Source organism: Jaculus jaculus, chromosome 12, assembly GCF_020740685.1.
Source record: "Jaculus jaculus isolate mJacJac1 chromosome 12, mJacJac1.mat.Y.cur, whole genome shotgun sequence".
Classification (NCBI taxonomy): domain Eukaryota; kingdom Metazoa; phylum Chordata; class Mammalia; order Rodentia; family Dipodidae; genus Jaculus; species Jaculus jaculus.
The window spans coordinates 4,955,212-5,027,136 of record NC_059113.1 but is presented as its reverse complement, the minus strand read 5'-3'; the positions used below and the strand labels follow the sequence as shown (position 1 = coordinate 5,027,136).

Genomic DNA, 71,925 nt, shown 5'->3' with positions numbered 1-71,925 from the left:
AGTACTGCTCCCAGTGCTAGCCTGACAACCGCCTCCAGAGAAACAGCATGGAACACTGTGGTGAGCTGAAACACATCGTAACAGAAATACAGAGACTACAGAGCCGTCAGCCCTCACCACTAACCCTCCCGCCAAGGCTCAGGGATTGTTATGGAAAAGGGGGCAGGAAGACTGTATGAACCACAGGGTTGGGTAGAAATAGGCTGAGGCACAGTGCCACTCCCCCCACCACCGGACTGATAGAGACCCTGATTATCCCACAGTGAACAAGTTCCCTACTGAGATGGACCCTCAGCAGAATGGAAACCAGGGAGAGGGAATGTAAGACCTATGTAAAAAATAAACTAAAAATAAAGAAAAAAGTTTCCTAAACAGATACAGGTGTTGGAATAGTATATTTTAGAAATTTATGGGGGAAGTAAGGTTAGATTCTTTGGTATAGTCTAAGTCCAGTGTTTATCACTATAATGGCATTTAAGTCATATGTTTTGCTCCATTACAAAAGCATTGTGTAAAGTGGCATAGCAGCTTTGTGTGATTAAATTCCTCTGCCGACAAAAAATACTTAGTAGCAGAGGCCAGTAAGTTAAAAAGGAGATATAAAGGGAAAAGAAAGGAAGGGAGGAGGGTACTTAATAGGTTGATATTGTAAGTACAATGATTGAGTTGGGGAGGTAATATGGAGAATGGAATTTCAAAGGGGAAAGTGTGGAGGGGGGAGGGAGGGAATTACCATGGGATATTCATGGAAAATGTTAATAAAAATTAAAATTCCTCTGCCATCAACTTTGCAAGCTCTTTTTTTTTTTTTTTTGGTTTTGGTTTTGTTTTTTGGAGGTGGGGTTTCACTGTAGCTCAGGCTGATCTGGATTTCACTATGTGGTCTCAGGCTGGCCTCGAACTCATGGTGATCCTCCTACCTCTGCCTCCCAAGTGCTGGGATTAAAGGCGTGCACTACCACACCCAGCTCAACTTGGCAAGCTCTTTATGGTGTATCAATGCTTCCTTTTCCTCCTCTCATTTCCTGCAATATCTCACGGTGGGGTTGTCATGACTCATGCTCTTTCTATTCTTCAAGGACATTTATGAATGAATTTGCAAGGTAGACAACCTCAATTCCTCTAAATGGGATGTGAACTGATTAAGTCCCATCAAGAAACGTGTATAGTCCTTTGGTTGATACCCAGCTCCATACAGGGCAAAGCTAAAGCCAGGACTGAGGGCGCGACACTCCTGGAGACCCTGGTGAAAGCGGGAGAGACTGTCGTCTGGGCACGACACGACCATTGCCTTCCTGAACTCTTGGCTGTGATTACCCACATGACATCAGCACAAGATGGGATCCATTGACGTTCACTAAGGCTCACTAGGCTTCCTTGAGGATATATAATATATTTGGTGGGAAAATGGGCTCCCACACCCCATGTCTCCCCAAGGATCTTTAGGCAGTTAACCCTCTCAAAGAAGCAGTTAACAGTTGCCATTCAGCGGTGTATCTGCCCATAAGTGGCCTGTGCTCCTGTAACAATAACCCCAATTAAATCAACACTTCAGAGGAATTGTTTCTGTAGTTGGTTCTCTGAGATTAGTAGACATTTATTCAAGTTTCCTTAAAGAAAAGTCACGCAGGCTGGAGAGACGGCTTAGCGGTTAAGTGCTTGCCTGTGAAGCCTAAGGACCCCAAGGTTTGATTCCCCAGGACCCACATTAGGCAGATGCACAAGGGGGCGCATGCATCTGGAATTCGTCTGCAGTGGCTGGAAGCCCTGGTGCGCCCATTCTCTCTTTCTCTGCCTCGTTCTCTGTCTGTCGATCTCAAATAAATAAACATAAACCAAAAAAAATTAAAAAAAAAAAAAAGAAAAGTCATGCAAGACACGCTATGACCTATAACCAACACTTCCAGGAGGACGGGGAGGGGAGACAGGAAAGGACACAAAGCTCTGGAGAGCTGTGACAGATGTGGAGAGTGGCGGTCAGCCACACACAGGACCAAGCAGACCTGCGAATGGCTATGCTCCCTGGAGACGCAGACCGACGCCCTCCTATGACAGAAGCCAGGTCTTCCGGTCTTAGAATTAGGGAGCTGGGTGTGGTGGTGCACGTCTTTAACCCCAGCACTCAGGAGGCAGAGGTAGGAGGATCACTGTGAGTTTGAGACCACCCTAAGACTACATAGTGAATTCCAGGTCAGCCTGGGCCAGAACAAGACCCTACCTCAAAATAAAAAAAAATAAATAAATAAAAATAGGGGATAATTGAGATCAGCACCATGTGCTAATTAGCATTTAAAGCTTTCACATCCCCAAACAAAATTGTAAGAGTCGCAGCAGAGGTGGTGATGGGCACGTGGGGTCTCTTGGCTGGCCAGTCTAGTCTGCCTGGCAAACTCCCAAACAAGATGGATGGCTTCCTGAGGAAGGACACCCAAGCTTGTCCTCTGGCCTCCACATCATGTGTACCTGCAGATACAGAGAAACACTCACATACACAAAAGAAAAAGGAGGGCTGTAGAGAAGGTGTAGCGGATAAGGCACTTGCCTGCGAAGCCTAAGAATTCATATTCGAATCTCCAGGTCCCACATAGCCAGATGCACAGCGACACAAGCACGCAATATTGGACATATACCACAAGTGGGAACATGAATCTGGAATTTGCTCGCAGTGGTTGAAGGCCCTGGTATGCCCATTCTCCCTATCTCAGAAAGAAAAAAGAAAAAAAAAAAAAAAAGGAAATCAAATGGAAAGCTCTCCTAATAGCCCCAGATGGAATCATGTAATAGAATAACAAAGGATAACATTGGGTTATAAATCATAGAATAAAATAAGAAAGCCTTGGTGCACACTGATTAAAAATGATTAAATAAGGACGGAAAGAGAGAGAGTGAGTGAGAGATTCGTTCTCCTACAGATGAATTCCAGATAAAAGTACAGATGGGTAATGCAGGTAGAAGTCTAGAAGTCCCAGCTAGACGTCACGGTCATGATTTTACCGTAGCTAGGCTTCACTGATGGCTGCAAAAACAGGAAAACTGGAAGCCGGGCGTGGTGGCGCACGCCTTTAATCCCAGCACTCGGGAAGCAGAGGTAGGAGGATCTCTGTGAGTTTGAGGCCAGCCTGGGTTTCCAGGTCAGCCTGGGCTAGAGTGAGACCCTATCTTGGAAAAAAAAAAGGGGGGGGAACTGGAGAAACAGTGTATTTGCTTAGCTGTAAGTACTTTCCTGTAAATACTCATTAGTACTTTTTCATCTTAGTCTATTTAAAAAGCTATGGCTATGTGAGCAAACCCTTTCCCCCTGTAGCGGCCCTGTACCTTGTCACTCAGGACCTGCGGGGCCGGACTGAAGCCGTGCCCTATAACCCCAGGAGCAGGGCCGGGGTGAGCTTTCCCTGCACAGGTTCTTTCCCCAGTCCACTGACTTCAAACCCTGTCCATTGCTGTGCGCTCTGGAGGTCTTGGTGGCTCTCTGCAGCACTGTGCCTCTGTGACCTACATGTGCTGGGCACCTTGGAAGCTAGGGTGTGGTGAGTTTGTGGTGGGCTGAGGTAAAACCTTCATGTTAACTTTATCAGAAAGGAAGCCACCAGGGAGCATATCACCTGAATCTGTGTATGGGGTTCCTGCCTAAGAGGGTCTAGAGTCCCTGAGCCTCTTTCCCAATGAGGGGGTGCCCACCCCCAGTTCTTTCCAGCACTCGGGAGGCAGAGGTAGGAGGATCGCCATGAGTTCAAGGCCACCCTGTGACTACAGAGTTAATTCCAGGTCAGCCTGGACCAGAGTGAGAGCCTACCTTGAAAAACCAAAAAAATAAAAAATAATAAAAAAAATTACAAAACAGTGCCGGGCGTGGTAGTGCACACCTTTAATCCCGGAACTTGGGAGGCAGAGGTAGGAGGATCACTGTGAGTTAGAGGCCACCCTGAGACTATGTAGTGAATTCCAGGATAGCCCAGGCTAGAGTGAGATTCTACTTCAAAAACCATAAAAAAAATTAAAATTGAATCTTAAATGAGTCCAGCGGTACTTCACTTACAGGACTTACTTACTGTCTGTGACTCAAAATTGGAGCCTATACTTTTAAGAAATCTAAGACCTGCAATTTTCTAAGGCACAACCCATTCATTTAGCTTGATGCCTTCAACTTCCTGCTCGAGGCTCAGTGTACAATATGGAGGGCAAGACTGCCACCAAGTGGCAGTGGATAGAAAGTACACCGGAGGAAAGGTTCATGGCGGATGTGGATGCGACAGCTGGATTCAATCTTCGGTTAACTGAATTACTGAAAATACCTCAAGTACTACAGGCTGTAACGGGAATGCTTAAGAAAAACGGCAAGTCGGGCATGGTAGTGTGGTAGAAAAGAAGCTAAAAGTTGAACTGATTTAGTTAATTGCTGAGGAGCTACAACTTATCTTTGTCAGTAGATGAAAAAATCCCAAAGAAGGAACTGTCCAGAAAGGGCCCAAAGGGATGATAAGAAGAAAAGAAAAGGGCTGGAGAGATGGCTTAGCGGTTAAGCGCTTGCCTGTGAAGCCTAAGGACCCCGGTTCGAGGCTCGTTCCCCAGGTCCCACGTTAGCCAGATGCACAAGGGGGCGCACGCGTCTGGAGTTCGTTTGCAGAGGCTGGAAGCCCTGGCGCGCCCATTCCCTCTCTCTCTATCTGTCTTTCTCTGTCTGTCACTCTCAAATTAAAAAAAAAAAAAAAAAAAAAGAAGGAAAGAAAAGCAGGGAGTGGTGGCGCACACCTTTAATCCCAGCACTCAAAAGGCAGAGGTAGGAGGATAGCCATGAGTTCAAGGCGTACATAGTGAATTCCTGGGCTAGAGTGAGAGCCTGGGCTAGAGTGAGAGTGAGACCCTACCTGGGGGGTGGTGGGTGAGGAAGACAGTTTAGGTTAAAACACAGTAAAATGGAGCTCACTGTTAGGGTGGCCTGACTACAGAAATGATTGATGTGCAAATTGCCACGTCTTGTTTGTTCACTTATCCCCCCCCTTGGCTATGAGAATAAAATCTGCGCTGGGAGCCAGAGCTTCTTTAGAGGCTACATCAGGCTTTTAGACTCCCCTACTTTACTCATTCTGGCGTTGGAGTGATCTTTCCAGAGAATTTGGGAGGCAGAGGTAGGTGGATTGCCATTGAGTTCGAGGCCACCCTGAGACTATACAGTGAATTCCAGGTCAGCCTGGGCTAGAGTGACACCCTACCTCAGAACAAAAAAAGTCAAGGCACTTGCCTGAGAAGCCTGAGGACCCAGGTTTGATTGCTCAGTACCTAGATAAGCCAGATTCACATCTCTCTCTCATAAATAAAAATAAAATATTTTTTAAAGAATCCTTTCCTCTGCTGGGTGTGGTAACCAAAAAAAAAAAAAAAAAAAGCCAAAACAAAAAAAACCTTTTCTCTCAAAAATAAGTATCAAAAATTCAGTTTTTTTCTATAGTGGAAATAACTAGATAAATCATATACCAGTTTATGATTACAACAAAAACCATGAGAGTTTTCAATTTTCTTTGATTTAAAGCTCCCTACACCTGGTAGAATATTTTAAAATACACAAGGAGACATGGTACAAACATTTTACACATGCACTTCAGCCATTAATTTTCCCTCTGAAAACCGAAAAATGCTCCAGTAAAATATAAATTATGTCAGACATGGTGGCTCATACCTTTAATACCAGCCCTGGTGAGGCAGAGGAAGGGGATCACTATGAGTTTTAGGTCAGCCTGGGAGGCAGTGAGGCCCTATCTTGGGAAAAAAACAAAAACAACAACAACAAAAAAAACGTGATATGTGCACACAGAACTTTTCTCCACACACACACAAACAATAACAGACTTATAGTGCCATTGATTTGTTCATTATATTCTATATTGTGAATATCTCCCATTTCACTAAAGAGCTGCATGGTTTTTAAATGGATCTCTAACCTATTACATGTTCATGGACAGATTTCTCTCATATCACTTACTTTGCAAACATTTATTCATCAAGAATAGCTTTCTTGGGCTGGGGTGATGGCTTAGCAGTTAAATGTGCTGGTTTACAAAAGCCTGCTGGCCCAGGTTCAATTTCCTGGTACCAACTTAAAGCCAGGATGCACAGTGGGCATGGTGGCTCATGCCTTTAATCCCAGCACTTGGAAGGCAGAGGTAGGAGGATCGCCGTGAGTTCAAGGCCACCTGAGACTACATAATGAGTTCCAGGTCAGCCTGGGCTAGAGTGAGACCCTACCTCGAAAAACAAGCAAAAAGAGCCAGATGCACAAAGTGGTGCATGTGTCTGGAGTTTCTTTGCAGCAGCAGGAACCCCCCCCCCCCATGTGCCCATTCTCTCCCTCCCTCTCATTCTTTTTCTCTAAAGCAACAAGGAAAGAAAAGGAATACCTTTCTTGGTGCATCATTACCAGTATGACTTTAGCACATATTTCTGGAAGCAGAATGGCTAGCTAAATGAACACTTATTTAGCAGCTTAATTAGGGTGTAAATGACATGTGACAACCTCACAAACCAGTGTCTTGACATATGAATCCATACCATCACCAAAATCAGGATTTACCTATTTGAAGGGGGGCTGGTTATCAATGTGCTTATTGTCAGCAAAATGCTTCCATGGAAGGTCTGACCCATGTGCTCATGCAACTCACTAAAATGCACTGTCTCCTTCCACTGCCTTTCAACCAAACACACAAGAACTATTTACAGTTCAGGGGCCAGGCATGATGATGCATGCCTTTAATCCCAGCCCTAGGGAGGCAGAGGTAGGAGGATTGTCGTTAGAGGCCATCCTGAGATGATATAGCGACTTTCAGGTCAGCCTGAGCTAGAGCAAGACCCTACCTTGTGGGGGGGGGATAACTATTTACAGTTTAGGAAATAAGACTTTGTAAGAAAAAAAAAAAAGACTGTCTCATTTTCATTTCCTAGTAGATGATAACACTTAGGTGGTCAGCCAGAATCCACCATTGACTGACCTGGGTCAGAGGCTGGAAGTGACAGGGCAGTCAGGGGCAAGGCACATGGCTTGGACCCCAAGATTCCATGACTGTGAAAACCAGGGTCCATGTAACACTGTATAGTATTCAAGGGTTCTTCCCGCAACTTCACCTGCCTTTGCCAGCCCTCAACCCTGACATCACTGTGGTTCATTACGCGACAGGATCCATGTGGGACATCTGCCTTTGGCCTGTCTACCCCCCATACCCAGTCCACCCTGTGTTGGCCCTATTTCCTGGATCCCCATATCCCTCCCTTTGGAGGGGGGCTTGCAGGCCAGCAGCAGCAGGGTGCAGATGGGCTGCAGAGATGAGTGACCACCACACATGCCAAGTAAGGTTTGGTCCCATTTTAAAAGTTGTAACTGTCATGTAAGAAAGGAAGGATTGGAGCCAGGGGTGGTGGCACATGCCTTTAATCCCAGCACTCAGGAGGCAGAGGCAGGAGGATCACCGTGAGTTCAAGGCCACCCTGAGACTGCATAGTGAAATCCAGGTCAGCCTGAGATAGAATGAGAACCTACCTAAAGAAAAAAGGGAAAGAAGGATTGAGGGAGAAAAGGAAGGAAGGAGAGAAAAGGAATGCAAGGAGGGAAAGAGGAAAGGAGAGAGGGGAAGGAAAAAAAGGAAGAGAAGGGAGGGAGGGAAGAGAAAAGAAACAGTTATACAGTGAGGCTCAAGCCTTTGTATAGAAAACCATTAGCAAAAGTCCAAAAGCTTAGAATTAGGTGGTGTGCAACCAAGAAGGAAAAGTAGGTAAAGATACCTTCAAAGAGATTACCTATGACTTCTTCTCAAAAAAAAAAAAAAAAAAAAAAGACAAGTGATTTTTACTTAGATTGTTCCCAAGTTCAGTTGGGTCCAAAGCATAGGTAGCAGTGTGGGAATCTTCCAGACTCATCCACCTCTCCCCACAGTGTGCTTTTCACACGTTCTTATTGTTTGAGCCTGTCTCTGTGCCTCTTCAGCAGGAGCCTGGGCTGTGCCCTCAAACCCTGCCCTTCTCTCCTGGCTGGCAAGTGGGGTGGCGCCTGCTGCCTCATTGCCCTGCCTCCTCAGAGCCCACTAGGGACAGTGACCAAGAAGGTCTTTGCATTGAGCTTCCTCCCTTTAGCTGTGTTCCCTGCCTGGACCTGATTCTATGTCAGGGAAGTGTTATCAAAGAAGGTTGTGCATTTGTCAAAGTAGCAGTTGGGTTCAGAGGGTTAAATTTTTTTTTTTTTATTGACAACTTCCATAATTGTAAACAATATCCCGTGGTAATTCTCTCCTTCCTCTCCAACTTTCCCCTTTGAAACTCCACTCTCCATCACATCCCCTCCCCTTCTCAATCAGTCTCTTTTATTTTGATGTCATGATCTTTTCTTCCTATTATGATGGTCTTATGTAGGTAGTGTCAGGCACTGTGAGGTCATGGATATCCAGGCCATTTTGTGTATGGAGGAGCACGTTGTAAGGAGTCCTACCCTTCCTTTGACTCTTATATTCTTTCTGCCACCTCTTCCACAATGGACCCTGAGCCATGGAAGGTGTGATAAGAGATATTTCAGTGCTGAGCACTCCTCTGTCACTTCTTCTCAGCACCATGAGGCCTTCTGAGTCATCCCAAGGTCACTGCCATCTGAAAAGAGAAGGTTTTTGAACCAAAAGTGAGAGTAGCATTAATATATAGGTATGAACATCAACACAAGCGCTTACTAGACAGTTTGGTGAGCATAGTATATACATTTAGCCAGGCAGTGGCAGACGTTACACCCTTAGGGCTCATGGCTACCCCTGTTGTAGGTTTTCAGTATCAGGGATGTATTCCTTCCCATGGAGCAGGCCTCCAGTCAAATTACAGGACAGCTGGTTTCCGCATAACAGACGTGACACTATTGCATTTGTTAGCTCATTTGGCCTGGCTGGCCAAATATAAGGCTTGCAGTGTCCACTGTTGGGTATCTTCACTGGTGATTTCTCTCTCTCCCATTGAACTGCATGCAGAATGGCTTTTTTCCAGCTTTCTGTCAGCTGGTCTACAGGGAGGTGGTTTTCAGCTCAGTTCCAGCAGGATTTCTCAGTGGCCTTGCAGCCCAAGTATGTGGAGTCTTCAGCAGTAGGGTTTTACTAACTACTCCTGGTGGGAAACCAAGGGCCTCAGCAATGGCCTGTGATGTTTTGGGGGCATCAGGTATCTCCCTAGCCAATAACTCACTGGAAGGTATCCCATCCCTGGCACTGAAAATTTTCTAGTAACAATCTATGGCTCCTGTGTGTTCCATTGTCCAAAAAAGTAGGTGTCCATATGACTTATTTATATCCTTTTAGATTTTGATTAGCCTTCCCTCCTCCTTTTCTTTTTTTTTTAATTTTTATTAGCATTTGCCATGATTATAAAAAAACCTCCCATGGTAATTCCCTCCCTCCCCACCCCCCGCATTTTCCCCTTTGAATTCCATTCTCCATCATATTACCTCCCCATTACAATCATTGTACTTACATATATACAATACCAACCTATTAAGTATCCTCCTCCCTTCCTTTCTCCACCCTTAATGTCTCCTTTTCAACTTACTGGCCTCTGCTACTAAGTATTTTCATTCTCACGCAGAAGCCCAATCTTCTGTAGCTAGGATCCCCATATGAGAGAGAACATGTGGCGTTTGGCTTTCTGGGCCTGGGTTACCTCACTTAGGATAATCCTTTCCAGGTCCATCCATTTTTCTGCAAATTTCATAACTTCATTTTTCTTTACCGCTGAGTAGAACTCCATTGTATAAATGTGCCACATCTTCATTATCCACTCCTCCTCCTTTTCTTTACTCAGTCTCTTCCCCTGACCTCACTTAGGCCTTTTCACCCCCATTAATCTGTTCATCTACTTACGTACATACAACACCATCCCATTAGGTCCCTCTCCTTCAATTTCTAGTCCCTTTATATGTCCTTTCTCACTTACTGGCCTCTGCTCCTGAGTTTTCTTCCTATTCCCTCAGAAGTCCAGTCATTTGTAGCTAGGGTACACATATGAGAGAGAACATGCAACATTTGACTTTCTGGGACTGAGTTTTTAAAAAAATATCTATTTAGGGCTGGAGAGATGGCTTAGTGGTTAAGCGCTTCCCTGTGAAGCCTAAGGACCCCGGTTTGAGGCTCGATTCCCCAGGACCCATGTTAGCCAGATGCACAAGGGGACACATGTGTCTGGAGTTTGTTTTCAGTGGCTTAGAGGCCCTGGCGCACTCATTCTCTCTCTCTGTTGCTCTCAAATAAATAAATAAACAATTTTTTTTTAAAAAAAATCTATTTATTTAAGGGTGGGTATATGATTGTGCTAGGGCCTCTAGCCACTGCAAACAAATTCCAGATGCATGTGCCACCTTGTGTATCTGGCTCATGTGGGTGCTGGTGAACTGAACCTGGGTCCTTAGGCTTTGCAGGCAGGTGCCTTAACCGCTAAGCCATGCATTTCCTCCTCTCCTGTTGCTGTGTTCCATGTGGTTGTTGGTCAGGAAGTTGATGTCCACCCTCTGCTCATGCCATCATTTCCCCCTGCTATCATGGAGCTTCCCCTCGAGTCTGTAAGCCAAAATAAACCCTTTTCCCACAAGATGCTCTCGTCTGGTGATTTCTGCCAGCAATGTGAACCTGACTGCAACAGGAGTCTTGCATTTTCACTTTCCACTGGACACTAGTGGTGTGTGAGCAGCCCCCGAGAGGGAAGTCTGAACAAGACACTTTGTTTCTCTGATGTTAGTTTTTCTATGACGATAAGATTTTGGAACCTATTCACTTAAAGTGCTCTGCCCAGTATTTGACTCATTGTGTTCTATTAATAACGGTCTAATTTAGCTTATCTCATTGATGTCTCTTCTGTCTGCCGACTCAATACTTCAAAACAGCCATCCTCATAGTTGCAAATAGATATCCTTGTTTAAAAAATATATTTTATTTATTTATTTATTAGAGAGAGAGAGAGAGAGAAAGAATGGGCATGCCAGGGCCTTCAGCCACTGCAAAGTCCAGACGTAAGTGCCACCTTGTGCATCTGGCCTACATGGGTATTGGGGAATCAAACCTGGGCCGTTAGGCTTTGCATGCAAGCGCCCTAACTGCTAAGCAATCTCTCCAGCCCCATATCCTTGTTTTGCTTCAAACGTTCCATTTACCTAAATGTACCTTACTGCGATGTGCAGGTAAAGATAACCACGCCTTACCCATAAGGAAACAAAAAGCTGTGAGAATCTAATAAAAGGTGTAAGCTGTGGGGCTCTTAAAAGGTCAGAGATCTTTACAAACCCTAGATTTAACAAATTGGTGCAGGGTTTAGCCGTTAAGGCAGTTGCCTGCAAAGCCAAAGGTTCCAGGTTCAATTCCCTAGAACCCACATAAGCCAGATGCGCATGCATCTGGAGTTCCTTTGCAGCAGCTGGAGGCCCTGGCGCGTCCATTCTCTCTCCCTCCTCTGAAATAAATTAGAATAAAATATTTCAGCCAGGCGCGGCGGCGCATGCCCTTAATCCCAGCACTCAGGATGTAGAGGTAGGCGGACTGCCATGAGTTCGAGGCCACCCTGAGACTATATAGTGAGTTTCCTAACTCAAAAAAAAATAAATAAATAAATAAAAAATCAGCGGTTAAGGCTCTTGCCTTAACCAGGTTCGACCCCCCAGAACACACGTAAACCCGATGCACAAGCTAGCGCATGCGCCTGGTGTTCATTTGCAGTGGCTGCAGGCCCTGGCGCGCCCATTCCCTCTCTCTTTAAAAGAAATATATTAAAAATATCTTCAAAAATTGGGAGCAAAAGTCGTCACTCATGAACTTGACCTTTTCAAGAAACGCTTCACCCTCAGGAGACGAAAACAAGACCCTTTCACAGCAGCACAAGCACGGACCCAGGAAAACGAACGCCAGGGACCCCAACGTACACGCGCACGGACGTCCCCCGCGCCCGGTGCCCGCGGGAACGCGCGATCCGACCGGAACTGCTCCCCCATTTCCGGCGCGGCCGGAAGGCGTGCGCCCGGGCGGACGGCGGATCAATTTTGGGCGGAAGAGGCCGCCGTCGAGGGGCGTCGGGACGCGGCCGCGGCGTGGCCGGCGGCAGTTCCGGTGCGGGCGACGGCGCGGGTCGTGCGCGCGTCGCCGCCATGGCTCAGCCGGGAGCGCTGAACCTCAACAACGAGGTGAGCACGGCGGCCTGAGGCGGAGGGCGCGGCGGGCGGCGCGGGGCGAACGCGGTGCACGATGTCGCGCGGGCCGCCGGCGGGAGACGAAGGCGGAGACGCGCCCTGCTGCAGCTCCTCCCCGGGGCCGTGCGCACGGCCCGGTCCCCGCGTTTCCGTCCAGGCCTGCCGTGAGAGGGCTGCCTGTGAACTTGCTGTGCCCGCTTTCCCTTCTCTGGTTCGTGCTTAGGTTCGGTCTCGTCTGCCGGGCGCCTTCGACCCCTCCACTGTTCTGAGTTAGTCCCATCAGGCTATTTACTGCGTGCCCGCAGCCCTTCTCAGTTTGTGCGTATTTCAGAAGAAGCAGTAAGATGCCTGAAATCCTAAAGTACGCTCGAAAGCAGGGATCCAATGAGGACTCAGTCCTGCACAAAGCAATAACAGTTCTTGAACCTCTTTACTGTCTGGATGTGTCTGCTAAGAGCGATCACTGGTTCAGGTAACACAGCTGTGTAAGATACATTGTGTAGTTTTTAGTTCCTACAGACGGGGTGTGAAATGCTTAAACAGTACCCACTGATGGTAAAGAATAATAACAGAAAAGTACCCCCCCCATTGGTAGTGCATAAAAGCATTCCAGGAAGGAGGATTAATATAAGCAAGGTAGGGTTAGTACTGGGAAACTCTTTGGATGACATACATAAGTCTTCACCGATGAGAATTTATGAGATGAAATAGAGAATAAAACAAGTGCATTACTGTTTATTACCAGACTGCTTTGAGTTGAGTAAGCAGTAGAGTACAAGATCTATTAGGGAAAGGGGAGGAAGGCTGTCAAAACGTGCTAATGAGGTCTGGAGGGATGGCGCAGAGGTTAAGGCCTTTGCCTGCAAAGCCAAAGGACCCAGGTTTGCTGCTCCAGGACCCATGTTAGCCAGATGCACAAGGAGTCACATGCATCTGTAAATGAAAATAGAACATTTTTAAAAATGTACTAATGAGCTGGGCATGGTGGTGCATGCCTTCAATCCCAGCAGTCAGTGGGACTGCAGAGTGAGTGCCAGGTCAGCCTAGGCTCGAGTGAGACTCTATCTCAGAAAAACTAAAATAACAACAACAACACTATATGTATATAAATGAACATTCATTAAGCTTGTATTTGTACAAGAAAATTATTAATGGTCCATTTTCCATTAGGTTATGAAATAGAAAGGATTATAACTTAGATGTCCTTGGGAATTCACAGAAAACAGTACTCACATTTATGTCCAATTTTGATAGTAGTAATGACAGGAAATTGGTCATATAAGTCTGTTTCTTTTTTAGCTTCATTAGCTTGTAGACTTTTTCAAAACTGTTCAGGGGTATATTTCTCATGTGACCAGAGTGTTTTCTATGCTAGAAATACTTCCATCTCTGTGTATATATCCCTAGAACATGTATGCTTTGTTGATGTCTGTTGCAGGACTTAGGAATTTATCAAGTCATTAATATCCCACATAAAATCTAATATGCCCTAATATAAAGAGACAGGAGTAGAGGTGATGTTACTTAATTGGAAAAACAACAGATTTGCATCACCCAACAGTAGGAACATGTTCTAAAAATGCACCTTGGGTAATTTTGTTCTTAAAATGTTTTAGTTTCACAAACCAAGATGGCTGTGGTGTCACTGGGTGATGTGTTGTTGAGAGCTTGTGTGGAGATCCTAGCAGGGGAGCGCAGCTACTTGTATACCCTTGACCAAAGAACCGGTCTTCTCTGTTTGGGGATGGTCGACCTTCTTGACCTAGCATGCAGCAGGCAGGGGTGGTAGTTTAAATATATGCCCTCCAGTACACTTAGCTGTTTAATTAAAGCGTGCCTCCAGCTGCCTGCCTGGAGGCGGTGTCACTTGGGGTGGATCCTGGGTCCAGCCCTGAGGTGTTACTGAGGGAGGATCTGATTTCCAGGCCAGAGGTGTGCAGCGCAGGTTGAATTCTGCCTGAGTCCCTGCTGCATTGTTTTGTGCTTGCTTTTGGTGTGTGCTGGCTGCTGGTGGTTTCTGTTTGGATCTGCGAAAAGGGGCCAGTTTCTTTGGCCATTATGGAACTTTTGGATCTCTAAGCTTGAAATAAATCCCTTCTTCCCATAAACTGTGCCTGCTTTGGAAGTTCATCCCAGCAACATGGAGCTAACTACCACAGGAGGGCTCACATAAAGCATGCAAGGGAGGGATACCACTTTGACAGCCGTAGCAGCCAAATCAGCCCCGGCAGCCAAGAATGAACTGACAGATGCTGCAGCCAAATCACCCTCACATCTACTCAGTGTGTATATACATATAAATATATATCTATATCTATATATCTACTCAGTGTGTGTGTGTGTGGATGTATATATATGTGTGTGTGTATATATATATATATATATATGTATATATCTATAAATATATCTATATATTTATATATATAATCCTTACATGAAGAAGACAGGAGTAGAGGTGATGATGTTATCTAACTGGAAAAAAATATATATATATGTAAAACATTCCTTGAAAATTTGTTTTCTGGCACTTAACTATATAGATATATCTCATAGCCAGTATGAAAAGTAAAGAGTGAGCCAGGCATGGTCATGCACGCCTTTAATCCCAGCACTCAGGAGGCAGAGGTAGGAGGATCACCATGAGTTTGAGGCCACCCTGAGACTACATAGTGAATTCTAGGTCAGCCTGGGCTGGAGTGAGACTGTATGACCAAAAATCCAAAAAAAAGTGCATTTTTATTTCATCTTATAATCATTACATTTTTTTGTTTTCTTCCTCTGTATTTTATATGGGTTTTCAAGAGAAAATACTTAAGATATCTTGGTAAAGTCACTGTACTAACCCCAGGCATAGGTCATTTTCCTCATATAATCAGGAACTGTAATTTGATAAGATGAACATTTGCCCCCCAGAATATGGCATCAACTAATGTTCATATGAAAGGGGAGATCTACATGTTGACTTCCTTTCATTCTTTATAGGAAAAACTAGAGAAGGAACTGAAAACAACTATACCGTAGCAGTTAGTGAGTGTAGAATTTTATCTGGAACTGCATTTAATTATCTCTTTCTTTGGTAATTGTTACATGTAAAATCAGAATTAGGATATATGGCAATTTGATGGAAATTTGTTTATTTATTTATTTTGAGAGAGGAATGGGTGTGCCAGGGTCACCAGCCACTGCAGACGGAATTCCAGATGCATGCCCCCCCCTTGTGCATCTGGCTTACATGGATCCTGGAGAGTTGGACTGGGATCCTTTGGTTTGCACACAAATGCCTTAACTGCTAAGCCATCCCTCCAGCCCCTGAAATATTTAATCCATTGGAAGACCTTGAGTCTTTGTAGAAAACTGACATTATTGGGACTGGAGAAATAACTTTGAAGTTAAGGTGCTTTTCCAGCCTAAGAAACCAGGTTTAATGCCCCAGAACCCCCACACAAGCCTGATGCACAGGGTGCCAGTGCTTCTGGAGTTTGTTTGTGGTGGCTAGAGGCCCTTGTGTGTCTCACACACTCCCTCCCTCCCTCCTTCCTTTTTCTTTTCTCTCTCTCTCTCTCTCTCTCTCAAATAAATGAAAATAAAATATTTGAAAACTGACATTTTTATCATTTAATAGAAAATAATTAGCCCACTAGAAAATTGCTTTCCATTTATTATAAGATAGTACCATTAGTATCCTGCTCCAATTATGGTTCTGTTTTATATAGTTTCAGTTACCTGAGGTAATTACAGTCTGAAAATAGAAGTGGAAAATTCCAGAAGCAATTTGGGAGTTTTGAGTTTGCATGCTGTTAGAAGCAGTATGATGAATTCTTTAGCTGTCCTGTCCAGGTTGGCACTTACCTCTTTGTCTACACCACTGTCACTAAGTCCACAGTTATCAGAGTGATTATCATAGTGTCACAGTATGTGTGCTCAAGTACCCTTTACCCTGTTTAACAATGGCCATAACATATAAACTTCTATTGCGGTATAATTGATGTGTTTTATTATTAGTTATTTTTGTTAGTTCCTTGCTGTGGTTTATTTGTAACCAAAATTAACACACACTTTCACAGATAGGTATAGGAAAAAAGGGTACACAGTAGGATTTGGGACTGTGTCTAGTTTCAGGTATCCACTTTGTATATTGGAACAAACATCCCTTAAATAAGGGGACTGTAAGGTAGAAATTAAAATAGCTGTGAACGTTTTTCCTGCACATATTGTAAAAGATAAGTATGTTAAAAACCATGTCTGTATGTGTTACGAAGTTAAAAAAGTCCTGTATTATAATAGTTATTATTTTTTTCTCAAGTAAAGTCTCACTGTAGCCCAAGATGACCTGGAATTCACTATGTAGTCTTAGGGTGGCTCAAACTCATGGTGATCCTCCGACCTCTGCCTCCTGAGTGCTGGGATTAAAGGCATGCGCCACCATGCCCAGCAACTGTATCATAATTGTATGATATGCATAATACTTTTACCTAATTTCTGAAGTAGTAACCTGTTTTAAGTATTCTGGGAAGTTTTGCTAGGTGGCAGCATAAGCTCAATAATGATTAAGTTACAATTACTAAGCATTCTAGAATTTTTTTTTTTCCTTCGAAGTAGGGTCTCATTCTAGCCCATATTGATCTGGAACTCACTCTGTAATCCCAGGCTGGCTCATTCTAAAATTTTTCATTTTTATTTTTTTGAAATTTTAAGTTGTTGCTCATCAGAAATAAAAAAAAAAGGTATGATTCAGTTACTACTTGTAATCCCAATAGCTAAGTTAGAATTATTTACTAAAATTTTTTTTATTTGTTATTTATTTGCAAGCAGAGAGAGAGAGAAGAGAGACAGAGAGAATGGGAACACCAGGGCCTCCAGCTGCTGCAAACAAACTCCAGATGCATGTGCAACTTTGTGCATCTGGCTTTATGTGGGTACTGGGGAATTGAACCAGGGTTATTTGGTGTTGCAGGCAAGTGCCTTCACCGCTGAGCCATCTTTCCAGCCCCTGAATTAGAATTCTCTTTGTAAAAGCATGATTTTGTTAACTATGAAGCACTGCAGATGTACAGGAAATAATATAACAATTGTCCTTGTAATCTACTCATATTTAGCAGTTATCAGTGCTTTGCACCTATCTTCTCTTCCACCTTATTGACAATTATTTCTCTTTTATCATTTTTCTCACTGTACATTTCATACTCAGTATATAGGATTATGTACTGTGTGTGTGTGTGTGTATGTATGTGTATGTATGTATGTATGTATATATGTATATGTGTATGTATGTGTGTGTATATATATCTATATATATACATACACACACATACATACTTGTATATGTATATATATTTTAGTTTTTCGAGGTAGGATCTCACTCTGGCCCAGGCTGACCTGGAATTCACTATGGAGTCTCAGGGTGGCCTTGAACTCATGGTGATCCTTCTACCTTTGCCTCCCAAGTGCTGGCATTAAAGACGTACACCACCACGCCCAGCTATTTTAAACTTTGTATATGGAATACTAAACTATAGAAATGGGGTTCAACAAAGTTTGCCAGCCTAGGTACACTAATTCCCCACTACCCAAGTAAAACTAGATACACAGAGTGATACATTCATCTGGAGTTTGTGGGCAAGAGGCTTTGGTGTGCCCATACACTTGCCCTCTCTCTCCATGCAAATAAAGTAAGTTAATACAATACAAAAATGTATGCATAAACACTATACTACTACATGCTTTATAAACATTTTATAAAACTTTTTAAAGAATGCTACAATGGAAAGTATTCTGTATAACCTTTTTCTTTTATTGCAATTGCAAGTATGTTTTCTGGATAAATTCTTAGATGTGGGATTTTTTTTTTTTTCCGAGGTAGGGTCTCACTCTAGCCCAGGCTGACCTGGAATTCATTATGTATTCTCAGGGTGGCCTCAAATGCACGGTGATTCTGCCTCTGCCTCCTGAGTGCTGGGATTAAAGGTGTGCATCACCACGCCCAGCATAAGTGAGATTTTTGTTTGATGGACAAGCAGTCCTCTAGTATAATACAGTTTGCCCTTTTGTCAGCAGTGTGTGAACATGCCTGTTTCCTCACAGACTTGTGACCAGTCCTGTTGTAATAGATTGGTAAGAATGAATACCCAGGTGTAATGTACTCTAAAAAAATACTAATGGCTTAGATTTTCATAATAGTTATCAGATTTTGGTAAAGGGTTAGTGTAGCTGGTTGAGCGGCTCATAGACAGCCAATCAAGAGTCAATTCAAGCTGGGCATGGTGGTGCACGCTTTTAATCCCAGCACTTGGGAGGCAGAGGTAGGAGATCACCATTATGAGTTCAAGGCTACCCTAAAACCACAGAGTGAATTCCAGGTAAGCCTCAGCTAGTGCAAAACCCTACCTCAAAATCCAAACCAAACCAAAACAACGGTAAAGAGTCAATTCAAAACTCCTGTCTCTGTATCCGAGTCTGCTTTCAGCTCTACATATCAGAAACTTCTTGTCATTGTTGCCTTCAAAGTTTTCTGGATAAATTCTTAGAAGTGGGATTTTTTTTTTTTTTTTTCCTGAGGTAGGTTCTCACTCTAGCCCAGGCTGACCTGGAATTCACTAGGTATTCTCAGGTAATAGTTCTTTTTCTCAAAAGCAAATTGTCATTAAGCATAAGCTTATAAGAGAACATGTAATTGGGAAAGGTCTTTTAGGTCATTTATTAAGGAGTATAGCTAATGTAGATAGAATGTTCACCTTGTAAAACACTTTTCCTATCTGTCAGATGGCTGGAATGTTGAACTACAGAAAGGGATTTTAACACACGATCTCTGTTGGGCTATGATACATCTGTCCTCATAACTGAATTATTCCAGGACACATTGGGCTTTTAAGTCCCTGAGCTAGAGAACTCTTTGTACGGAATGTCTTTCCTTTGCTCTCTGCCAGCTTTTGCCTGTTTGTAGTTCCCTTCTCTTTTCTGGGTTGGTGGTAACAATTTTTTTGATCTGTAACCATGGTGCTGTTTCAACAGGTATATTAGGTTTCCACTTCATTTATGATCATTTTTTTCACTTAAATTTTTTTTTATGTGCAAGGAGAGAGAGGGTAGGAATGAGGATGGGCGTGCCAGGCCTCGTGCCACTGCAGGTGAACTCCAGACACACGTGCCACTTGTGCTTCTGGCTTTCCATGGCTACTGGGGAATCGAACCAGGCATCAGGCTTTGCAAGCAAGTTCCGTTAACCACTGAACCATTTCCCTAGCCCTGTGATCATATTTTTGTATTATTTACCAAAGAAGTGATTCAGAGGCCAGGTATGGTGGTGTAAGCATTTAATCCCAGCACTTGGGAAGTTGAGGCAGGAGGATTGCAAGTGAATTTGAGGCCAACCTGAGACTACAGAATGAATTCCTGGTCAGCCCGGGTTAGAGCAAGACCCTACCTCAAACCTACCCCCCCAAAAAAGTGACTAATAGTAATTATTTTAAAATAAAAAATTTATTAAATTGAGAAATAAAAATATTTATTTTAAAATAAATTTAAAAAAAATAAAACCAATAGTATAACTTTATGATGATATATATGCATATATTTTAAAATTAAGTCATTAATAAATTAATAACAAGTGACATATTATGCATTAAAATATGTCAACAAATCTCAATTTTGAAGGCTTATGAAATAATGTCTCATTCACTAACTACTATTAGCCCAACTAAACTAAAAAATTAGAGGCAGAGTTGGCCCTTAGTTACATTCCAATCATTGGAAAGTTAGTCTCCAGTTTTAAAACTCTAATTTAAGAAGTGCTGTTTGTCATTACTGGATAAGGAAATTCTAATTCTAAGGGAATGTGTTATATACTTAGGTTCATGCCAATACAAAAACTGCTATTTTAGCCGGGCATGGTGGTGCACACCTTTAATCCCAGCCCTCAGGAGGCAGAGGTAGGTGTATCGTCATGAGTTCAAGGCCACCTCAAGAATACATAATGAATTCAAGGTCAGCCTAGACTAGAGTGGCCTCCAGCCACTGCAAAAAACTCCAAATGTGTGTGCCCCCTTGCACATCTGGCTAACTTTATTTTTAAAATTTTTTTTTTTTATTAATTAGTTTTGTATTCAGCAAATACAGGCAGTTTGGTACCATTATTAGGCTCATCCGTGACCTACCCCCTCCCCTTAGCCCCTCCTTGTTGAGGTATATGGGTTGTGCATTGTGGAGTTAGTCCACAGTTATGGGTAGGATAAATGTCTGTGCATATCATGACCCAACATGTGGCTCTGACATTCTTTTTGCCCCCTCTTCTGCAAAATTTCCCTGAGCCATGTTGGGTTCATTTTTGGTCTGCTTCAGTGATGAGGTGTTGGGGGCCTCTGGGTCTCTGGCTCTCTGATTCGGTAGGAGTTGATTTTTTTTTGTCTGTGTGTTGTCTGTGTGTGCCTTGTGCTGGTACCCAGTTCACCAGGAAAACAGCACCTTTGCTTGTTTCGCCAATTTTTCTTAGTTTCACCTGGGGCCCTGTTGAGGTATAATGGGGTGGCTGTCTCCTTAGGATCTGCATCTATCTGAAAAAGAGAAGCAGATTCTCCAACAGAGAGTAAGTTAGCACCAGGACAAATGAGATAACCCGTACCCTTTTTTTTATAGAGAATTTAATAGGTGTAGGCCCTCTTGTAGCCCACGATTGATGGTAGCTTTATAATGGAGAGCGGGTGGCTAACTTTTTTTTTTTTTGATAACTTCCATAATTATAGATAACAAACCATGATAATTCCCTCCCCTCTTGTGATATTCTTAAAAATCATAACTTATTTCTCCACTGAATTTTACACTTATCAGTTTATTCACTGTTTATGGAAGAAATATGATTTCCTTAAACTGAACATAATTAAACAAATTTGGTTAATCTAGTGGACTAAGTGTATGATAGTAAGATACAGAGTTCATTTTATTTAAGGGTTAAGTGACTTTTGTCTTTATTCCTTAAAGGTTGTGAAGATGAGAAAAGAAGTGAAGCGAATTCGAGTTCTGGTTATCCGAAAACTTGTCAGGAGTGTTGGAAGACTGAAGTCAAAAAAGTTAGTCATTTGAAATAATGATTTTGTAGCTAATAAAATTTCAAAAGTTGTTTTTATTTAATATTTATGAAATTTGAGAGTCTGATCTAGAAGGCTAGTTCTGTTTCTTTCTCATTGAACATTGTTTCTGTATACAGATGGTCTGTGTGAGGTCTGTGTCTGCTTTGCACCTTATTTGCTTCAGACAGAATAATTTCTTCTATTTTTATTTATTTAGAGAGAGAGAGGCAGAGAGAGAATGGGTGTGCCAGAGCCTTCAGCCACTGTGAATGAACTCCAGAACTGCCCCTTGTACGCTGTGTGACATTGCATGCTTGAGTCACTGTGCATCTGGCTTACGTGGGACCTGGAGATTCGAACATGAATTCTTAGGCTTCGCAGGCAAGTGCTTTAACTGCTAAGCCATGTCTCTGGCCCAAATTCTTCTGTTTTAAAAAAGCTCTCTATTTGGTCTTTTCAAAGTAGAATTGCCTTGGAGTTATTTATGCATTTTATGTCACTTGAAGTTGTTAAAGCAGTTAATGTAGGGGCTGGAGAGATGGCTTAGCGGTTGTAAGGTCCTTGGCTGTGAAGATTAAAGACCCAGGACCCATGTAAGCCACTGGAGTTCATTTATACTGGCTGGCATTCCCATTCTCTCCCTTTATCTGCCTCTTTCTCTGTCTCTCTTTCAAATAAATAAATAAAATATTTAAAAAATTTGAAAAAAATGGTAATATAGTTTAACTAGTCTGTAATACTGACCTGTCTACCAATCATATATGAAGATCTTTATGCTTTTTCTTGCATTAAGTACTTGGTGATCTTCAGTATCATATAGACATATACATCAGATTATTATATATAGATTTGTTTTTTCTGAGGTAGGGTTTTGCTCTAGCTCACTATGTATTTTCAGGGTGGCTTCAAACTCACAGTGATCTTCCGATCTCTGCCTTCCAAGTGCTAAGATTAAAGGCATGCACCACCACCCCTGGCTTACCATAGATTTTAATATTTTATTTTTATTTATTTATTTGACAGAAAGAGGGAGAGAGAATGGGCACACCAGGGCCTCCATCCACTGCAAGTGAACTACAGACATATGTGCCCCTTTTGCATCTGGCTAACATGGGTTCTGGGGAGTCAAACCTGGGTCCATCCTTTGGCTTTGCAGGCAAGTGCCTTAACTGCTAAGCCATCCCTCCAGCTCTTACCATAGATTAATTTTTTAAATTATTTATTTGCAATGAGGGGGAGAGAGAGAATGGATGTGCCAGGGCCTCTAGCCACTGTAAGCAAACTCCAAATGTATGCACCACATTGTGCATCTGGCTTTATGTGGGCACTAGGGAATCAAACCCTGGTTGTTAGACATTACAGGCAAGTCCCTTAAGTGCTGAGACATCTCTCCAGCCCCATTGATTGATTTATTTATTTTTTTTTGTGGTAGGGTTTCACTGTAGCTCAGGATGACCTGGAACTCTAGCCATTGCAAATGAACTCCAAATGCATGTGTCACCTTGTGCATCTTGTTTATGTGGGTCCTGGGGAATTGAACCTTGGGGTCCTTTGGCTTTGCAGGATAATGCCTTAACCGCTGAGCCATCCCTCTAGCCCCTCATAAATTTTTTTGAAAAAAAGAATATATTTTTATAACAGTAGTGTTAATGAAAAACAATTTTGTAGTTCTTATGGCTTAAAATTTGGTATTTAGGAAGCCTTCAGGTGTGTTTCTGTGATTTTCTTTTTTCTTTTTTTGATTTATTTATTTGAGAGAGAGAGAGAGAGAATGGGCATGTTAGGGCCTTTAGCCGCTGCAGATGAATTCCAGATGTATGTGCCCTCTTGTGCATCTGGCTTACGTGGGGTCTGGGGAATCGAAACGGGATCCTTCAGGCAAATGCCTTAACTGCTAAGCCATCTCTCCAACTTTGTGATTTTCTGTTCATTCATAAATGCTCCAGAAGATAGCCTTCCCATTTGATAATAATTAGTTATTGAAAATCTTTATTCTCTTTGTACCAGAGAGTAATTTTTCACATAATAAAAGTATGACCAAACTGGGCGTGGTGTCTCATGCCTTTAATCCCAGGCTTTGGGAGGCAGAGGTAGGAGGATTACTGTGAGTTCAAGGTCATCCTGAGACTACATAGTGAATTCCAGGTCAGCCTGAGTTGGAGGGAGGCCCTACCTCAAAAATAAAAAAAAGAAAGTATGACCAACCTTCACTTGTAGCTTATGACACTTAATGTTACATTAAATACAATGTTTTATTGATTAAAACATGTTGCTGACCATATCATTTAGGGACTAGAGAACATAAGCTTTCAGGACTATGGCACCAGGACAGTGTTTATTCTTCAAGCTTCAACCCCTTGGGTTAGTTTATGGAATGGATAGGTGTTACAGGGGTTTGGAAACAGGGCAGGGTGAGCTGGGGTGTCTGTCACTTAGGGTTTTCTTAAAGAAGTAGAAGACCTTTAATCATGATGTGATTCAGGTCATGCTTTACTTGGTTACATGTTGTGTTTTCAGGGGTTCTGAAGATGCACTGGTCAAAAATCAAAAGCGAGCTCAACGATTACTTGAGGAAATTCATGCCATGAAGGTAGGGACGAGTGTGAGTACGCGCCTGTGTTTCTGTGCCTGGTCAGCCTGCATTGTCTGGGTCTGTGGTACTTAGGGAGTTCTTCTGAGAGTTGCTTAGGGCTTATGAGTCAAAACTGCCAAACTGAACTCATTTATGTTTTATAAGGCCTCATGCCTAAGGCGTATATTTCAACTAAGTCAAGAATTAGTGTCGTGCTGTTTGGGAATGTGGACGGTGATCTTGGTGGCTGACATCATGCTCTTATTTTTGCCAGCTCAGTAAATTTTTATATAGTGGTGTCAGCATTTTATTCACCTCTGTAGCAGCTTAAAAGAAATGAGTGATGGACAGACATGATCTGTATCTGTGTCTCTTCAGCCAGACCCTTCACTAGCATAATTTTTAGGTCTTCTCACTGCTCTTACTTTGTGGCAACTTTCATTTACCAAATGACATACCATTACATGTCTGGGAGATGTTTTATTGTAGAACTTAAAAACAACATTTGGTACCAGCAATTATCTTAATTGCAGTGTAATTTTACGTTTCTTTGACTATCATAATTTGGCATAAGTTTCAAGTTTTGAGTTAGATAAAAGAGCAAGAGAATTCTCTAACAATATTTTAATTGAGTTAAATTATCAAAGCTTCTCACTTTCTTTCACTCTTTTTTTCCCTAAGGTAGGGTTTCCCTCTAGACCAGGCAGACCTGGAATTCACCATGTAGTCTCAGGGTGGCCTTGAACTCACTGGGATCCTCCTTCCTCTGCCTCCTGAGTGCTGAGATTGAAACGTGCCACCACGTCTGGTGCTTTCTAGAAATTTTTCGAAATAGTGCTATCTTAGGTAGTTACGGTTTATCTCCTTTTTTTTTTTTTTTTCCTCTGAACTAAGGTTCTTTCTAAATTACATTGCGTAATTATGTACTTATTTTTTTCCTATAATTTCTTCTGAATAGTCATTTTTGCAATCCTAAATTATTCATTGACTTTGAGCCACTACAATTGCTGATTTTTACTGTAGAAAGAATAAAGTATATACAGTGAACTCATATGCAGTTTATAAGGAGTTTAAAAAGAAAAGGTAACTTCTCAATCTTTAGAATATCATTTTGTAACTCTTAAAAATGTGATTTTTGGGCTGGAGGGATGGCTTAGTGGCTAAGGGTTTGCCTGCAAAGCCAAAAGACCCAGGTTCTATTCTCCAGGACCCACATTAGCCAGATGCACAAGGAGGTGCACGTGTATGGAGTTTGTTTGCAGTGGCTGGAGGCCCTGGCACGCCCATTCATTCTCTCTCTCTATCCCTCTTTCTCTGCCAAATAAATAAATTAATTTTAAAAAGGTAATTTCTTTTGGGGGCTGGAGGGATGGCTCAGTGGTTAAAGTGCTTTCCTGCAAAGCCAAAAGGACCCAGGTTCGATTCCTCAGGAGCCATGTAAGTCAGAGCAGCTGCTTGAGGCCATGGCATGTCCATTCTTTCTCTTTCCCCCTCCTCTTTCTGTCAAATCAATAAAAATAAAAAAATTTTTTTTTTTGGTTTTTTGAGGTAGGGTTTCACTTTAGCTCAGACTGACCTGGAATTCACTATGTAGTTCACAGTGGCCTTGAACTCACAGCAATTCTACCTCTGCCTCTCGAGTGCTGGGATTAAAGGTGTGTGCCACCATACCTGGAAACAATAAAATATTTTTTTTAAATGTGAATTGTTTTAAAATTAGGAAATTGTTCTGTTTGATGTCTGTATAAAGTAGTTGTTTTCTGTTCTTCAGTCTCATCAGCAAATAAGTCAGATCCAAGGCTAGTGCAGAGTCTGACTAAATTTTATAAATTTCCTATGCCTGTTTTCCAGGTTATTAGATAGAACTCCTGTGGAATTGTTGCCTCGGAGGCCAAAGTTTCTAGGCTATGTACTACTTGGAGTCATGTACTTTTAATATGTATATTTCTTGAATTGGTGCTAGAGGTGAGAACAGTCTTACTTGAGCTTCTTCTGGAATGCCAAAAGCACTGGAATGCAGTTAAATTTAAAAATTCAGAGCTGGGCTTGGTGGTGCATGTCTTTAATCCCAGCACTGGGGAGGCGAGGTGGGAGGAGTGCCGTGAGTTCAAGGCTACCCTGAGACTACATAGTAATTCTAGGTCAGCCTGAGGTAGAGTGAAATCCTATCTGAAAAAAAAAATTCAGATTAAAAAGAGTATTAGAAAGACTGTATGTTCACTTGCCCTAACTGTCAAGTTTTATTTCTCAATTATGATACATGTACAAAATTTACCTTTTCTAAAAGCAAATTTTCTCTCTCTGTCACTCTCAAATAACTAACTAACTAAATGGCTGGAGAGATGGCTTAGCGGTTAAGTGCTTGCCTGTGAAGCTTAAGGACCCTGGTTCAAGACTCTATTTCCCAGGACCCACGTTAGCCAGATGCACAAGGGGGCACATGTGTCTGCAGTTCTTTTGTAGTGGCTGGAGGCCCTGGTGCGCCCATTCTCTCCCTCTCTCCCTCCTTCCCCCCCCCCCCTCGTCTGGTACTCTCAAATAAGTAAAAATAATAAACAAAAAATTTAATAAAAAGCAAATACATTAGGTATTTTTCTTATTTGTAAGGTCATTCCTACATTCCTCAGGATTGTTTTTCATATATATGGGAGTATCAAAGAAATAGTCACAAAGCAGTAGATCCACAGTCACAATTAAATTTGGAGGAAACCTCTAGTTACACAGTTTTCCAGAGGAATTTTTTCTTTGGCTCATATACCACTAGATTTTTTTATAGCCTTATTCATGACATACTGCCTATACTTGCTTTCTATGATAATAGGGTATTTTGTTGCAAGATGACATCCTCATGAGGAAAACCTGATACATTTTTAGAAATAAGAGTTGTTTATTCTGGCCAAGAGACCAAAAAAAAAAAAAAGACCCAATCTTTCTGATGTTCTACAACTGTAAGTTCTAATTTTAAAAGCTATAATGTGTGGAAGGATCCCTAGTCTTTGGTGCTTTTTCTTTTCATTTATTTATTTATGACAGTGAGAGAGCAAGAGAATGGGTGCACCAGGGCCTCAAGCAACTGCAAACAAACTCCATGCACCACCATGTGCATCTGGCTTATGTGGGTCTTGGGGAATTGAACCTGAGTCCTTAGGCTTTATAGAAAAATTGCAATACTACAGCATAAAAGTAGTAACATAGTGTGTCACATCCATGTTAGTCCTTTAACTGGCACAGTTGATTTCCACTCTCGTGTTTCAAATATTTTTATCTCAATTTCTTTATTGTAAAGGTGCTATTTTTCTATTAGTATTACATAATCTGGAATAATACTTTTGAGGTTGTCTGAATATCCTGTAGTCTTAAAACCTAATGATGGATAGTATGGTTAAATTAGTTAGAACTGGTTTTTTTTTTGGTTTTTCGAGGTAGGGTCTCATTCTAGCCCAGGCTGACCAGGAATTCATTATGTAATCTCAGGGTGGCCTCAAACTCACAACAGTCCACCTACCTCTGCCTCCTGAGTGCTGGGATTAAAGGTGTGCACCACTGTTTTGTTTTTTAGGGTGAGCATGGTGGTGCACGCCTTTAATCCTAGCAGAGGTAGGAGGATCACCATGGGTTTGAGGCCACCCTGAGACTACATAATGAATTCCGTAGTGAATTCCAGCAATCCTCTTACCTCTGCCTCCCAAGTGCTGGGGTTAAAGGCATGCACCGCCATGCCTGGCTGCAAGATGATTTTAAATTCTACTGTGGACATTGAGGATTAATGTAGAGATTATGGATTTGTTTATTCTCTTCTAGTCAGTGATGGTTTTGCTAGTTAATTTTTGTGGTGAGAAGTTTAACTTCACACTGTGTTTCTTAGACACAGCTACAGGTTCAGTTCAGGTCTTTTTGTTTCTGGTAAACTGCTGTGAGCCTCTTCCTCATGTGAGTTCTTTCTTTCCTGGTCCCCCCCCCCCCAGCTTATCTCAGTGGACCATGCGTTCTGGATTCCTTTACCAAGGCTGACCCTGCACCACTCCTGAACCATGCGTCTGGATGTAGCCATGGCCTGAGTGCTAAAGAGCTGGTGATACACCTTGGCTAGCCTTTTGTCTGCTCCACATCAGTATCTACCTGCTTTACTTAATCTACCTTTAACAGGGATTTTTTTTTTTTTTTTTTTGTGGGTAGTACAACCATGTTCTGTACTTATTTACAGGGCTCTTCCTTTCTATGTGTCCCATAGCATTTTCTCTTGCTGCTTTTCCCGTTGTTTGCTTCCTTACTGATACATCTTTTCCAGAGAACATTTTACTAATTCGAACTTACATGATGAGTGTCTGAACTCTACGATCCAGCGTTACTGTGCCATGGCGAGTCAGAAGAGTACCTGTTGTATGCGAACTGCCTGGACAGTGACCTCACTCTTGTTATTGGGTAGAAAAAGTAAAAATCCCTTTTTTTTTCCCCCAAGGTAGGATCTTACTCTAGCTCAGGCTGACCTGGGATTTACTGTGTAGTTGAGTGCTGGGATTAAAGGCATACACCACCACACCCAGTGAGAAATCCTTTTTTTTTGAGGCAAGCCCAATATACTGGCCTTTTTAATGGGAGAGAGAGAGAGGGAGAAAGAAAGAATTGGGTGCCAGGGTCTCCAGCCACTGTAATCGAACTCCAAATGCTTGTGTCACCTTGTGTCTGGTTTAGGGGGACCTAGAGAATCGAACATGTGTCCTTAGGCTTTGCAGACAAGCACCTTAAACGCTAAACCCTCTCTCCCGCCGAAAAATCCTTTTGAGGCAGATACTTATTAGCATAGATTAAAATTAGCGACTGAGTAGTTACAATTTTAAGATATATATATATTTTGTTTTTCAAGGTAGGGTCTCACTCTGCCCAGGCTGACCTGGAGTTCACTAGGTAATCTCAGGGTGGCCTCGAACTCATGGTGATCCTCCTACCTCTGCCTCCTGAGTGCTAGGATTAAAAGTGTGCGCCCCCATGCCCAGCTTTAAGATATCTTCTGTAGATAGATCTTAGTTTAGGTTCTTAGACTTTCTCACTTGAACTTTTTGCCCCTGATTTCACCAGCTTCAAATCATGTTCAACATTATAATCCAGATCTAATTGGGGCCCCACTCATGCAGAACCTTTTGTGATGTCTCCACCTTGCTGCCTCTGTGGCTCCCAATGCTTTTGCCTGCCCTGTACTTGTTTTAATACCACTGACACTGAACCCCAGATACAGCAGCCTATTTCATACCTCTCTGCAATCAAGCTGCAATGTCGCACATCGCTCCCACATGAATCAGGATGTACAACTCCTTGAGCACTTAGTTCACGAAACCCTTCCCCAGCCCTGCACTGACCCTGGAAGAAGTATTGACTGCCTATGTGGTGTAGCCCCTACATGCCGTCATGTCCTGAACAGCCAGCTCTCACGTCCTTCCTGCTGCTTAAGAAGCACTTCTTCAGATCGGGGCCTGTGCCACGTCACCTGGTCGTGGGTCTGCTGCTCGGGGATGCTGTCTTGAGTCGTGGCTGAGTGACTTAGGTAAAATGTGCTACTCATGTTGGCAGATGTACAAGGTCAGGTTTAATGTGAATCTAAATTGAGAAGAGGAATACTGCTAAACTCTTGAAGCATATGTAACCAGAATTTTGTTTTTTGTTATTTTTAATATTAAGTATCACAAACAGAAAATAAAGTTTCTTCATTTTACAGTCATCTTAGCCAGTGCCAAAAGGCCAAATAGCTTCTAATTTTATTTTTAAAAAGCAAAACTTTTCTTGCTGCTAGAAGTGAAGCAAGATCCTCTGGTTTATGAGCCTTCTGTACTCTTGTGACCTTTGGAGTGATAAACAGGAAATCTTAGTGGTATTTCTCTCAGCAGGGAAGGAGAGATGGCTTAGTGGTTAGGTCACTTGCCTGTGAAGCCTAAGGACCCAGGTTCTATTCTCCCTAGTCTTTCTCTAACTGCCTCTTTTTCTCTCTCAAATAAATAAATAAATATTTTAAAAACATTTAAAATAAAAGATCAGTAGGGCTGGAGAGCTGGCTTAGCAGTTACAGTGCTTGGCTGTGAACCAGGCATTTGTTCACAGTGGCAAGAGGTTCTGGTGTGCCCATTCTCTTATTTTTTTATTGTGTCTTTTAAAATATTTTTATTTATTATAGACAGAGAGGTAATGGGCACACTAGTGCCTCTAAGCCACTGCATATGAACTCCAGACACTTGTACCACCATGTGCAACTGGCTTATGTGAGATCTGGAGAATTGAACCTGGGTCCTTAGGCTTTGAAGGCAAGTGCTTTAACTACTAAGATGGCTTTAGCCCCCTTTTTTTAGTCTTAAATATATTTCCATTCTCTTTTTATCTGCTGCTTTCTCTTTTTGTAAATTGTTATTAGAGACATAGAGAGGGAGAGAGAGAGATAGTGAGTGAGAATGGGTGCACTAGGGCCTCTAGCCACTGCAAATTCCAGACGGATGTGCCACCATGTGCATCTGGCTTACATGGGACCTGGAGAATCAAACCTGGGTCCTTAGGCTTCACAGGCAAATAAATGCCTTAACTGCTAAGCCATCTCTCCAGCCCTTTCTTTCTCCAATAATTAAAGTACCAGTATCTGCTGCTCTCCTCACACTCATGGACCCCATTTGAAAACAGAACTTCCAGTGGGTGTGGTGGTGCATGTCTTCAGTCCCAGCACTTGGGAGGCAGAGGTGGAAGGATTGCTATGAGTTTGAGGCCACCCTGAGACTACATAGTGAATTCCAGGTCAGGCTGAACTAGTAGAGCGACACCCTACCTTGAAAAACAACCCCCATCCACCTCCTACCTCTACCTTCTGAGTGCTGGCATTAAAGGCATGCTCCACCATGCCTGGCCCCTAGTGATAGCATTTTAATGACACTCCCCAGAAAAACCAAGAACCAGATCCTCCCAGTGAAATCCCAGTTTGTTTCTTGACGTGGTGTTTCTACAGCTTGAAGTCAGTGTTTTGAATAGGTCATATTTCTGTACCCCTAAGTACTGCATTTTGAATATGAGGGTCATGAGTTTCATTGTAGGACACATTAATACAAACACTACGTCAAGTAGATGGTTTTAACATATTTTAACCAATACTTAGATGTAAATGTGACATAGGTGGTATCTATCCTCTAGTTTTGAGCACTTCTTTTATGTGAAAACAAAGGAATAGTTACAAGACTTGTTGGGAAATGTCATTAAAATGCTATCACTAGGGTCCATGCATGGTGGCGCATGCCTTTATTTAATCCCATCACTCAGGAGGTAGAGGTAGGAGGATGCTGTGAATTTGAGGCCAGCCTGGAACTCCAGAGTGAGTTCCAGTTCAGCCTGGATTAGAGCGAGACCCTACCTTGAAAAAAACAAACAAATAAAAAATACCATCACTATTTATGTTATAATACCTTTTTTTTTTTTTTTTTTTTTAAGTAGGGTCTCACTCTAGTCCAGGCTGACCTGGAATTTACTCTGTAGTCTCAGGAAGGCCTCGAACTCACAGTGATCCACCTACCTCTGCCTCCCAAGTGCTGGGATTAAAGGCATGTGCCACACGCCCAGCTATAGTATCAAATTTTTAAGTGTAGAATTCTGGAACTGATTTCATCTAGATGAGCTTACTTCAGAGGTTACTGAGTATGGTATTAAGATTTAGGAGCAGAAAGTTAACACGAGTGTCACATGAGAGCTTTTGTTTGCTTTGATTTTTTTGTTGTGTCTTTATTTGATTTTTAAGTTTTGTAATTCTGGAAACTTGAACTTTCAAGCCCAGCAAGACATTTCCTAATAACTGTGAAAGTATCCAAAGCCCTTTTCAAGTATAAATTCATATTTGGACAACCAGTCCCACAGTCAAAAAACCACTGTGAGCTGGGCATGGTGTGCACGCCTTTAATCCCAGCACTCAGAACGCAGAGGTAGGACAATCACTGTGAGTTTGAGACCACCCTGAGACTACATAGTGAATTTCAGGTCAGCCTTGGCTAGAGCTAGACCTACCTCAACACCCACCCCCCCAAAAAAATAACCCAGTATGAAATAATGTGGTTCTTGTAAAAGAATCTAAATATTACAATATGTTTTATTAGAAACGCACAGTAGGGGACAGAGGGCTCTAGAGGAAAAAGCAGCATAGTTCAAGTCTCAGAAAATGGAATCGCCCCTTCTCCCCCCAACTAGGAAGCAATTACAGTTTGGATTAAATGAAGACAAATTATTTTCAAGTATTTATTTTCACATCTTTGTTCTTGGTTGTTTTTTTTTTTTTTGAGGGGAAGTGGTTATTATTTGAGAGTTTCATGTATCCCAGGCTGGCCTTGAACTTGCTGTGGTAGCTAAGACTAGACTTGAACTCAAATACTCTTACTTTAACCTCCTAAATGCTGGGATTATAGGCTTGAGCCACTACACCCAGCTCTACCTTGAACACAATGTACACTGTTACATTTTTATAGACACCACCTGTTTCTGTTTTTTTTTTTTTTTAAGATTTTTTTGTTTTATTTTTATTTATTTATTTGACAGTGACAGAGAAAGACAAGAGAGAGAGAGAGAGAGAATGGTTATACCAGGGCCTCCAGCCACTGCAAACAAATTCCAGAAGTGTGCGCCCCCTTGTGCATCTGGCTAATGTGGGTCCTGGGGAGTCAAGCCTCGAACCCAGGTTCTTAGGCTTCACAGGCAAGCACTTAACCACTAAGCCATCTCTCCAGCCCTGTTTCTGTTTTTTTATATGTTAGAATTAATGTCAATGCCTTCTCTGGAGAGATAAGTAAGCAGTTAAGGCGTTTGCCTGTAAAGCCAAAGGACCTTGGTTTGATTCCACAGGACCCATGTAAGCCAGATGCACAGGGAGTGCCATGTGCCTGGAGTTCGATTGCAGTGGCTGGAAGCCCTGGCGCATCCATTCTCTCCCTCTCTCTGCCTCTCAAATAAATACATTAAAATAAAATTAAAAATTAATATTTTATTCAAGTTTTTCTTGAATTTTAAAAAATTCTCTACTTGTCACTAAATAATTTTGAATACTTCTTGAAAGTTTCCAATGAAATTGTATATTTCTCTTTTCTTCCTTTCTTTTCCTGTATAAAGACAACCAGATCTTTTTTGAGGTAAGTACAACAGACTGGCCTTTTTTTTTTTTAAATCAGAGTGAGAGTGGAGCAAGATTGAGAGCGAGAGGGGGAGAGAGAACTGGCGCACCAGGGCCTTCAGCCATTGTAATTGAAACCCAAACGTGTACGCCACCTACACGCACACTTGTGTCACTTTGTGTCTGGCTTACATGGGACCTGGAGAGTCGAACATGGGTCCTTAGGCGTTGTAGGCAAGCACCTACAGACTAAGCCACCTCTCCAGACTGAAAATCAGTCTTTACATGATAGATCAGTTTATGTATGGGTAAGGTAGAGAGAAACTTGACCCCTTAAATTCCTCATATGGGTTGAAAGGCATCAAGATAGAAGCTGCAGGCTCCAGGGACACTTGTTAGTGCTGCCTCATCTTCTTGTGGGCGCCGCCTTCCGTCGTCTCTGCACTTGATGGTCGCCTGTCTCCTTCCTCAGAGCGGGCGCCGCCTTCCGTCGTCTCTGCGCTTGATGGTCGCCTGTCTCCTTCCTCAGAGCGGGCGCCGCCTTCCGTCGTCTCCGCGCTTGATGGTCGCCTGTCTCCTTCCTCAGAGCGGGCGCCGCCTTTCCGTCGTCTCTGCGCTTGATGGTCGCCTGTCTCCTTCCTCAGAGTGGGCGCTGCTTGCTGTCTCCACGCTTGATCTTTCTCTGTGTGTTAATTGTACATAATGTAGATCCTCAGTAGAAGAAGTTTTTTTTTCCAGTGATTAAAAGTCATAGCAGGAATATGGGTTGAAGGGAGAGTAAAAGGTTGCATTGATTACTTGTGGGTAAGGTTACATTTTAAGTCTTTTAAAAAATGCAGTGGTTTGGAGAGATGCTCAGTGGTTAAAGGCACTTGCTTGTAAAGCCTGATGGCCTGAGTTCAAATCCCAGTACCCAAGTAAAGTTAGATGCACAAAGTGTTACATACATCTGGAATTCATTTGCAGTGCAAGAGGCCCTGGTGTGCCCAAATTCATGCCCCTCCCCTGTTGGCAAATAATAAATAAAATATAAAGGAAAAAATGGGGAATATGAAAAAAATTTTGGGTAGTCATGTGTTCTGGAAAGATGAAATCAAAAGCAGATTAGATGACTAGTTAGAAGAAAATAATTGGAGTAAAAGGGTCTAGAAGTGACCATGCTTTATAGATTATCCTACATGCATTACACAGATACTTATTAAGCCTTACTGTTATTTATTTGAAAGTGACAGAAAGAGGCAGAGAGAGAGAGAGAGAGAGAATGGGTACGCCAGGGCCTCCAGCCACTGCAAAGGAACTCCAGATGCATGCACCCCCTTGTGCATCTGGCTAACATGGGTCCTGGGGAATTGAGTCTCGAACTGGGGTCCTTAGGCTTCACAGGCAAGCGCTTAACCGCTAAGCCATCTCTCCAGCCCAAGCCTTACTTTGGTGACATGAGTGGCATGATTGCATCAGTAGTCACCTAATGCTCTCTGTAGCTTTTTCATGAACATTCTACGTGACTCAGCTTAAATGAGCTTAGATGATGTTTTTGTTTGTTTGTTTGTTTGTTTTTCGAGGTAGGGTCTCAGAAGCTCAGGCTGACCTCATGGTGATGGTGACCTTCCCACTATGCCTCCTGAGTGCTGGGATTAAAGGTGTGCACCACCATGCCCAGCTGTTTTTTTTTTTTTTTTTTAAACTATGAGGTTTTCTTCTTTTTAACTCTTTGATTTGGCAAGGAAAACTAACTTTCTAAATATTCTAAATATATTTAAAAAACGAGGAGGAGAAAGGCCAATATAATAAGTTCATATCAAACTTCAACTTTATCTTTTTATTTAATGTGCTACATAATAAATAATATATACCTTTCATTTACATTGTTTATTCTTAATGTTAGAATCCTGAAAACATACACAAATAAAGTGATTTTAATTGTTGTTATAGTTATAAGCACCCAACCCAAAGCAACCCAAATGGGAGGTTTGGTGGTTTGAATTAGGTATCTCTCATAAACACATGTGAGTTGATACTTGGTTTCCAGCTGATGGCAATTTGCAAAGATGAGGTGTGGTTTGGGAGTTGGGCTTGGGGTGTTACAGCTCCCAGCTCCCCTTTGTTGGAGCCCACTCTCTCCTGCTATGTGTGCACCTGCTGTGCAGAGGTGGCATCCAGCCCATGCTCTCCTGTCGTCTCCACCAATATGGAGCTTCCCCTTGAGACTGGAAGTCAGAATCAACAACTTTCCTCCATCAGCTGCTTTGGTTCAGTGCTTTATCCCAGCAGTGAGAAGGTAACTGCAGAGAGGCAGGGGTTATCTCACCTTGAGAGGGAGTACTGACTTCATGGTGGCAGGGAGAAAGTGGGAGAGCAGAGACGGCACCACTTCCTGCCACAGCAGGTGGAAAACAGCAGCAAGAGGGCACTGAAGCGGGCATGGTGGTGCACGCCTTTAATCCCGGCACTCGGGAGGAGAGGTAGGAGGATTGCTGAGTGTTTGAGGCCACCCTGAGACTACATGGTGAATTCCAGGTCACCCCGGGCTAGAGTAACATCCTCCCTCCAAAAACCAAACATACCAGAAAAAAAAAAAAAAAGGGAGCTGAGCTCTGGCAAGAGGGGAAGCTGGACTGCAGTACCCCAAAGTCTGCCCCCATAAAATGGGGGACATCTGATTCAAACCTCCACAACTATCTTATTAATTTGTAAGTTTGCTATAAATTTATATCCTTTTAAGATTACTGTTTGTGCGAGGCATGGTGGCGCACGCCTTTAATCCCAGCACTTGGGAGGCAGAGGTAGGAGGATTGCCGTGAGTTCGAGGCCATCCTGAGACTACATAGTTAATTCCAGGTCAGCCTGAGCCAGAGTGAGACCCTACCTCGAAAAACCAAAAAAAAAAAAAAAAAAAATTTACTGTTTGAGCCAGACATAGTAGCATAGAGGCTGAGACAGAGGATTGCAAGTTCAAGGCCAGCCTTGGCTGCAAACAGTCTCTAGGCTAGCTTGGGTAACAACAGAGAGGGTTACCTTATCTTAAAAGAACAAACAGGGCTGGAGAGATTGCTTAGTGGTTAAGGCACCTGCCTGTGAAGCCTAAGGACTCAGGCTCGATTTCCTAGGACCCATGTAAGCCAGATGCACATGGTGGTGCATGCGTTGGAGTTTGTTTACAGTGGCTGGAGGCCCTGACGTACCCATTCCCTCTATCTGCCTCTTTCTCTCTCAAATAGTAATACATAATAATACCAAAAAAACCCAAAACAGAATAAACAAATTTAGATTGCTAAAATTTTAAAAACAAGAAACCATTCTCTCCACATCTGCCCTTTTGTTAGAGAAGAATCTCAGGAATGGGGGGATCTACTATATATAGAGTGGGGGATCTACTGTGACTTACTAAAATGGAAGAAAATCTACTATGACTTCTTGGAGCGCCCAGCTCTGAGTACTTCAGGCCGATGCAGTTGCCTGTTCTCATCCTTCTCTGCCACCTTTTTGAATACGACCAGAGAGTCAAGTAATTTCCTATGCCAAGAACAGTGTTACGTTTCCATTTGGCATGAGAGAATGTGCTCATGTTTAACCCTTTGGGCTAAAGTGTTTTATTTCTGCTGTGATGGGTCATATGGGGGACTTGGAGCTTCAGTTGACTCAATTATTTGCTGAATCTGCCTAATTAACCCACTTTAAACAAATGCAAATCTTGGAACTATTGAGTTTTACAAGTATTCCTTTAGTTTTTGTTCTCAGTAAAAATAATTCTTTTCATAACTGAAAATATACTATAGCACAAAAGGTATTGGTTTTAGTTTGAGAAAATGAAGATTCAGCTTTTTCCATGAATTTCATCTTGGAAGTAAAGTGAGACAGCACTGTTTGTAGACGTTTAGTAATCTTTTGCTGGCTGCCAGCAAAAACAGCACCAGTAAAATTTCCTCATCGTGAGCTTATTCGTTTGATACCTCTCTCCTGTTGAAGAACCCGGGTCAGCTTGCCTTTGTTCACCAGACTGTGCTTCACACCACATGAGTGTTCAATGTTTCTTCTGACTTTCCTCATTATCCTTTCTACCCATGTACTATAGCTGTTACGTACTCTACACAAGGCTTGTACATTGTTGTTTTTCAGTCCCTGTGGTTCTAGCTGATAGCAAGTTAACATTAACTACTACCTCACAGGTACTTTTGCAAATCCAGAGTGAATCATGGCCAGCAACCTCTAAAACAATGGGCATCTTGGAAGATATAGGGGATATATAGCTGAGTATTTGTTCCTGGGTGTCCATGCTATAATTGGTAGGAGACTTTTCATTTAAAAAAATTCCTCGGGTTGGAGAGAGGGCTTTGTGGTTAAGGCGCTTGCCTGCCAAGCCTAAGAACACGTTTGAATCTCCAGGTCGCATGTAGCCAGATGCACAGTGATGCAAACATGCAATGTGCTGCAAGGGAGTACATGCATGTGGAGTTCATTCACAGCGGCTGAAAGGCCCTGGTGCACCCACTCTTTCCTTGCCTCCTTCTGTCTCTTTCAAAAATGAAAAAAACAAAAATTTCCCCCTAGGACTTGAGATAGCTCAGCCAGTAAAGTGCCTTCCTCGTAAGAATAACGTCCAGAATTCGTGGGATGTGGGTACTGGGGAATTGAACCTAGGCTGGCGGCTTTGTGAGCTGGTGCCTTTAACCAGTGAGCCATCTTCTCAGCCCAAGAATTTGCATCTTGGGCCTCTTTTGTTCCACTTAAATGACATGATGCAATTTTAAGATGGTTGGTGCTTTCAATGCCATTTTGAAAAGGTATGGCAAAGCTGTTGGGTTACACCGACATCCAGAACAGAGAACGGGGCAGCCTTACCACACAGTCCATTATGGCCAGAGCAGAAGCTGAACTAGTTTATTGTTTTATATACTGATACCGTAGGGATCAAATAATGAAGTATAGTTTATGTTTTTGTTGTTTGTTTTTAGTTTTTGAAGTAGGGTCTCACTCTAGCTCAGGCTAACCTGGAATTCCCCATGTAGTCTCAGGCTGGCCTTGAACTTGCCGCAATCCTTCTACCTCTGCCTCCTGAGTACTGGGATTAAAGTTGGGTGCTACCACATCCACAGCTTACTTTATGTCTCTTTAAAAATTTATTTATTTTGTTTGTTTATTTATGTTTTTTCAAGGTAGGGTCTTGTTCTAGCCGAGGCTGATCTGGAATTCACTGTGTTGTCTCAGGTAGTTTATATATTTTAAAAACATGAATAATTTAAATTTTTGGCTAGACTATAATCTATCATTGAAACTTAAATCCAGTTCTAGAATAATAAACATTGTTTAAAACTCCTTCCTTTAAAATGTGTTGTATTGAATCAAAATGTGTTTAAGTCTATGTTTCAGCTATAGAAACATTTGTAAATCCTGGCAAATGAGCACGGACTTCTAAAGTAGACTCGCAGAAGGCTGTTAGGACGACTAGGAAGGTTGTGAATGAATGACCTCTAACTGTTGTTTGCTGAGAAATCTTGCACCTGAGATTCGATCTGTTCATTTATGGTAACACATCAAAAGAACTCTTATTATGAGAGGCTCATGTAAGTCTTAACATATAAAGGGAGAAATGGCTTCACGAAACATCACTTTGCAGTTTCATGATACCTTACAAAAGTACTTAGTTTCACAATGTCTTTTAAGTGCAGTAGCTGACCAGATTCCTAGCCATGTGTGTTTGCTAAACAGAATTCTTAAATTTTATATGAAGCATGTTATAGTAGATGCCATTCCTTTATTTGCACATGAGTTACATTATAGAAATTAAGTGTGTAAGTCCAGAATACTAGAATATGAGAGGTGTGATAAAGACAAGTACCAGCCAACCAAAGGCTTCTAGATTTTACTGAGCTATCAGGTAAAGTTTTCATTCTAGGCACTATTTATGGTATTTGGTGTTTGTCTAGAAAGAAAGGTATAATTAAAATGAAGATTTGTAGGGGAAAAAATATCCATTTCCTAGTACTAATGAAGCAAATCACAAATTTCATGGCTTGAAACAACATAGATTTTTTTTTTTAAACTTTAAAAAATTTTAACTTTTATTTATTTGCTAGCAGAGAGGGAGACAGAGGGAGGGAGGGGGAGAGAGAGAGAGAGGAAGGGAGGGAGGGAGGGAGGGGAGGATGGACCTCTTGCCACTGTATGTGTCACTTTGTGTGTCTGGTTTTAGGTGAGTACTGGGGAGTTGATCCCATGGTGGCAAGCTTTGCAAGCAATCACTGAGCCATCTCCCCTGCCCCAACATGGATTTAGTTTTACAGTTTGAGAGGTCAGAAATTTTAACATCGAAGTGTTTGTGGGACTGTATGTTTCCTGTAAGCCCTGAGGGAATCTGTTTTATGCCTTTCAGCTTCTAGAAGCCCCCTGCATTATAGGGTTAGTTATGACCCTTCTAATTTCCTCTTATAAAGAACCTTGTTATTAGAGCCAGGTGTGGTTGTGCACACCTTTAATCCCAGCACCTGGGAGGCTGAGGTGGGAGGATCACCGTGTGTTTCAGGCCACCCTGAGATTACATAGTGAATTCCAGATTAGCCTGGGCTAGAGTAAAACCTTTCCTCGATAAACTTAAAAAAACAAAAATCTTGTTATTTTACTGGATTTAGATAATCCAGGCTAATCTCATTCTGTGATCTTCAGTTATCTCAGCCAAGTCCCCGAGGATGAGGATGTGGTTATCTTTGGGGAAGAATTCAGCCTGGCCCATAGCTGCTCATGTTCTGAAAATAGAGGTTATTGTAAATCTAGTTCATGCTTCTCTGTCATTTTCTGTTAACCCATCTCAGAATTAATATTTTCTGAAAATTATTCCTTAGTTTTGATTACATGGACTTCACTTCATTGAATTTAATTTCTGTGTAGGGTGGGGTTTATTAAAATGTGGACAAGGGCTGGAGAGATGGCTCAGCAGTTAAGGTGCTGGCCTGCAAAGCCCAACGACCTGGGTTCAGTTCCCAAGTACCCACATAAAGCTAGATGTGTAAGGTGGCACATGTGTCTGGAATTCTTTTGCAGGCTAGAGGCCCTGATGCACCCATTCTATCTATCTATCTTTCTTTCTTTCTTTCTTTCTTTCTTTCTTTCTTTCTTTCTTTCTTTCTTTCTTTCTTTCTTTCTTTCTTCTTTCCCTCTGCCACCTCTCTCTCAAATAAATAAAATATGGACAACATTTTCTTTCAAATACTAGTACTATGGAGTATGGTATAAAAATTTGGCATTGTGTGCAATACATAATGATCAAATCAGGGTAATTAGTATTTTCAGAATGTTATCCTTTCTTTGTTGGGAAATATTGAACTTGTGGTTATTTTGAAATATATGAGAACTTATTGTAGACTATAGTTACCCTGCTATCCTGAAGATGACTAGAGCTAATTGTCCTGAGTGCATTTAGCACTTGAATTAGCCACCTTTCCTCAGTCCCTTTCCCCATACACTTCTTGTCCTTTAGTAGCCATTATTCTTGCTTCTGTAATCATCTTATTTTAACTTTTCTACATGAAGAAGAACATGTGGTATTGGTTTTTCTGTGTGTTGATTATTTCACTTAATGTAATGTCTTCCAGTTCATCCTGCATCCGTCCATTCATCAGTAATGGGTTCTTGATTAAGTCTTTATCTTGGCAGTTATGAATAGCATGCAGAGTCTCTTCAATATGATTTCATCTCTTAGGGTTTCTGTTGTACTTGAATTACTGGGTTCCTAGTAGATGCTTGTAGTTGTTGAGGAGCCTCCAGTCTTTCATAGTAGTTGCACTAATTTTTATTCCTACCAAATATATCAGTTTCCTCCTTTCTCTATATCCTACCAGTAATTGTTAAGTTTTGTTGTTTTAACAGTAAACATTTGTATCGGGATGAGTGGTATCCCATCAAACCTTTGATTTATAATCCCCTGATGATTAGTGATATTGAACAGTTTTTTATGAGTTTTTTTGTTGTTCACTTGTGTCTTCTATTTAGAAATCTCTTCATATGTAATTTATTGATTTTAATCAGATTATTTGATTTTTTTGCAGATAGTAAACATGCCATGTGTCCTTGAGAAGGAAATATAATTAATTTATTTTTTAAAAATATTTTTTGTTCAGTTTTTATTTATTTATTTGAGAGCGACAGACACAGGGAGAAAGACAGATAGAGGGAGAGAGAATGGGCGCGCCAGGGCTTCTAGCCACTGCAGACGAACTCCAGACGCGTGCGCCCCCTTGTGCATCTGGCTAACGTGGGACCTGAGGAACCGAGCCTTGAACCAGGGTCCTTAGGCTTCACAGGCAAGTGCTTAACCGCTAAGCCATCTCTCCAGCCCGAAAATATAATTTATATTTTGCAGATACAGTCTCAATAAGATCATAGGGCATATCTATGTTAGAAAGAAGGCTGCCTTAAATTACAGTCATGTAACTGTTAGGACATCTTTTGAGGTGTGTGTTAGGAAATTTCATCACTGTGTGCTTATATAAACTAAGATGACTATGACATCACTAAACAGTGTAATCTTTTAGAAATTCTATCATTTATGACAAAAAATTGTTATATGGTGCATAACTGTATGTTGTCAAAATTGTGATGACTTTTTTCATATTTTTTACTTTTTTGTTTTTTGGTTTTTTTGAGGTAGGGACTCACTGGAATTCACTATGTAGTCTCAGGGTGCCCTCAAACTCATGGTGGTCCTCCTACCTCTGCCTCCTGAGTGCTGGGATTAAAGGTGTGCCTCACCACACCTGGCTTGATTTTTTTTTTTTTTTCTTCATATCTTGGACTTATTTTCCAGGTCAGCCTGGGCTAGAGTGAGACCCTACTTCAAAACACAAAACAAAAACAACAACAACAAAAATAATAGAAATTTTCCTAAAGCAAGACATGAAAGTAAGTTAATCATTATAATCATAGTTTAACTAGAATTACTTGTGTTTTCTTCTTTTGCAGGAATTGAAACCTGATGTCGTAACTAAATCTGCTCTTGGTGATGATATCAACTTTGAAAAAACGTGTAAGAAGGTATATCTATAGTGATCAGTGTGGAACTGAGCTCACTTTAACTATTTTCTAGTTCTTCCTGGCATTAAACTCCATACTCTTCTCTCCCTCATTCCTACTAACATCATTACCAATTATAATGTTCCAATATCCATAGAATATTGATAATGTTTTAAAAACTATTTAATTAAATTATGTCACTAGTGGATAAGTTGTTTATTTTTTTTCAAGGTAGGTTTTCACTCAAGCTGATCTGGAATTCCCTGTGTAGTCTCACGGTGGCCTTGAACTCATGGTGATCCTCCTACTTCTGCCTCCCAAGTGCTGGTATCTGGGGCAGCTCCATCTGCACTAGCAGGAATGTACAGTGAGGCTTGATCACATCAGTGGTCAAGTAGCAGAGACAAGGTGCAGCAGGGCAGGACTAGACCTCAGCCTTCCCTGCTGGTGTCAGCGAGGCCCTGCTTCCCACAGGTTCAGCAGCCTCCCCAGATAGTACCATTGCTTGAGGACCAAGTATTCAGAAACAGAAGCCTTTGGGGGGCATTTCATATTCAACTTTTCATATTTAAGCCATAACAGAACCAGTAGATTTAGAGATGGACCCACTTCTGAAAATAGGTCCCAAGGCAGGTGTAATTGGGTTTAATATAAGTTAACTGGAGATATGTAATACCAATCCTTAAAAGCAGACCTGATGGCTTAGGGAAAGTAGAGCATTGGTGAAGTCCTCCTTTCCTTCAAGCAGAGAAGTAATAGTAGGAGAGAGAGAAAGAGAGAGAATGGGCACACCAGGGCTTCTAGCCATTGCAAATGGACTCCAGATACATGCAGCATTTTGCGCGTCTGGCTTTACATGGATATTGGGAATCAAACCTGGGTCAGTAGGCGTTCCAAGCAAGTGCCTTAACTGCTGAGCCACCTCTCCACTCCCCTTATTGATGCTGTTTCCTTGCCTCACAGTGATGTTCATCTCTTCTATTCTGCACGTTTATATCAAGCTAGGTTGTGGTATCCTTGCTTCATTTCTGTACAGAACGCTGTATATGCCCAGCTTCCAGTGTCTGTGAACATCTTATCTTAAATAGGAACATCAGTAGATAGAACATAAGGTGGTTCTGGTCTTTTCCCTTCAATCGAAAGTACTTTATTTCCCTAGAGTCAGCACTTAACTAAACAATATTAGTTGAGGGCTGGGGAGATGGCTCAGTGGTTATAAGTGTTTGCTTACAAACCTTGGGGAATTCCCTAGTACACAAAGTATCACATGCACCTGGAGTTCATTTGTAGTAGCAAGAGACCCTGTTTGTCCATCCATATTCACTCTCTTTCAACTAAATTTAAAAAATAAATGAGTTTACGTGTAATTACATAATTGAGACTTAAAATTGTTTTATTACCTCCAGAATACTCATGCACAGTTTTGTAACAATTCTTTTGGTCCAGACAAATATACATATACTATTTCTGAATATCTTGCTAAATATAGTTTTTATTTATTTATTTATTTGTGGCCTTTTTTTTTAAAGGTAGCCTAGGCCTACCTGGAATTCACTATGTAGTCACAGGGTGCCCTTGAACTCACAGTGATCCTCCTACCTCTGCCTCCCAAGTGCTGGGATTAAAGGTGTGCCTACCATACCAGGCTCTTGCTAAAGGTTTTAATGGATACAAATATCAGTTTGTTGATCTATTTCTTTAGCTGAAACCTAGAGTTGAGCTATGGCTCAGTTTGTTTTTGCAGGTATAATTGTTAGCATTCTTTTTCTACCAGTTCACTTACAGTCAACGTGCTCTAGGCAACTTCACAGAATTAATATTGCACATCTTTTTTTTCACTTTTAGACTATTGTTTACATTCAAAGATTACAGAATTCTTTTCATAGTTAAATACCAAATGATTTTGTGTTGATAGCAAATACCCAAATGCTAAAATAATTTTTTTCCATTAAAAGATGGTGTGTTTTCCACTTTTTTACTTAATTTATTTGAAATGGAAGAAACTGGAGGTGTGTGAAAAACCACAATTTCCTGAGAATTTTCCATGGCAAACATTGTGTCAATTTTAAATAAGGAAAGCTGTGGTTTCCTTCATACCTCCCAATTTTGTGAAAACTTTTTTCATGCAGGTGTAAAAACTCCCCATAAAGACTCCTTGGCCTTTTAAGCTCCAAAAATAGATGTATTTAAGCTTAAGAAACACTTTCTGTCTCTTGATTGCATTCTGCTTTGGGGTAGTTCTATGTACATTTACTTTAGCCTTTTAAATTACAGCTGCACCATGAGCCTCGGTCAGCCAGTGCAGGTAGAGGGAAGGGAAAGCGGGTGAGTGCAAGGAGTTTTTAAAAAGTATATATTTATTTGAGGGGCTGAAGAGATGGTTTAGTGGTTAAAGCACTTGCCTGTGAAGCCCAGGGACCCTAATTACTCAGAACTCACGTCAGCCAGATGCACAGGGGGCGCACGTGTCTGGAGTTCATATACAGTGGCTGGAGGCCCTGGAGCGCCCGTTCCATTCTCCTCTTTCACTCTCTCTGCCTCTCTCAAATAAGTAAAATATTAAAAAATATTTGAGAGGCAGATGGAAAGGTGGGAAGAGAGAGAGAGAATGAGTGCTTTAGGGTTTCCAGCCAATGCAAATAAACCCCAGATGAATGTGCCACTTCATGCTTCTGATTTATGTGGGTATTGGGGAATCAAACCTGGGTCGTCAGGCTTTGCAGGCAGGCGCCTTGACTGCTAAGCTATCTCTCCAGCCCAGTGTGAGGATTTGAAAAAAATAGTCCATCATGGCCATCTCTCCGGCTCCGATGAACTTTTTTTTTTTTTTTGGTTTTTTGAGGTAGGGTCTCACTCTAGCCCAGGCTGACCTGGAATTTGCTATGGAGTCTCAAGGTGGTCTTGAACTCATGGCAATCCTCCTACCTCTGCCTCCCTAGAGCTGGGATTAAAGGTGTGCGCCAGTACGCCCGGCTGATGAACATTTTAAAAAATTGATCCATATATATATACATATAATTTTTTTATTTTTATTTATTTATTTGAGAGTGACACAGAGAGAAAGAGGCAGAGAGAGAGAGAGAGAGAGAGAGAGAGAAAGGGCACGCTAGGGCCTCCAGCCACTGCAAACAAACTCCAGATGTGTGTGCCCCCTTGTGCATCTGGCAAACGTGGGTCCTGGGGAATTGAGGCTTGAACCGGGGTCCTTAGACTTCACAGGCAAGCACTTAACTGCTATGCCATCTCTCCAGCCCTATTTTTTCTTTTGAAACTATTCTTTTGAGAATAGTTTCCTACGCCCCAAACTGTAAGCAACACAGATTAATAAATCAGTGACAGGCCATGAGGAACAAATATGAATTAAATAAATATAGAAATATAAATAAATATAGAATTTTGAGAGACCAGATTTATCCAAAAGATAGATAGACATGCACCATTCCTTTGTAATGCATTTTATTTTATTTGAGAATGAGAATGGACACACCAGGGCCTCCAGTCACTGCATTTGAACTCCACACACATGCATTTGGCTTATGTAGATACTGGGGAAACTGAACCTGGGTCCTGACGCATTGCAGGCAAGTCTCTTAACCATTAAGCAAGCTCTCCAGCCCAGTGGCTAAATTTTTGAGGCACCACACTTAGTCAACGAAGAAATTAGATAGCAAGAGGCAGAGGGGGTGGGGGGCGAAGGAGGGAGGGAGGGAGAGAGGATGAATATATGAGAATGGGCACACCAGGGCCTTCAGCCACTGCAAACAAACTCCAACACATGTGCCACCTTGTGCATCTGGCTTACATGGGTCCTGGGGAATCAGAGCTGGGTCCTTTGGCTGTGCAGGCAAGTGAAAACAGGATAGATTTCAAAGACCGTGATCTTGCTTTTATTTAGATAATCATATGCTTATATTACTATATAGTAATAGACGGAGAAGCTCGATATTGGTCTAGAACAGTGAAGGATAGGGTTAGAATAAAGGTCTTCAAAGCTGGTGCATACTCTGTGACTCACTAGTGACATTTGTTTACTTTATTCATGCTGATGCCGACCATGAGTACATGATCATGTAGGTGCCACAGCACGAGGCAAGCAAAATGTCTGCCTGTCAGTGGTGTGGAGAACATCTATACCTTAGCATGTGCTGTTCAGTGCTGGGAAGTAAAAAAATGCAGTGTTGTTTGTGCTAGTTGAGGTGATATTTGAGCAGAGACTTGAATAATACAGTGCAATCGCTAGCTGTGTATGCATTTGTAAGTTGAGCATTCAGATAGAAGGGAAATTGCATTTTCAGAAAGTACTTCAGCATAAATAAGAACAGATAGGGAAGTGATATGATCTGATTGTACTTTTCTTTTCAAGGTAGGGTCTCATTTTCTAGCTCAGGCTGACCTGGAATTCACTCTGTAGTCTCAGGGTGACCTCAAACTCATGGTGATCCTCCTACCTCTGCCTCCCAAGTGCTGGGATTAAAGGTGTGCACCACTATGCCTGGCCCATTATGCTTTCTAACATGTAAGAAGTTATTTCTGTGGATCCACTTAGGTTAGAGAGGTGTGTGTGTTGTTTTCTAGGTAGGGTCTTGGCTCTAGCCCAGGCTGGCCTGGAATTCACTGTGTAGTCACAGGGTGGTCTTGCACTCACGATGATCCTTCTACCTCTGCCTCCTGAGTGCTGGGATTAAAGGCGTGCAGCACTATGTCCGGCCTTGATTGCATGATTGTCCTTTAACTGCTGAGCCATCTCCCCAGCTTCAGATGATATAATTTTTAAACATCACTGTTGCTGCAGTATGGAAAATTGACTGTGAGAGAAGGAAGTACCAAGGAGAAATACCAAGTATCCTTATTATGTTGATGCAGGTGACTTGTTTGTGATTTGGTTAAAGGTGGGAAGACTAGAAATAGAGGTTAGTGGTTCTGAATAGATTTTGCAAGTAGAGCCACAGGATTTGCTGAGGAGTTTATTGTGAGATGTAAGGAAAGAGACATGTGGTAGGAGAATCCTTAGAATTTTAGGCCTGAGAAAATATAATGGCACTTACATTCAGGAATATGGAAAAGTATAGGAAATGTAGGTGTGAGAGAAAAATTAGTTTAGTCTGGACATACTAAGTGAATATCACATATGTCTGGACTTCATCCTGAGCCCAAGTGGGAGCTGGAGGAAGAGATTTGGAAGCTATCAGCCTTATTGGGTGTTTAAAGCAGTCTACATGATGAATTTGTATAAATACATTATATATATAATTAATAAATATAAATACATTATATAAATACATTAAATACTGCATACTAATCTGGTCTCCTTCAGTCATCAGCAATACACAGTGTTAGCAATGAGCCAGTATTGGATGCTGAGAATACATCAGTGCTCGTAGACATTTGAAATATGAAGATACAGCATTAGATCATTCCTAGGTCTCCACTAAACCGGATTTTAACCATTATGGTAATCATAACTTGTCTGTACCACCCAGCTCAGCCCATATATACGTGTATGTGTGTGTCTGTATGTGTATGTATACATATGTATGTGTGTGTGTGTGTGTGTACACACACACACAGCCATATATATATATACACATATATATACACACACACACATATATATATGTATAAAATGTTTTTTTTTAATTTTGAGAGAGGAAATGGGTGTGCAAGGGACTTCAGCCACGGCGAACGAACTCTGGACATGAGTGCCTCCTCCTTGTGGCTCATGTGCAACATTGTGCGCTTGTGTCACCATGTGTTGGCTATGTGGGACCTGGAGATTTGAACATGAATTCTAGGCTTTGCAGGGAAGCACCTTAACCTCTAAGCCATCTCTCCAGTGCCCCACCCTTTGAGATAGGGTCTCTCTAGTCCAGGATGACCTAGAATTCTCTATAGTCTCAGGCTGGTCTGGACCTCACAGTGATCCTCCAACCTCTGCTGGAATTAAAGGTATGGGCTGTCACGCCCAGCCAGCACTAATATGTTTGATTTTTCCTATTAATTTAGTCTTCTTAGATCAGTTAAGCTCTTTGAAAGTAAAAACTGTTTCTCTTTGAAGTTCATCCCACATGACGCCCAGCTGAATTCTATTTAGGACTGCTGTTGGATTTCATAGTTACTTAACTCTGCAGCAGCGGTAATGCATCCGACTCCATGAACTTTCTTCAGCATAGGCTACCTTGGTCACTTGTCTTGTAAGAATATTAACAAATTCTTTTTCCTAAGCCTCAGGACTTGTGACAGATTTCATTTAAAAAACTTCCAGTAGTGCCAAGTGACTTTCAGTCCCAGATGTATGTGTTTTTTTCATCTGCAGCCAGATTCTACTGCAACTGAACGGGCAATTGCCAGATTAGCAGAGCACCCTGTGCTCAGGAAGAAGATGGATGAGCTGAAAGGTATGAGTTAATGACGTCAGTGTCCTAATGCATTTATGTATGATTGTGATGAATGGCTTTATTTATTTTAAGTGTTGTCTCCCCTCCCCCATATTTTGGTGTTTTGAGGTAGGGTCTTGTTCTAGCCCAGGCTTGGAATTCACTATGTAGTCTCAAGGTGGCCTCGAACTCACAGCAGTCATCCTGCCTCTGCCTCCCTAGTGCTGGCATTAATGGCGTGTACCACCATGCCTGGTCTTAAATGTTGTCCTTTTTTTTTTTTTTTTTTTTTTTGAGGTAGGGTCTCACTCTAGTCCAGGCTGACCTGGAATTCACTATGGAGTCTCAGAGTGGCCTCGAACTCATGGCAATCCTCCTACCTTTGCCTCCCGAGTACTGGGATTAAAGGCGTGCAGCACCATACCTGGCCTAGATGTTGTCCTTTTAACTGTTGGGTTTATTTTCTATTACAGACAAATTTCTTTCAGATTTTACAGAGGTGGAATAGTGCTACCACATGTAGAAAACAACTGCTATCTAAAAACACTAAATCTATATTTTTCTTAATTTTGTAATATTTTTATTTATTTATTTATTAGAGAGAGAGTGTGTATGAATGGGTATTCCAGGGCCTTTAGCCATTGCAAAGAAACTCCAGATACGTGTCATGTGTATCTGGCTTACGTGGATTCTGGGGAGTTGAACCTAGGTCCTTAGGCTTCTTGGGCAAAGTCTTTAACTGCTGAGTCATCTCTGCAGTCCTTTTCTTAAATTTTAACATACTATCATGTATCACTTATATGAAGTTTATAAGATATGCATGATCAAGTTGAACATAGTGTAAATATTGATAGAACTCAGTCTGCTTTTGATCTTGTCACATCATGTTGCATACATATTTTATAAAATATATTTATAGCATTAAGTACTTTTGTCACAGATTAAGTAGTGCTTGTCTTTATGTCTAAAAACACATTGTTACCACAGACATTAAAATTATCATTTGATTTGTACTCAGTGTTTTCCTAGTCTTCATAACTCAAAGAAAGGATTTTCTTTTCATTGAGCAATTTAAGATGGATACATCTGAGAATCCTTTAGAAGTTTGTTTTATATGTAGTCAAAAGATTATGAGTTTGAGGGATGGCTTAGTGGTCAAGGCATTTGCCTGCAGGACCCACGTTATCCAGATGCACAAGGAGGAGCACTCATCTGGAGTTTGTTTGCAGTGGCTGGAGGCCCTTACTCACCCATTCTCTCTCTCTCCCCCTCCCTCTTTATCTGTCAAATAAATAAAAGTAAAATTTATATAAAAAATGATTATGAGTTTAAGCCGGGTGTGGTGGCACATGCCTTTAATCCCAGCACTTGTGAGACAGAGATAGGAGGATCACTGCGAATTCAAGGCCACCCTGAGACTACATAGTGAATTCCAGGTCTGCCTGGTCTAGAGCAAGACCCTACCTCAAAAAATAAAAACAAAAGCAACAAAAAAGATTATGAGTTTAAATATATGTAATATAAATTCCAATTGTTAAATATTTTCAAGTCATGTAAGAAGTGCTGTGCAATACAGGGCTGCCTCATGTGTTCCAATGCTGCAAGAAATCATGCACTGTTTCTCGTAGCTGCTGTCCAGGCTTTTAAAGATGCAAGACAAAATGCTCCTGAGGTTGAGTTACCAAAGTGTACTTCAGAAGAAAAGCATTGTAAGGACACGTGGCGTTCAAATGATGCAAGTACGTTACAGCAGCATGCAAGAACTGTTGACAGTGAGCAAAAAGGAAAAAAGGACAAATTACTGGCAAAGAAACCAATAAGTGACTCAAAATCAAAAATAGCCAAAATGGAAGTTGGATTCCAAGCAGCAGACATTCCAGATTCTTCAACAAAGCCTTCAGGAAGGGGCACCACAGTTCCCGCTGAGCTCCGGAAGACGCCCGCTGGCTCAGAAGTGAAGACTTTGAGTGAGCCCACCGTGAGCGGGGCTGACGGCGAAAGCGAAGAAGAGCCGAGTGAAGAGGAGCAGGAGGATTTTGATGACAGCACAGAGGAGCGGTTCTACAAGCAGTCTTCTGCTTCTGAGGAGAGTGATAGCGGCGACGACTTCTTCATTGGGAAGGTCAGACGGACACGAAAGAAGGAACGAAACCCCCCTCAAAAAGTGACACCCAGAGAACATGCACGTGAAGCACATTGCGATATAAAAAATGATAAAAATAAGCCAACTACAGATGCCAAGAAGTTCGAGTCAGTGTTTTTCCAGTCTTTATCTGGATCTAAAGGCTTTAGGAGGTAAGGGAATACTCCATTTTGAAATGTTGTTATTCTTGCTTTTAATATGACATATCCTGATAGTGCAGGAAGAACTCTCCTACCTAATTCTGGTTTTTACGAGTCCTTCTGTTTTTAGACATGGCATGCATAAATACACACACGGCAGCACCTGTTTATCTCTTTGAAAGTAAAGGTTACAGCCAAATAATACATCCAACTATTTTAAATGTTATTCTTTCAGTTCCCAGGGTTTTAAATTTTTTTTATTAAATTTTTTTTGGTTTTTATTTATTTATTTGAGAGTGACAGACAAAGAGGCAGATAGAGACAGAGAATGGGTGCTCCAGGGCTTCCAGCCACTGCAAATGAACTCCAGATGCGTGCGCCCCCTTGTGCATCTGGCTAATGTGGGTTCTGGGGAATCAAGCCTTGAACCAGGGTCCTTAGGCTTCACAGGCATGCGCTTAACTGCTAAGCCATCTCTCCAGCCCCGGTTTTCAAATTTTGAGTTCATTTAATGTGTCTGTCTCTACTTACAAGCAGACTTTTCTGAAAAGTGTAAGTTTTTTTTTTTTTTTGACGAGGCAGGACCATTATTAGGCCGTCTTCTGTTTTATCATGTTGTGGGCCAGCCCTGCATTCCTGCACACAGCTTGGATTTTGGAGTTGCTGCTTTCTTCACTGGGCTGCCAGCCGTCAACTGGTCATATACACCGAGTTTCTGTACACTTCTTACCTGGTGGAACTGCTGGCACATTTGAGTAGAGACTGTGATTAGTTCTTCAGTAACCACTATTTCCTTTTCTTCAGTAAACCTTTTTTTTTTTTTTTTGTAAATTTATGAGATATTCTTTAATGAATATTTAAAAATTTTGCTTCTAGAAATAAGAGTATGGAAAAGATATACAAATATGTTGGGGGCCTTAAAAATAATTTAAATATATACTTATATGTATCAATCCTGCTTCAAAAGGCTCTAAGGTTTTGTTTGAAAAATAACACATTACTATCCCTTACCAAGAACATAAATCTTAATTTTTGTTACATGTGAAGCATTTTTCCTGTTAAAAAGTGCTTGAAATTCTTTATCTAGATAGTTTCCAAGAACAGAGAAAGATAATCAAACATTATTTTCAGGTGAACAGAAGTACCTGTGAAGATGGAGAAGTCCTTTGTGTGTCTATAACAATTTGGAATTGAACAAGCATTTGATGAACTTAAAACCTGAATTACTTTATTGAATGTTGGTGGAATGAGAACTTGTGGTAGCCCCACAGATGGCTTGTATCATCCATTCTATTATGTTGTCTTCAGTGCAAAGGATTGTTTCCCCTATCTTTAAAAGTCTTAATGCCATTTTTTTTCTTTCAGGGATCAGAGAGAGCAAGCTCCAAAGAGGAAGACCCCAGGTGGGTGTTAACAGTGCTGTCTTTCTGCATGCATGTGCACAGTGCTCAGTGCAAATGGAGGATGAAGAAAGTCCTCCCTTCCTTCCTTCTTTCTTTCCTCCCTCCCTCCTTCCCTCCCTCCCTCCTTCCCTCCCTCCCTCTCTCTTTTTTGGTTTGTCAAGGTAGGGTTTTGCTCTAGCCCAGGCTGACCTGGAATTCACTATATAGTCTCAGGGTGCCCTTGAACTCACAGCAATCCTCCTACCTTTGACTCCTGAGTGCTGGGATTAAAGGCGTGCGCCATCACGCGTGGCTAGAAAATCGTTTCTTAATAGTATAAATGAGCTGTAGACTCACAGAAATGGAAATAGGGCATTTATCTCCTCATCGTCAATGTCAAGTATTTTATTTTTTATTTATTTGAGAGAGAGAGAGAGAGATGGGGAGAGAATGGGTGCACCAGGGCCTCCAGCCACTGCAAATGAATTCCAGATGTATGTGCCCCCTTGTGCATCTGGCTTCCATGAGTCCTGGAGAATTGAACTGGAGGTCCTGTGGCTTTGCAGGCAAGTGCCTTAACCACTAAGCCATTTCTCCATCCCCCTAATTTTAGTTTTTATTAACTCTTTGTTTTGGCCTTCCATGTTAGTAGAACTAATTCCTTTTTTTTTTTCCCCCCAAGGTAGGGTCTCACTCTAGCCCAGGCTGACCTGGAATTCACTATATAGTCTCAGGATAGCCTTGAACTCATAGTGATCCTCGTACCTCTGCCTCCCAAGTGCTGGGATTAAAGGCGTGTGCCACCACGCTCAGCATTTAAAATATTTTCTGTTGGACTTTAAATTGTTAGGTGTTATGTTTAAGTAAAGTGTGATGTCCTTTAATTGGCTTAAATAGATGACATCTATTTCTTTTATTTCTTTTTTAAATTTTGTTTAGGCACAGGTAGAACTAATTATTTTTGTTTCCTTTTGCAGATGTTCTGGAAAGTGAAGCTCTGCTCAAGCCTCCTGTTAAAAAGAGTGCACAAGGAGGGCCTGGCGGCGGGAGGCAGCAGTCCCACTTGCCCCTTCACCCCTCCTGGGAAGCAAGTAGGAGGCGGAAGGAGCAGCAGTCTAAGATCACCGTGTTTCAAGGGACAAAGATCACGTTTGATGACTGACTGGTGCTTCTTGCTTACTAGCCTGCTTAACCTTGTATCCAATGAGTGTCTTTGGAGGGCTTATAGAAAGTTCTTGCTGCTTTCTTTTTTTGTTGTTGTTTGGTTTTGGGGGGATAGAGTCTTTTTTTATTATTGACAACTTCTATAATTGTAAACTTTACTCTCCATCATATCCCCTCCCCCCTCAGCCTCCCTCTTATTTTGATGTCATGATCTTTTCCTCCTATTATGATTGTCTTGTGCAGGTAGTGTCAGGCCCTACATAGTTAGACTACATAGTGAATTCCAGGTCTGCCTGGACCAGAGTGTACCTCGAAAAAACTTAAAAAAAAAAAAAAGACTTTTTCTTTTAAAGTGTATCCATTTTCCTGCAAATTTCATCATTTCATTTTTCCTTACTACTGTGTCGAATTCTGCTTGTATGTGTGCTGCATCTTCATTATCCAGTCCTCAGTTCATGGGCCTCTGGGCTGATTCTAATTCCCAGCTCTTGTGAACGTAGCAGTGACAAACACGGCTGAGCGCATACCTCTGTAGTACAGGGTATATGTCCAGAAGTAGTGGTATAGCTGGATCAGATGATGGTAGATCAATTTTTAGCATTTGCGGAGTGTCCATACTGATTTCCATAGTGATTGTACAAGTTTGCACTCCTACTAGCTGTAGATAAGGGTTCCTCTTTTCCTGCATCCTGGCCATTATTTTTATTTTTATTTTTTTATGATTGCCATCTTGAGTGGAATAAGATGGAACTTCATAGTCATCTTAATTTTCATTGCTCTGATTACTAAAGTTGCTGAGTGTGTCTCTTTAAGTGGTTATTGGCTATTTGTATTTCTTTCTTTGAGAACTCTTATTTAATTCTTTGCCCCAGTTTTTGTTTGGATTGCTCCCCCCCCCCACACACACTCCCAGGTAGGGTCTCGCTCTAGCCCAGGCTGACCTAGGATTTAACTATGTGGTCTCAGGCTGGCCTGAAACTCACAGTGATCCTCCTACCTCTGCCTCCTGAGTGCTGGGACCATGGCCCACAGAGGAAGGGGGGATGGGCACATCAGGGACTTTAGCCATTGCAAGTGAACTTCAGATGCATATTCTACTTTGTGCATCTATCTGCCTGTACATAGGTACTGGGGTATTGAACATGGGTCATTAGGCTTTATGAGCAAACACCTTAACCACTGAACCATCTCTCCAATCCTGCTTGACTTTTTTTTTTTTTTTTTTTGGTTGGTCGAGGTAGGGTCTCTAGCCCAGGTTGACCTGGAATTCACTCAGTATTCTCAGGGTGGTCTTGAACTCATGGAGATTCTCCTACCTTTGCCACCTGAGTGCTGGGATTAGAGGCATGTGCCACCACTCCCTGCTTGCTTGATTTAAAAAAAAAAATTTTTTTTTAATTTTTCTATAAATTTGAGAGAGGGAGGGAGAGAGAAAGAGGAACAAGAGAGAGAAAATGGGCCCATCAGGGCTCCAGCCACTGCAAACCAACTCAAGACGCATGTGCCACCTTGTGCATTTGGCTCACATGGGTCCTGGGGAGTTGAACCTGGGTCCTTTGACTTTGTAGGCAAGTGCCTTAACTGCTAAACCATCTCTCCAGCCCTTGCTTGATTTTTTTTTTTAAACAATATTTCTTTATTTGGAAGAAGATACAGATATATAGAGAGAATAGGTGTACCAGGTCCTCCAGTGTCTGCAAAGGAACCCCAAACAACTCCAGACACATGCACCGCCTTGTGCATCTGGCTTACGTGGGTCCTGGAGAATCAGACCTGGGTTCTTGGGCTTTCCAGTCAAGTGCTTGAACCACTAAGCCATCTCCAGCATTTTCAGATCATTTAGAAAATATTTATTTGCACACACAGAAGAGAGAGAAAGAGAATGGGTGTGCCAGGGCCTTTATTTACTGCAAAGGAACTCCACATGCATGTGCAACTTTGTGCATCTGGCTTTATATGGATACTGGGGAATTGAATTCTGGTTGTTAGGATTTATAGGCAAGTGCCTTAACTTGTCTTGACTGTCTCAAGGCAGAGCACCCTCTTTAATAGGGCTGTTGGAATTCACCTTGGGGTTGTGAGGTCATGCCCGTCTCTGTGTGAAGGAGAGGACAATGCCTAAGGTCACTCCCTCCCACCCTGGGCTCTTAGCATCTCTACACCCTCCTTCCTCAGTGTTCTCTGAGCCTCTGTCTTAGTGGGTGTTATAAGTCTACTTTAGTGTTGAGTGCTCTGCAAATTCTGGATTTATTTGTTTACTTATTTTTACTTCTTATTATTTTGGTTTTTCAAGGTAGGGTCTCACTCTAGCCCAGGCTGACCTGGAATTCACAATGTAGTTTCGGATTTGCCTTGAACTTGCAGCAATCCTCCTACCTCTGCCTCCTGAATGCTGGAATTAAATGCATGCATCACCATGCCTGGCTGTTTAATTTTTTTGAGAGAGGCCTAGAATGGCTGTGCTAGGACCTTTATTCAGCCTGCTGTGAACAAACTCCAGATGTATGCGCCCCCTGTGGTGCATTGCTACATTGCCAGCTTGTGTCACTGCATCTGGCTATGTGGGACCTGGAGATTTGAACATGAGTTCATAGGCTTTGCAGGCAAGAGTCTTAACCATTAAACCATCTCTTTAGCCCAACCTCAGGATTTTTTATTTGTTTGTTTTTTTCAAGGTAGGGTCTCACTGTAGTTCAGGCTGACCTGGAACTCACTATGTAGTTTTAGAGTGGCCTCGAACTCATGGCGATCCTTCTACTTCTACCTCACAAGTTCTGGGATTAAAGGTGTTCGCTACCATGCTCAGCACAACCTCTAGGTTTTTGCTCTGACAAGTTCTGAGTGTCCTCAGTGTCTGTCACCATCTTCCTGGAGCAGGTTGTCAGGCTGGTAGTGAGAGCAGCTCTCATGTTGAAATCCCCACTCCCTCTGTGCCCTCTCCTGGGCCCTGGCAGATGTGCTCGAGGTGGCTCACCTCATGCTAGCAGTCGGCCATCTTTTCTTGACGTATTGATGGATCTGGATATTGGTTCTCCGCAGATTTCACAGCCTTTCGTAAAAAACAAAACATACAAACAAAAGAGACTAATGGAGAGAGGGAGGATATGTGAAGAGGAGAGTGGGGAGGGAATTACCATGGTTTATTGTTTGTCAGTATGGAAGTTGTCCATAAAAAAAGTTAAAACAGCTGGGTGTGGTGGCACACGCCTTTAATCCCAGCATTTGGAGGCAGAGTTAGGGGGATCACTGAGTTTGAGACCACCCTGAGATTACGTAGTAAATTCCAGGTCAGCATGAGCTAGAGTGAAACCCTACCTCGGACCCCCTTCCACCCAAGAAAAAGTTAAGACAGGGCTGGAAATATGGCTTAGTGGTTAAGACACTTGCCTGCAAAGCCAAAGGATCTAGGTTCGATTCCCTAGGACTCAAGAAAGCCAGATGCACATGCACATGCGTCTGGAGTTCGTTTGTAGTGGCTGGAGGCCCTGGCATGCACATTCTCTTCCTATCTGTTTCTCTCTCTCAAAATAAAAAGTTAAAGGTAATACACAAACAAAAAAGCCCATATTCTCCAACCAGGAGTGCAAGCAGCAAGGATTAAAGCATGGTTGGTTGAGAGGCTGTTTGGTGGGTGTGGCCACCAAAGACTAAGGGCACTGTCTTTCTGGGGTCTGTGAATGTCATGTCCATAGGATCCTGATCTAGTTCTCAGTACCAGGTTTGAGTTCTCTCCCACTGAGCTGGTTCTCATTCTTGTTTATGAAATGTGTTTCACTAGTTCATCTATGTTTTTCACCTTGAAAATAATGTCAAGACATTTAAAATAATAATGGGAGAATGAGAAAGTCTTAGTTATTAAAATACATACATCATCTTTTATTATAAACGTATAAGTTATTGTAAACAAAATAAAATTTTATTCGTTATGGGTATACAGATTATAAAAATAAATATTTTTCATAGTCATGATTCCTTATAATTGTATTTTTTTACTCTGTTCTAAAATAGTTTTCCAGGATAATTTTGGGTTTCTTAACTACATTTCAGTTATTTAAGCAATTTACTTAAGTATAGCACCACAGCCAAAAATCTAGTTTTATGTTTCCCTGTGTATAAATATTTCCATTAAATCGAGAACGTGTAACTATATTCATAGCCAATTCTTTCTATTTTGTTGTATATTAAGCATCTAGAAAGAATAGTTACAAAGTGCTCATGATGCAGAAAAAATAAAAGTAGAGTACTAGCTGTGTTTTACCTTTGTGGTGCTGGGAGTTGAATCCGGGCCTCACAAGGGCTAGACACGCGCTCCACCACCAGAGCTGTCTCCCCGTACAGCATTTGTGTGCTGACCATGTGCCTTATGTTTTTATTAGACTCCTAGATTTCAGTGTATCAGAACATTCTGGAAGAAGGTAGGATTGAAAGTTCCCACTAGCCGCAGAATAGGGGAGTTATGATGTAAGTCACCAAGGGAAGATGACTTGGTGCATTGCCACAGTGTGTGAAAGGAAAACGAAGTTTATAAGGCCTTTCACATTTTTCATTTTGCTACTGCGGAAGAAAGGCAAGATCGTGGCTAAGTAAATAATGTGAACCAAGTTCTGTGCTGCCTGCATATTGGTATTGTTGGTGGGACAGAAGCTCACCAAGTTAGCCAAGAATAATTACTTTCTGTCTTAAGAAATCAAGAATTTAACACAGTGGAATTTGACAAATTTTGCTATTCAGTATATTTTTTCTTTAATATTTTTACTATTTCAGACAAAACTAAACTAAAAGAAAAATCTCTCTAATGGTACCAACACATGATTTATCCATCCAACAAAGTTTTTAATTAATCAAGGAATATCTGTTGTGTCTCTGAACTGTGATGTTAGGAGCACTCCTGCAGACTTCCAAGTCTTAAGTGTGCCCAGAACTCAAACCAACAAGGAGTCAGGAGTTAAGTTCCAATGACAGAGTTACTTAGAGGGGATCTACTGCTGGGTTTGGGCATGTGGAGAGTCACGTTGGACTTTTGTCAGAGCATGCAGTAAAGCCACTTGGAATGGGCTTCGTTCCTGTGATGTATGTGCCTTGCTAGAGTGGATCAGCATACACCAGGCGGTAGTGGTCCCCCTGTGGCTTACCCCGTGGGAGATTTTGGCAGCATCAGGAGATGGGTTATGACAAAGGTGAAAGGGCTACAGAGAGGGTGGTTATGTGCACCAGATACTGTCTACGGATGCTGCTGAGCTCTACAGTACAGAGCAATTTCAAAACTTCTCCCACCAAATGTTAACAATACTGAGGCCGAGAAACACTAGTGTGGGCTCATTTGTCCTCACTCACTAAGGCACTAACCATTCTGATGCCTCTTCCTGGAAGTGTGTTTGCTAGCACACCTGTTGTGGCTGGTGGGCACACACACTGCATGTGCACAAGCCCCTGGGGCGGCTTCTGGCTCTCTTTAGTGCTTCTTGGGGGAGTCTTCCACACGTTGCACAGACTGGCCACTGAAGAGGCCTTTTTCTAGGTTCTTGGACCTCCTTCCTCCAATGTCTCTCAAATTCAGATTACATCTTTTTACCTTGAGCTCTGTCTTCAGTTCAGGGAGTGCCTAAGCTCTCTGGCAATCTTGTTTGGAAACTTGAGTGAGTGGGTATATAGCATTTTACTTGTTTTCCTTCTCACGAACTACTGTCCTGTCCTGCCTAGGGGTCATTGAAAACATTTCATGTCTTTTGTTGAGTTTTCTCATCGGTTGGTGTTAGATGAATAAACTCAGTCCTGGTGATTCTGTAATGGAAGAAATGAGTCCTTCATTATTTAATACTCAAATTATACCGAATTTGGCTCATTGGTTCCTTATCAAGCTGTGTCTTGTGTCCTTTTCACATGTAAGTCTCTTCTCTAATGGTTAGAAAGTTCTCATATTCCATAGTATATTAACACATTTTATCAGTCCAAGAATATAATCTGAGAATTACTGAAACCTCTGCTAAAGAAAAGTCAGCTATGGGTTGAGGACATGGCTCTCCAGTGAAAGGCCCTTGGTTGCAAAGCCTACTGGTCTGGGGTTCAGTTCCTCAGTACCCGCATAAAGCCCAATGACCAAAGTGATGCATGTATCTGGAGTTTGTTTTTAGTTCAAGAGGCCCTGTCAACTAATGTTTCTCTCTTTCCTTGTAAATAAATAAGTAAAATATAAAAAGAGGGCTGGAGAGACGGCTTAGTGGTTAAGGCGCTTGCCTGCAAAGCCTAAGGACCCAGGTTCCACTGTCTAGGTCCCACGTATGCCAGATGCACAAAGTGATGCAAGTGTGCAAGGTTGCACATGCGTACAAGGGGGCACACACATCTCGAGTTAGGTTTCAGTGGCTGGAGGCCCTGGCGCACCAATTCTCTCTCTTACATTAAAAAAAGAAAAAAAGGCCCGTTTGTTGGTTTTGCCTCAACAACGACAACAACAAAGCAAGAAAGAGAAGTCAGCTAGTCAGAGTCGGTGCTTGTTTAGAGGCCTCTCCCTCGACCTTCATGGAGGCACACTGTCGCAGTCGGGTTTGCATTGCTGGCAGGAGTCGTCCGACCAAGAGCAGCCTGTGGGAAAAAAGGCTGGAGGGGAAGCTCCATGATGGCAGGGGAAATGGCATGAGCAGAGGGTGGACATCACCCCTGGCCAACATCAGGTGGACAACTGGAACAGGAGAGTGTGCCAAACCCTGGCAGGGGAAAACTGGCTATAGCACTCATAAACCCACCCCCAACAATACGCTGCCTCCAGGGGGCGTTAATTCCCAAATCTCCATCAGCTGGGAACCTAGCATTCAGACCACCCAGGTTTATGGGAGACACCTGAGTCAAAACACCACCCACATGGTCTTAAAATTATTTGAGAGATTCGTTAGATAATAATAAGCAAGAATGAAGACATCTGAAAATCACCCTCTATGAAAGTATTTTAAAAAATCACCCAAACTAGTAGAATCATGTTTTCAGAACTTGGAATTAAAAGGCTTACACCAATCCACGGAATATTTATGCCAAAAATGTCTGAATCTTGATAACATTGGTTGACACATTTTAATGTGCCCCATTCTCGTCTTCCGCTGCAGATCCAGGGTAGCTTTGAAAACCTGCAGCCACTGGAGATGAGGAAAGAGTTGGAGCATCTTCAGAGACACTCCCTAGAATTATTGTTTGGCCTGTGGTGGTTCACTGGAAGTCCCCCACGAGTAAGAGCATCAGAATCAGAGCTTGCTTAGATAACACTTGCCTAAGTAAGAGAGTTTTTAAAAAACAATTAACAGTTCAACATCAAAGCCGTCCACAAACGATGGAAATCAGATGAGAAAAACAGTAAGCTAGCCAGAACACTTGAAAGGACATCTGAAGAAGGTAATGTCTTTTGGGACTTTGAAGAATCCTGACATCATTCTTGAAGCCATGGGTAATGCTCAAGCACAGGGCTGTGGGAAAGGGCTGCAGGACCCGGAACTCGGCAAGCAGCAGCTGAGGGCGGAGGGCAGATGTCCCCCACGGCCAGGCAGTCAAGGTGTGGCACTTCCCAGCCCCACAGCAGAGCAGTACCGATCAGACGGTCTCCGTCCTGTTCGTAGCACAGCGCTAGGCGAAGTGCAGGGGACTTCAGTGGCCATACACAGCCAAGAATGCAGGCCACCCAGAGTCCCCGAAGTGACACCCAAAGCCAGAAACAACCGTAGTAGACATAGGGGAGTGTGACCCAGTGCAGGTGTGTGTGCGCGTGCGCGCATGCATGCAAACTGGACTTAACAAAAAAAAGAAGCTTTATTTATTTTTGTTTTTTGAGGTAGGGTTTCACTCTAGCTCAGGGTGCCCTCGAACTCATGGTGATCCTCCTACCTCTGCCTCCCGAGTGCTGGTATTAAAGGCGTGCGCCACAACGCCCGGCTATTTATTTTTTATAAGAGAGAATTGGTGTGCTAGGGCCTCCAGCCTCTGTAATCGAACTCCAGATGTGCCCCGTCTGTGCGCACGTGCAACCTTGCACGCTTGTGTCACCTTGTGCGTCTGGCTTACGTGGGGTCTGGAGAATTGAACGTGAGTCCTCAGGCTTTGCAGCCAAGTGCTTTAACTGCTAAGCCATTTCTAAAGGAGCTTTTAAAGTGGGTTCCAACCCCCAGCGCAGTGTTTAAAAAGAGGCCAAGGCTGTAGCTCATTTGTTAGGTGCTTGTGCTGTGCGTGCAGAGCCTAAATGTTTAGTCCCCAGCACCACGGAAGCCAGATGTGGTGGTGCACACCTTCAACTCTGCCGTCGTGAAGCAAAGATGGGAAGATTGTCATCCTTGGCTACAAAGTGAGTTCAGGGGCAGTCTGGGATACATGAGGGCCTGACTCAATAAAAAGGAAAAGGAAGCATGGGGGGCTGGGGAGATGCCTCAGTGGTGAAAGGTGCTGCTTGCAAAGCCTGAGCATGCTGGGTTCAGTTCCTCAGCACCCACAAAAAGTCAAACGAACAAAGTGGCACATGGCACATGTGTCTGGAGTTTGCTTGCAGTGGCCAGAAGACCTATTCTCTCTCAAATATTTTTTTAAAGAAAAATAACATCTTGCCAAATATAGGATAATAAATTATTTTTAAAAGCCAGGCATAAAGCTGGGCATGGTGGCACACACCTTTAATCCCAGCACTCGGGAGACAGAGGTAGGAGGCTTGCCCTGAGTTTGAGGCCACCCTGAGTCTACATGGTGAATTCCAGGTCAGCCTGAGCTAGAGCAAAATCCTATCTTGAAAAACAAACAAAAAAGCCAGGCGTAGTGGCACATGTCTATAGTTTCAGCACGTAGGAGGCTGGGGCAAGAGGATCATGAATTGAAGGCCAGCCTGGGCTACACAGTGAGACCAAGTCTCAGTAAAAAAGGAAAACCAGGGCTGGAGAGATGGCTTAGCAGTTAAGCGCTTGCCTGTGAAGCCTAAGGACCCCAGTTCGAGGCTTGGTTCCCCAGGTCCCACTTTGGCCAGATGCACAAGGGGGCGCACGCGTCTGGAGTTTGTTTGCAGAGGCTGGAAGCCCTGGCGCGCCCATTCTCTCTCTCTCCCTCTCTCTTTCTCTCTGTGTCTGTCGCTCTCAAAAAAAATAAATAAACTTTTTTTTTTTAAAAAAAGGAAAACCATAATGAGCCAAACATTCTGGACTTGACAAGTATAATTACTAAAGTTTTAAAAATTCAACATGCTCAGCAGTAGATTGGGCAGGGAAAGTAAATGATGGATGTTGATGGTGATTTTCCAGCTTAAAGAACAGAATGTAAGAAAACATCCTTGTAGGGGCTGGAGAAATGGCTTAGCATTTAAGCGCTTGCGTGTGAAGCCTTTGGACTCCAGTTCGAGGCTCGATTCCCCAGGACTCACGTTAGCCAGATGCACAAGGGGCCACACACACCTGGAGTTCGTTTGCAGTGGCTGGAGGCCCTGGTGCGCCCATTCTCTCTGTCTCTATCTGCCTCTTTCTCTCTGTCACTCTCAACGAGCTCCATATGCTTGTGCTACTTTGTGCATCTGGCTTTATGTGGATCCTGGGGAATCGAACCCAGGTTGTTAGGCTTTGCAGGCAAGTGCCTCAACTACTGAGATATCTCTCCAGCCCCCTGAGTGTTACTCTTGATTAGAAATTACTCCTAACTTGGGAAGTAACTGTATTTTAGATGTTCTCTCTGGTGTTGTCTACTTAGTTGAGTTAAAAAAAAAAAAAAAAAAGAAATAGAGCATTGTCTGTGAATGGACCCAAATTATAGAATTGTAGAACAGATAATATGTATCGGAGCTGGTTCAGTAGCTGAAGCATGATGTCATAAGTATGACGTCACCCTGTAGAAAGTCCGTAGCATCAGCTTGCATACTGGAATGTCGTTTGTCATTTAAACATGTGTTTCTCTTCAACGGAAACTTGTTCTGAAAGAAAGCCACTCTCTATGTTGTTTTCAGGACAAATTAAAACATGTTTTCCAGTACAGACAGCCAAAATTCAGAGGGTCAGTTGGGGGGGGGAGGCTATTTGTGTTTGTTTTTAAACCATACATGGTATGAATACGCAAGTCATCTTAGTTCTCTGTACCGGACACATTCACAGTCCTCACGTATGCTATCACCAGCTAATTTTGGTTATCTTCAAAATAAGTGTGAATTAGCGCTGATTATTTTTTAGTCCCAGGTTTTGCTATAGTGAAGGAGAAATTTTCAGACCCTGTTAACTTTTTAACGATTATTAAGCATGGTAGCTCCTGGAGCTGACTTTCTTGAGTTTCTCTTTTTTGAGTTTCTCTCTCTTTTTTTTCTGGAGAAGTTTTCAAGGTAGGGTCTCGCTCTAGCTCAGGTTGACCTGGAATTCACTCTGTAGTCTCAGGGTGGCCTCGAACTCACAGAGATCCTCCTACCTTGGTCTCCCGAGTGCTGGGATTAAAGGTGTGCACCACCACGCCACGCAGACTCTCTCAACTATTAATTGATTTTTATTCCTGTTTGCTTAACTTTATTTCTATGGCATTTATTATCTGATACATATAAGTTTACATGGTTGTTGGCCCTTTCAGCCAGCATAAACTTCATGAGTATAAGGAATATGTTTGTTTCTTTACCATGTCCCAAATTTGAACAGTACTTGGTTTGTAATAGGTGCTCAGTTAAATGTTTGCCTATTTTAGGAATAACATTCTATAAATTATATATCCATGATTACTTATATACATGAAAATGTTTTCAGTGGGGTGGCTACTAAGTGGAAATCTAAGTGAGAGATAAGAGTGGCTTGGCCTTGGATAGTAACAGTGGAGAATAGGAGAATTGAGGGTAAGATGAGAGGATTGAAGCCATGTTGGAGAGAATAGAGGAGGAACATAGAGGCTTCAGGGAGGTTTCTTGGCCCAGCTAAAGTACCAGTGCCAAGTTCAGGATGGGTAGAGCCTGGGGCTACAGAGTGACTTCCAGGTCAGCTTGGGCTAGAGTGAGACCCTACCTTGAAAAAAACATCAGTAACAACCATAATAGCAATAAGTAATAATAATAAAAGAAATGTAAATGGTGTGGAAAGAATATCCCTAGCCTCAGATGCCTCGGGCTGCTGGACTCAACCTCCCTGGGTAGCACAGAGATGTGCTGGAGGACCAGGCACCGTCTCCAGGCTCCATGTCCTATTCTTAGATCAGAGGTAATTCCACAGCTTGTCCAAGGCACTGAAGACTTGGCCCCAGCCTGCTAGTGAGAGAACATCTAAGGCACAAGGCTGTGGTGCTTACCCAGAGGGCACGCACTCCCAGAGAGCAGAGTGAGCAGGCCAGGGCTGCGCAGAGGGCTGCTGCTCCTGCCCTCTGCGCTCCAACGGCTACCAAGGAACTCAGCATCTGAAGCTGCCTCAGTGGGAAGACTTTGCATTCCTGCAGCCCACGAATAATTTGACCTTGAGAGCAGGGAAGCCCAGTTCTGAGATCAGACTGACAAAAAAGTCTCTTTACCCCTGACAGAGAACGGGGGTGGGGGGAGAGAGAATGGGTGTGCCAGGGCCTCCAGCCACTACAAATGAACTCCAGATGCATGTGCCACCTTGTACATCTGGCTTATGTGAGTCCTGGAGAATTAATTGAACCTTGTACCTTTGGCTTTGTAGGCAAATACCTTAACTGCTAAGCCATCCCTCCAGCCCCCTCCCTTTTTATTTTAATATGTGAGGACCTCACATATTCTAGGCCAGTGTCCTACCAATTAACAATACCTTCAGCTTCTCCCTTTTTATTTTATTTATTTATTTATTTAAACATATATTTAATTTATTTATTTGAGGGAGAAAAAGAGGCGGGGTGGGGGGAGAATGGTCATGCCATGGCCTCCAGTCACTGCAAACGAATTCCAGACACATGCACTACCTTGTGCGTCTGGCTTACATGGGTCCTGCACAGTCAAACTGGGATCCTTTGGCTTTATAGGCAAATGCCTTAACTGCTAAGCCATCTCTCCAGCCCACTCATTTTTTTTTCTTGGAGTTTTACTTAGCTTGGTTTTGTTGGTAGTGTTGGACTCTGTTACTTTCTGTCTTTTTAAAAAATATTTGTTTACTTCTTTTATTAGTGTTTATTTATTTATTTACGAGAGAGAGATAGAGAGAGACACCTCTAGCCACTGCAAATGGATGTGCCAACTTGTGCATCTGGCTTTCATGGGTCCTGGGGAATCAAACCTGGGTCATTAGACTTCGCAGGTAAGTGCCTTAACTGCTAAGCCATCTCTTCAGTTCCTCCTTTTTTTTTTTTTTTTTTTTTTAATCTTACTTATTGCTTTTCTCCTTCCCTTTTCTGTCTTCTCACACACTCATCACTTTAGGACTACTGTTTTGGTATTGACACTTCCCTTACTGTGGTGGTTTTGAATCCGATTCCTCTCCCCCCCATAAACTCATGTGTTCTGAGTGCTTGACCCCCAGCTAATGGTGTCTTAGGAGGTGGTGACTTGCTGGAGGAGGTGTGTTGCTGGAGGTGGGCCTTGGGGCTTATTAGCCCAGCTTGCCAGGCCTCGCTGAGCTTACTCTCCTTCTGCTATTTTCCCATGATGTGGCAGGAGGGGTGCCCAGCCTCTGTTCATGCCCTGCCATCATGGTCCTTCCTCTTGAGACTGAGCTAAAATAAAACCTCCCGTCAGATGCTTTTTGTCCCAACAAAGAGAAGGTAACTACAACACTTAACCTTAATATTAACATGGACTTTATTGGTCATGAACGTGGATATCTAAGCTCTAGGAGCTGAGCTACTCTAACAGTATATTGGTATTAATATCCAGATTATTTAAGTTATCCAAAGGACACAGAATGGTGAAACAAAAAATTACCATTCAGCTGAGCAGAATCAAAGCTCTGGAACTCAACACTGTGGAAACCCCTTAAAAACCTCATAGAAACATGCCTCTAAGTGAAACTAATATATTCTACACCAAACAAAAGAAACAACCAGATGGAGTGGAGTAAAAAACTGGGGGGAACAAATTAAACAATGCCCAAGTTGCAACAGAGAATAGAAAAAAGTAATGGGCCAAAAGCTACCCAAACACCCCAACCGACTTCCAAGTCCCTAATGAAAACAAAAACAAGTCAGCAAAATAGCTAAAATGCCAGCAATGAATTTAGAGTTCTAAAGATAACTTCCAGGTAGACTCTTCAAACAGGCAGGTGAGTGACCTAAAAAGCATATTCAAGATCTGAACAAGATAGTCTCCAAAGTACACGGAAACAGCCAGTAAAATGGATGGAGAAGTCATAAACATGAAGGGAAAACTTAGCACGGGAATTGAAATGCTGAAAGGGTCAAACAGATATGGAAATGAAAGCAGTGATCAATCAAAAACTCCAGCATAATGCAATACTTACAGACATGATCCCACAGGAGGATGGATCTCAGGGATGGAGGACAGAGTTGAAACAATAATACAGACTCCTATAAAGAAAAAAGTAGGGCTGGAGAGATGGCTTAGCGGTTAAGCGCTTGCCTGTAAAGCCTAAGGACCCCGGTTCGAGGCTTGGTTCCCCAGGTCCCACGTTAGCCAGATGCACAAGGGGGCGCACGCGTCTGGAGTTCGTTTGCAGAGGCTGGAAGCCCTGGCGCGCCCAGTCTCTCTCTCTCTCCCTTTATCTGTCTTTCTCTCTTTGTCTCTGTTGCTCTCAAATAAATAAATAAATAAAAATTTAAAAAAAAAAAGAAAAAAGTAACCAATATTTCCAAGAATTCTGTAACAAATGCAAAAAACCCAACTTCGGAATACATGGGGTAGAAAAAGGAGCTGAGATAAATACAAATGGACTTGACAGACTTAAATGAAGTTACAAGGAAGAAGGAGCTGCAATAAATACAAATAGACTTGACAGACTGTTAAATGAAATTACAAGAAAAATTTACCAAATCTGGAGAGAAGTTGGCATCCATATATAAGAGGCATATAGAACTCCCAATAAGATTGACCAGAGAAAAACACATCATAGCAACAATGTCTGGGTTAAGGTTAGGGTTAGATCCGGGCATGGTGGCCCATGTCTTTAATTCCATTAGTCGGGAGGCATAGATAGGAGGATTGCCATGAATTTGAGGCCACTCTGAGAATACATAGTGAATTCCAGGTCAGCTGGGCTACAGCAAGACCCTACCTCAAACAAACAAACAAACAAAAAATCAGAAATCTAAATAAAGAAACAGTACTAAAAGCAGTAAGGAAGTGCTGAAGAGATGGCTTAGCGGTTAAGGCGTTTGCCTGCAAGGCCAAAGGATCCCAGCTTGATTCCCCAGGACCCACGTAAGCCAGATGCACAAGGGGGCACATACGTCTGGAGTTTGTTTGCAGTAGCTGGAGGTCCTGGTGCGCCCATTCTCTCTCTATATATGCCTCTGTTTCTCACTTCCTCTCTCAAAATGGATAAATTTAAAAAAAAATTAAAAGCAATAAGGGAAATCTCACATGTGAAGGCAGGAGTACCAGAATAACCTCAGACCTTTCATCAGCAAGCCTAAAAGCCAGAAAAGATTGGAACAATATATTCCAAACTCCAAAGGTAAATAATTTCCAACCAAGAATGCTGCATTCAACAAGATTATCTTCCAGGGCTGGAGAGATGGCTTAGCGGTTAAAGTGCTTGCCTGCAAAATCTACGGACTCGTGTTTGACTCTCCAGGTTCCACGTAAGCCAGATGCACCGTGGCGCAAGTGCGCAAGGCTGCACGTGCACAGAAAGGGGCACACACATCTGGAGTTCGATTGCAGTGAGTGGAAGCCCTGGTGTGCCAATTCTTTCACTCGCATAAAAAAGGCAGTCTGTTTGGCTTGCCTCCAAAACAAAACAAAACAAAAACCTATCTTCCAAAATTGATGGAGAAATAAGGATATTTCAAGACAAACATGAACTAATACAATTTATGACAAGCCAGCTCTACTGAAACTCCTGAAGGGAATAATTCACAGAGTTTAAAAAGAAAGGCAGCCCCATCCATGAGGGAGGGAATTAAAAACTCCTAGAAGCAAATGAAAATGATAGTGTAGGCTACCAGGTTCTCTGGGATACAACCATGGCAGTATGAGAGGAAAGTTAAAGATGTAAGTACCTGTGGTGGTTTGGTTCAGGTGTCCCACATAAACTCAGGTGTTCTGAATGCTAGGTTCCCAGCTGATGGAGATTTGGGAATTAATGCCTCCTGGAGGGAGTGTATTGTTGGGGGCGGGCTTATGGGTATTAAAGCCAGTTTCCCCTTGCCAGTATTTGGCACACCCTCCTGTTGCTGTGGTCCGCCTTATGTTGGCCAGGGGGTGATGTCCACCCTCTGCTCATGCCATCGTTTTCCCCTGTCATCGTGAAGCTTCCCCTCGAGCCTGTAAGCCAAAATAAACCTCTTTTTCCCAGAAGCTGCTCTTGGTTGGGTGATTTCTACCAGCAAGGCAAACCGGACTGTAACAGTACCCATATCAAGAAATTAGATCTCGGGCTGGAGAGATGGCATAGTGGTTAAGCGCTTGTGAAGCCTAAGGACCCCAGTTTGAGGCTCGATTCCCCAGGACCCACGTTAGCCAGATGCACAAGGGGGTGCACGTGTCTGGGGTTCATTTGCAGTGGCTGGAAGCCCTGGTGCTCCCATTCTCTCTCTCTCTCTCCCTCTCTCTCTATTTGCCTTTCTCTCTGTATCTGTTGCTTTCAAATACATAAATAAAAAATGAGCAACAACAACAAAGAAAGAAATTAGATCTGAAATAAATAACCCAACAGTCCACCTCAAGGCTCTAGACGAAAACAAGCTAACCCCAAACCCAGTTGAAAGCAATAAATAAGGAAAATTAGGGTGGAAGTTAATGAGATAGACACCAAAAGAACAATGTATAAAATTAAAGAGTTGGTTCAAGTAAATAAATAAGATTGATAAATCTGTAGCCAAGCTAAAAAAAAAAAGAAAACTCAATTTAACAAAAGTAGAGACAAAAATGGAGTTGTTACAATAGGCCCAAATGCAATCTAAAACAGAACTACAAAATACTTTGAAAATTTTTATTTCAAAAAGATGGAAAATCTGGAGGAAATAGACAAGCTTCTAAAGACATATTGCCTTCCCAAAATAAAAGTAAATGATATCAGTAACTTGAACAGACCCATTAAGAGCAACGGGATTGGAGCTGTAATTAAGTTTCTGAGCAAAAAAAGAAAAAACAAAAGCCCAGTAACAAATCATAGCATAATTCTACTAGTCTTTTTTTTGTTTTTGTTTTTTGAGGTAGGGTCTCACTTTAGCTCCAGCTGACCTGGAGTTTACTATGGAGTCTCAGGATGGCCTCAAACTCATGGCACTCCTCCTACCTTTGCCTCTGAGAGTGCTGGGATTAAAGGTGTGCACCATCACGCCCGGCTATTTTAAAAAAATATTTATTTGTGAGAGGGAAAGAGGCAGAGAGAGAGAGAGAATGGGCATGTCAGGGCTTCCAGCCCTTCAATTTATTTTTTAATCATGTTTTGGTCTCTAGCCTTCTTCCTGGTATTGTATTTCTAATATATATATATATTTCTAGTATATATATTTGAGAAAGAGGTAGATAAAGAGAAAGAGCCAATGGGGAATATTTCATTCAAGCTACCACTCCCTTTTCTTTGGGACTCAGGTTAGAATGACAGAAGGCTTCCCACTGTTGAAGTATCAGAGAACTTTTCACTGTTTCTAGAAACTCTCTCTTCCCCTATCGCCACTTTTTCCCTTCTGCCTAGATCTATTTTGAGAGCAGGAAGGGCACAAAACAAAATACCAGTCCTAAGTATGCATACAAAACTTGTCTATTTTAGGAGTAAGGATTTTTTTTTTTTTTTTTTGAGGTAGGGTCTTGCTCTAGCCCAGGCTGACCTGGAATTCACTCTGTAGTCTCAGGCTAGCCTTGAACTCACAGTGATCCTCCTATCTCTGCCTCCTGAGTGCTAGCAATAAAGGTGTGTGCCATCACACTCGGTGACTGTGTTCTTCTTTAATTAAATTAATTAATTTATTAATGAGAGAGAGAGAAGCAAATAGAGAAAATGGGCATGCCAGGGCCTCTGGCCACTGCAAACGAACTCCAGACACATGCACCGCATTGCATCTAGGTTTGTGTGGGTACTGGGGAATTGACCTCAGGTCATTAGGCTTTACAGGCAAGCGCCTTAACCCCTGAACCACCTCTCCAGCCAACTCGATTCATGAGTGAATATGAACTGTGAGTGCAAATGTGACCAAATGACTAAACAAGAGAGAAGAAACCATGGGAAATGGTTAGAAAAGAACAAAACTAGGCATAATTCTCATCGCTTCTGCAACTGAGACTCTATACAAGATTCGGGAAGTACTAGCTGTTATTTTTGAGAAGCCCGCATGTCTGCTACCTAATTATTTCTAATCATTATTATCTTTTACTCACTTTAAATGTAATAAAAAAATTTAGGAGAAAGTATCAGTTTATCAGTGTAGCTTATGAGCTATTATTGCTTGATTTTTCACACTATGATTAGCAATTCCATTTGAGGCTATATTTCCCAGAAAGGAAATTAAAATGTTAATTTCTTTTGTGTATTTTTTTATTTTATTTACTTGAGAGCGATAGACAGAGAGAGAAAGAGAATGGCATGTCAGGACCTTCAGCCACTGCCAACAAACTCCAGACACATATGCCCCCGTTGTGCATCTGGCTAACATGGGTCCTGGGGAATCGAGCCTCGAACCACAGTCCCTGGGCTTCACAGGCAAGCGCTTAACTGCTAAGCCATCTCTCCAGCCCGTTACTTTCTTTTCAAAACTAGGAAGATAGCTGGGCATGGTGGTGCATGTCTTTGATCCCAGCATTCAGGAGGCAGAGGTAAGAGGATTGCTGAGTTCGAGGCCACCCTGAGACTACATAGTGAATTCTAGGCCAGCCTGGGCTAGAGTGAGACCCTACCTTGAAAATCAAAAAACAAAACAAACAAACAAAAAAACCTAGGAAGAGAAGCACCAGGAACCTAGCTATCCTCTACAGGTCTAGGAAAAGTTGTACGCATGTGAATCTATGCCAAGTAAGCCATCCCCTTTGCAGACAGTAAAGCCCCTCGAGGGCCAGTTCCTTTGCTCCCGGGGAAGTAGCAGGTCTCAGGGAAGTGTCCACTTGCCCGGCTTGGCTGAGGGAAAGCATGAATGGAATTGCAGGCTATGAAGCCAGTGAGGTGGGCAAGTAGGGACAGGCGAAAGAAGAGTGTGAATGTTGTCTAGGGTGCTTGAACTTTATTTTGCAGGAAATTGGGAAACCAAATTTAAAATAAAACATTTGAGGAAGAAGAATGTTATGTAAGGCATGTAACATAAGCACCTTGCCAAGTGTCCTTACTTTCTTGTCTGTCCAGTAACTATGCTCTGTTCAAGTGTTCTAGGTCAGATCTTTCCCATGATATTTCACATCAACAGAGAGTCTGTGTAAGGTTAAAATTACACTTGATCATCATAGGGGAAAAATACACATACACATGACAAAAACAGCTCCAAAAACAATGTTTTTGCTTTTCTTAGGAAAGAACACAGCACCTTGAAGGTCTTTCATGAGGTTCCAAAACTATCTCAAATTACTCAAAGAAAAAAAGTCCATTATTAGGTTTGCATGTTAAATGTCAATTAATTACTTTTAATGAAAGAAACAAATAGTTCAGTTCACATGAAAAAAGCAAAAATGTCATTATGTAATACTCTCAGTTCCTTAAAAACAATATTAATTGTGATAATGCACTTAACAGTGATCATTTATGACTGCCAAACTGGATAGGTAAAATTCTGATGAGCAAT

The 71,925-nt window shown here is 42.2% G+C and overlaps 1 protein-coding gene across 3 annotated transcripts; it reads left to right on the top strand.

The window, feature by feature from the left end:
* The first annotated feature begins 12,099 nt into the window (after window positions 1-12,099).
* Srfbp1 (serum response factor binding protein 1) lies at window positions 12,100-53,313 on the top strand. Of its 3 annotated transcripts, none has more exons than XM_004669195.2 (8): window positions 12,100-12,172; window positions 21,149-21,237; window positions 23,755-23,827; window positions 41,874-41,945; window positions 48,238-48,319; window positions 49,927-50,593; window positions 51,947-51,984; window positions 52,941-53,313. In XM_004669195.2, exons 1-8 carry the CDS (start codon window positions 12,137-12,139, stop codon window positions 53,123-53,125), a joined length of 1,242 nt encoding a protein of 413 aa, XP_004669252.1. In that variant the 5' UTR covers window positions 12,100-12,136; the 3' UTR covers window positions 53,126-53,313. The 3 variants fall into 3 exon arrangements, with proteins under 3 accessions (XP_004669252.1, XP_044987118.1, XP_044987119.1); XM_045131183.1 differs by lacking the exon at window positions 12,100-12,172 and adding an exon at window positions 12,630-12,650; XM_045131184.1 differs by lacking the exons at window positions 12,100-12,172; window positions 21,149-21,237 and adding an exon at window positions 21,564-21,618.
* Window positions 53,314-71,925: the final 18,612 nt, after the last annotated feature.

What these genes read in the sequence shown, in the direction of transcription:
- Srfbp1 (XM_004669195.2), top strand. Translation starts at nt 12,137, where the DNA reads ATGGCTCAGCCGGGAGCGCTGAACCTCAACAACGAG. An exon ending in CGCTGAACCTCAACAACGAG is followed by an intron (nt 12,173 to 21,148) that starts GTGAGCACGGCG and finishes TATTCCTTAAAG; the next exon opens with GTTGTGAAGATGAGAAAAGA. An exon ending in GGAAGACTGAAGTCAAAAAA is followed by an intron (nt 21,238 to 23,754) that starts GTTAGTCATTTG and finishes TTGTGTTTTCAG; the next exon opens with GGGTTCTGAAGATGCACTGG.